This window comes from Spea bombifrons, chromosome 10, assembly GCF_027358695.1.
Source record: "Spea bombifrons isolate aSpeBom1 chromosome 10, aSpeBom1.2.pri, whole genome shotgun sequence".
Classification (NCBI taxonomy): Eukaryota; Metazoa; Chordata; class Amphibia; order Anura; family Pelobatidae; genus Spea; species Spea bombifrons.
This window is the reverse complement of record NC_071096.1, coordinates 17,937,167-18,009,255: the sequence shown is the minus strand read 5'-3', so window position 1 is coordinate 18,009,255 and position 72,089 is coordinate 17,937,167. Positions and strand designations below refer to the sequence as shown.

General features: G+C 43.8%; 3 protein-coding genes and 1 long non-coding RNA gene across 5 annotated transcripts in view; 3 read left to right on the top strand and 1 right to left on the bottom strand.

Annotated features, from left to right (window-relative positions):
- Positions 1-204, top strand: part of GNG3 (G protein subunit gamma 3) — a 19,162-nt gene extending 18,958 nt beyond the window's left edge. The window contains exon 3 of the mRNA XM_053449053.1: positions 1-204. This exon is cut by the window's left edge and continues 168 nt beyond it. The gene's annotated coding sequence lies outside the window, so the exon portion shown is untranslated.
- A 5,997-nt stretch (positions 205-6,201) lies between these two features.
- Positions 6,202-7,830, top strand: TMEM223 (transmembrane protein 223). 2 transcript variants are annotated; one of them, XM_053449043.1, is made up of 2 exons: positions 6,202-6,686; positions 7,234-7,830. In XM_053449043.1, the coding sequence occupies exons 1-2, from the start codon at positions 6,362-6,364 to the stop codon at positions 7,524-7,526; spliced, it is 618 nt and encodes a 205-aa protein (XP_053305018.1). In that variant the 5' UTR covers positions 6,202-6,361; the 3' UTR covers positions 7,527-7,830. The 2 variants fall into 2 exon arrangements, with proteins under 2 accessions (XP_053305018.1, XP_053305019.1); XM_053449044.1 differs by having other exon boundaries at positions 6,203-6,448.
- Positions 7,831-13,176: 5,346 nt separating this feature from the next.
- Positions 13,177-34,697, bottom strand: TAF6L (TATA-box binding protein associated factor 6 like). Its single transcript, XM_053449030.1, has 11 exons — positions 34,516-34,697; positions 33,566-33,719; positions 32,998-33,084; positions 31,307-31,457; positions 30,881-30,931; positions 29,906-30,000; positions 29,700-29,774; positions 29,237-29,454; positions 16,381-16,513; positions 15,381-15,509; positions 13,177-14,147 (listed from the first exon to the last, which is right to left on the bottom strand). Exons 1-11 carry the CDS (start codon positions 34,551-34,553, stop codon positions 13,509-13,511), a joined length of 1,770 nt encoding a protein of 589 aa, XP_053305005.1. The 5' UTR covers positions 34,554-34,697; the 3' UTR covers positions 13,177-13,508.
- On the top strand, positions 34,606-40,318 carry LOC128467416 (uncharacterized). Its single transcript, XR_008345721.1, has 3 exons — positions 34,606-34,701; positions 39,730-39,833; positions 40,205-40,318. It is a non-coding gene; the product is annotated as an uncharacterized LOC128467416 (long non-coding RNA).
- Positions 40,319-72,089: the final 31,771 nt, after the last annotated feature.

Here is a 72,089-nt window from a genome sequence, read left to right as displayed (position 1 = left end):
TCACAGTAGCACCTACCCTGCACATTTTCCAATTCTACCATAAGGATGGCTAGAATTGTTGATGTTTCCCGGGGGGGGGGGGCTATAACAAATAAATAAATAAAAACCCAGAAAGTTGTTGTTAATCACCTCTTGCTCTGTGGCAGGTGTTAGTCATGTCAGTATTTATTTGTAAAATAAATAAAGTGAAAAGTTAACTCTTAATTGTGTCGTGCATAATAAAGAAATGTACTGGTTTCTGTCTATGAAGTAGGTTAACTCCAACCACCTGAACTCACTGATTGTAATTGATTTTTCAGTGCTCAAGACCCAATGTTTTTTTTTATTTTTAGTATTATTGCTCGGTTTATCTAAACTGGATAAATTCACCCAGACACAACTTATTCAGTGAGGTCAGGGCACCAACAACACATAAAAAGATTGAGCATTAAGGATTAATATCTTCATTGTCACCAACAGCTTTTCAAGTTCTGTAATTTCTCTGCGAACAGCCTACAGAATATACTGCCAGGTTGCATCTCTCCCTGTTTAGATGCAGTGTTTTATGCTTTCTCCACCTGGAAGGTATGCTAGAAGAGAAGAAAAATAAACATTACTATTTATCGGTAATGTTTTTTTACTCACCATTCTAAAGTCTAAGTCTTAAGGAATAATGGTAAGATTGCTTTAAACAGGGCGACTCATTTACAGTCCCGTGCACCTATTGTACCAGCTTGGCAGTGCTAACCATTTTAGCTCATTTGACAGAAGCAGGTAGGTTTTGAACTAATTTGTAAAACGGTTACATATTCGGTGGTGCTGTGTAACCAACCACAAGAATTAAAGACCCCACCCCCAATACATACAGTGGATATAAAAAGTCTACACACCCCTGTTAAAATGCCAGGTTTTTTTGATGTTAAAGAATGAGAAAATCATGTGAGAACTTTTTCCACCTTTAATGTGACCTATAATGTGAACAATTCAATTGCAAAACAATTGTTGACAAAACAACAACTGCTGACACCCACCGTAAGTTCACTTGAGGGCAGGAGAGCTCCTGCCCTCAAGTGAACTTACGCTGGGTGTCAGCGGTGACCCCTACCGGAAGGGAATGTCTAATTGTATGATCAGCCACTTGCAAGAGGCACCGTTAAAACACGATCAATCAGCAGGAAGCCCACGATGCTGGCATCTCCCGATGTGGGAAGGTCAAGGGTCCTTGTTGCTGCAAGAGTCAGGACTTACCTGTACCTCCTAATGGGCTTCTTGCCATAGGTTATAAAGGGGGTAAAAGCAAAGGTAAGGGGACTGAAGGGGTTAAAAATAAATCAAGGGTTTTTGTTTTGTTTGTAATTTTGTAAAATTGCAAAAACTTGGATTTTCTTTTACAAAAAAAAATTCTCAAAACTTTATTGATTCCAATAGATTCAAGTGTCAATGATTAGCACCATAGCCAGAAACCCAGAAGAGGGACAAAATGTATATCTTTACCAGCATCCTCTCTAGTTCTTCAATATCTTCTTTATCCATCAAAATCCTGATACAAAAGAAAGATTTGTTATATATATGCAACAGCAAAGTATAGAAATATACAAACAGTATGACTGATTGATATATTAAGTAGACGGGTTTGTCAATAGAAACCCAGTGCCCTCATAATTCATTTAGATAATGCCCCTTACAACCTCACCACAAACGACCAAATATTAAAAAGCACTTAACCTACTTGTGATTTTTTTTTTTGCATTTACAAGGGGCATGATAGTTGAGAAGTCCATTTAAATTATTTTAAACGATCTATGGAACTTTTAACATCAGATCATTGTAGAGGTGTTCCACTGCAGTTTCTATTAAAATGGTGGATTTAAACGTAAGTAAATGCCTATTAAAGCACTTAAAAATATTCAGCAATGTAAAAGCCACACGAGTAAGAGCGAGGTGGAGGTGCAAAACCCCGCTGTAAGTAGCAAGACGATCCTGGCAATAAAGCCCAGCAAATATTGAGGGTTCACAACTAATGATCCTGGCGGTGGGAGATAGAATCCAACAGACGCTTAATGCCGACAGCAGTAAAGTTGCTCTAATCATATACTCGCAGCCAGCTACCCACTAACTCTCAATATCTAATTACCCGCATAAAAACAAAACCCACTCAAGAAAGCGATCCGCTAATTAATGCAGTCTCACCTCGCCAAGTTGGAGTTGATTTGGCGCAGATTATTGGAAACCGCTCGGGTCACCGCGCGAAGCCTAGATATTGCCTCACACAACGCCCGAGACTCCCCTCCCGACTGGGTGCTTACAAGAAGCCCCGAGCTCCTGCGAGCTAAATTATGCTTCTGTGCGTCCTCCATTTCCGGTACAAAACTGCACGCTTCGGTTTACTAGAGGCACACCATGGAAATGATGTAATGGAAGTATACATTCACGTGATTTACATGGGACGTACTAAACTGCATATTGGGATGATGGGATGATTGGCTGCGATGCTCATCACTATCACTAGGTGTCAGTACACTTTTTACACTCATGGTAAATCAAAGTATGTTCTTTTCTGTAGTTCTTGATACTAAATTGTCACGACTAAATTGCAAAAAGTTGCATAATCCCTATGTAAAAAAATATTATACCCATATTCTTATCAGAACAAAAGGTCAAATGTGTTACTTAGCATGTGTAACTATAATATTCCATGCATAATCCCCATGTAAAAATGATTATACTCGTATTCTTATCAGAAACAGGTCAAATATGTTCCTTGGCATGTGTAACCATAATATTCCATGCATAATCCCCATGTAAAAATGATTATACTCGTATTCTTATCAGAAACAGGTCAAATATGTTCCTTGGCATGTGTAACCATAATATTCCACCCATAATCCCCATGTAAACAATTATACCCATATTCTTATCATCAATAGATCAAATGGGTTAGTTAGCATGTGTAACTATAATATTCCACCCATAATCCCCATGTAAAAAATATTTATAACTATATTCTTATCAGAAACAGGTCAAATATGGTATTTAGCATGTGTAACCATAATATTTCACCCATAATCCCCATATAAAAAATATGGATCCTCCTGTCCCCCCCCCCAATTTACCGGTGCTTCTGAGTCTCCGGTGCTTAGTCCGGGTAGCGCGTAGAGCTCTACGAGATTCGCGTAGACAACTTCCGCTGCAGCCGGGAGGAGGTGCGGTTAGCAGCAGGGGCGGGCTGGGCAGGGGGGCAATTGCCCCCCAGGCCGCCCTGAATCTACATTAAACGGCCGCGCGGCCACCCATTTAAGCGGCCGATTCGGCCACACCAGGGCCGTCTTTAACGCCCGCAGCATCCGCGGTAGGCCGGCCGAACTGGCCGGCACACCGAAAAGCAGCCGATGTGGCTGTGACTCTTAAAGCGGCCAGCGTGTCTTACAGCCGCTTTAAGAGTCACAGCCACATCGGCTGCACTGGTTAATCATTAAGCGGCCATAAGACACGCTGGCCGCTTTAAAATCATTAAGCAGCCAGCGTGCCTGCACAGTGCCGCCCAGTGTCCTGTGTGACTCCGCCCCCTTGAGCGGCACGTCACATCGTCAATGTGATGGGCCGCTCAAGGGGGCGGAGTCACACGGAACAGCTCCTCGTGACAGCTAGAAGAGCACGTTGGAGCACAGCAGCAGTGAAGGATGCGGCAAAAATGTAAGTATTAAAAAAATTTAAAAAAATAGTTGGAGTAATAGGCGGAAGGGGAGCCATATTCAAGGGGGGGGGCTGCATTGGGACAACAATTAAATGCAAAATGGGGGTGGTTATACACAAAGGTGGTGGGTGGGGGGCTGGGTTTAAATTACATGGATCAGTCATTAACAATTCAAAGACACAATACACAAGGGAGGGGGCTGGCTGGGGACATCACATAAATAAATACACAAGGGTGTTGGGCATAATGTACAAAGGGGGCTGGCTGTGGGCACAAAGCCACATGGGGCAATACAGAAGGGGCATAATGTACAAAGGGGTCTGGCTGGGGGCACAAATCCACAAGGGTGTGGGGGGAAATACATTAAAACCAAAGGGGGGGGGCTGGCTGGGCATCAATACACAAGGGGGAAAAACAAACAAACAACAAACCATTGTGGAAAGCATTTTGGATGTGGGTGTCAGTGTCGCAGAGCCTGTCCTGGTGTGTGTGTGTTTGGATATCGGTGTGGCAGAGCCTGTCCTGGTGTCTGTGTGTTTGGCTGTCTGTGTGGCAGAGCCTGTCCTTGTGTGTGTGTGTGTGTGTTTGGGTGTCGGTGTGGCAGAGCCTGTCCTGGTGTCTGTGTGTTTGGCTGTCTGTGTGGCAGGGCCTGTCATGGTGTGTGTGTGTTTGGGTGTCAGTGTGGCAGAGCCTGTCCTGGTGTGTGTGTGTCTGGGTGTCGATGTGGCAGAGCCTGTCCTGGTGTGTTTGGATGTTGATGTGGCAGAGCCTGTCCTGGTGTCTGTGTGTTTGGCTGTCTGTGTGGCAGGGCCTGTCATGGTGTGTGTGTGTTTGGGTGTCAGTGTGGCAGAGCCTGTTCTGGTGTGTGTGTCTGGGTGTCGGTGTGGCAGAGCCTGTCCTGGTGTGTGTGTTTGGGTGTCGCTGTTGCAGAGCTTGTAGTGGTGTGTGTGTTTGGGTGTCGGTGTTGCAGAGCTTGTACTGGTGTCAGGGCAGGCTGTTTGGGGACAGAATTGGCTCACCCTGGGCTGTTTGGGGACAAAGTTGGCTCACTCTGGACTGTAATTTGTTAATGTTATCTTGGTGCTGGTCGGGTTCTATGTGGGCAGTGTGGACACCGGGGCTGGCTTTGGGGGTGTGCATCCTGTGATCTATGCCTGTAATTTAGGGGGTTTTATCTATACCTTTAATGCTTAGTTGTTATGTGATTTCCAGTTGATCTGTATCTGCAAAGCTGGGTTTGTGTGTTATTCTGCTATGCTATGTTTGCATACATTATTTATGTATACCTGCAAATACAGAGTTTGCATTTCTTATTCAGTTGATCTATACATGCACGTGCTGTTTACATGTGTTGTTTATTTGATCTATACCTGAACTACCGGGAGTAAGTAAAACAGAGGTGTGGCTTAGTGAATGAGGGACAAAGGGACTCTGGGGATAATTACAGGCAGGGGCCCAAGGAAATGCCTAGGGTCCAATTTTTCCATATTTACATTTTATTTTGTTACAAAGATTAGCTGTTTTTTAATGTATTAAACATCATTTTTTTTACTCCCAGTCCCATCACATTACATCAATATGCGTTAGAAAATCAGGAAAAGATGGGCATGTATAGTGGGCTGATTCGTTGGCGCAACGGGCCACTTGACTAGACTTGCCCCCCAGGCCTTAGGCTGCCAGCCCTCCCCTGGTTAGCAGCGGGGGTTGTCTGCGTCCATCGCGCAGACCTTCCCCGGCTGTCAGAGATCAGAGTTCCCCGCACCGGGGTGGGGACTAAGAAACACCGGTAAGTTTGGAGGAGGGAGTGTTAAATGGGGGCATAAGGCATTTCTGTAGGCAGAGTGCTCTATGAAATGCCTTTTAACCCCCTTAATCCCACTCTGCCTCCAGAAATGCCTTATACCTCCCTATATGCCACTCTGCCCCATAATATGCCTTTTAACCCCCTAAATGCCTTATATCTCCCTATATGCCACTCAGCCCCATAATACGCCTTTTAACCCCCTAAATGCCAGAGTGGCATATAGGGTATAAGGCAATTCTGGAGGCAGAGTGGCACATAGGGGGTCAAAAGGCATATCATGGGGCACAGTGGCATATAGAGGGTTAAAAGGCATATCATGGGGCACAGTGGCATATAGAGGATTAAAAGGCATATCATGGGGCACAGTGGCATTTAGAGGGTTAAAAGGCATATCAGTGTAAAAAGTGCACTGACATCTAGTGATAGTGATGAGCATTGCAGCCAATCATACGATCATCTCAATATGCTGTTTAGTACGTTCCCAGGAAAATTTGATTTCAGCTTTCATATACATTTAAATTAGTTTCATGTCCTCTTAAGAACCCAGAGAAAAATTAGACTAAAGAAAAAACAGCGTATACAAAATGTTTTTTGGCATGCATGCATACTGCAAACAAACCCAACAATCATTTAGAAGAAAAATGCATCGGAGAGCGTGATCAGCGTTTGCAAGGTGTATGGCAGTCAGGTGACTCTGCGCCTAACAATTCGATGAAACCAGACCCTGGGACTACTGCTACACCAAAATGTATCTGGTATATAGAACAACGAGACTTAGGTCGACTCTACTGACGTCAGCCGATCATTTGGCTGTTTTCCTCCAATCAATTACGACCTATTGAGTTGACGTCATGCGCTGCGCCTCCTGATGACCGTACAGTACAATGAACCTTGTCTTTTTTCTATGCGGTGGTCGGTTTGGGGCCCGGTTACGGCCGAAAACGTCCCTTACCCGTGTGTTATCGCGCTCTGTACGTGCTGATTCGGTCTCTCATGATGTAGTTTTGTTTGAACACCAGCGACCGCGCTTCTTTCGCTTGCTTGGTCTGTTTTGCGGCGCACAGGCCGGTTTCTGGGCCTACCTGGCGCATTTCGGTTTCACCTCTTTGAGAGACACCCGAGAGAGGATCCAAGGGCAAGAGAGGGATGGGCGAAACTTAGGCTCTCCACTATGGAGGGTAGGATTCACCATAAGCTGCCTGACAATGGGTGCGTGTGCGAGAATACGGGTCGGGGAACGAAGAGGGACGCGGAAATATAGAATACATAGAGCAGAGGGGCGTCACGTACAAAATGGAGCGAATAAATTAAAATGTGTATAATATATTTATATAATGTGTATGTATGTATGTATGTGTGTGTGTATTTTAATAAGCATAAATAGTGAGCATAACCTTCACCCACCCCATTAGTCTTTGGTTAAAATAACCCCTTCATGATAAAAAGGCTTTTGATATCATGAGACATATAACGAGAAGGTATTTATATCATGAGACATAACGAGAAGGTATTTCCATGTATTTAAGATGTTTTATATATATATATATATATATATATATATATATATATATATATATATATATGTAAGTAAAAAATACATTCTTGCATTAGATTGACTGTTACGGGAAGTGTAATTACACTTCCCATAACAGTCAATAGATCGCAGGAATGCATTTTTTTAACGTGTCATTTATTCATTAGCCATGCCTTAGAGGCTTGTATATGATTCTTAAATTCTGCTTTTCCCCCTCACCAGGTGGGCTGATACTGGCGGCTGGCTTGTTGTTTTCCCGGCGTTCCGTTAGTGCTGTCACTCTGCACAGAGGAGGGGACAGAGTAACCATTGTCACTGCAGGTCTGTTTGGATTTGGCTCGTCCTTCACTGTCCCTTTGCGGCATATTTCTTCAATGGCTCACCGTTCAGAAGTCCCTGCCATGATACCGCTTAAGATCAAAGGGAAGCCACTGTATTTCCTACTAGATAAGCAAGGACAGGTATCCAACGCCAAGCTCTTTGACATAACTGTGGGAGCATATAGAAAACTCTGACACTTTTTGTGCTAATATAATATAGCATGTAGGGTTGTCAATACACAAATCATGTGAAAGATGGCTATAGCTATACATGACATACAATATTGTACTAAAATATGTATAATAAAAAAATAGTTCATGGAAATACAAAGTAAATATAATTATATTAAATATCTTCTTAAAAAATCCTGCTTACACTATTAGTTGATTGGTGCAACCTGGATGCATCTTGGAGTTAGGAACACCAAACTATCGTAATTGTGTGGATGTCGCAAATGGAGTCCATTTTCATTAAAATAATTGGACAGGGAAAAAAAAACAGGAACAGATATTTGCTCGATAAGATGGTTTTTTTTTCCAGAGCTCTGAAAAATATCCCTCGTTTCTTTAATCAGACTGCAAGACTAATATCCAGATCCCCCGCAGCGCTGCAGGGGACCTGGATCCTCCTATCTGGTAATCTCCACTGCTGGCAACACCTTCGCCGGGGCTTCTATCACCGAGTGCCGGTGAAACTTGTCTGCATCCATCGGGCAGACAGTCCCCGGCGAACGTCTGCGCAATAGATGCAGACAACCCCCAACCCCCGCCGCTGTTACTTCCGCCGGGGCTTCTATGACTGAGCACCGGAATAACATGACCTTTCTGGAGGCAGAGTGGCATATGGGGGGGGGTTAAAAGGCATATCATGGGGCACAGTGATGCATATAGGAGGGTATAAGGCATTTCTGGAGGCAGAGTGGCATATAGGGGGTTAAAAGGCATATCATGGGGCACAGTGGCATACAGGAGGGTATAAGGCATATCAGGGAGGCAGAGTGGCATATAGGAGGGTATAAGGCATTTCTGGGGGCAAACATGTATATGGGGGGGCAGGTTGGTAAATAGGAAATAAAAACATAACATTTTCTTAATCATAGCTTTTATTAAATATGAACATTTTATTAGTAATTTTTTTTCCTATAGGGTAGTTTTACATTCAGGCTTTTTTCCTAAATTAATCAGATTTTGGGAGGTCATCTTATAATCGAGTAAATACGGTAATATGTCCTACACATTGTTGGGTACCCTACTTAAAAAAATAAATGTGTCCCACTCATGGTGTTTTACACTTTAACCCCTTAAGCACGAGGCTGTATTTTTCTTTTTGTATCCTTTGTTTTAACCCCTTAATGACCTTTGACGGTCCAGGGCCGTCACACAAAAACTGTCCTGAACAGTCATTAAATTAAAATAGCTTAGAAAGTGATTAACAATCACTTTCCTCGCTTAAAACGGCGTTGTTGTAATGCCTCAATATCGAGGCATTCACTAACGCCGAGATCGGCATCAGGCCCCATGTCTGGCCCCTTCCCTGGGTGTCAACATCTGCTATACACTGTACGATGGCGGACGCCCGTTTTAACCCCTTCGGTCCCCCATGGACATACCGGTACATCCAAAAAACGCATCCCAAGAATCCCCTATGGACATACCGATACGTCCAGCCCTTATTGCAACAGCAGCAGCAGGGACACATCGTTTTACAGCCTGGACTCCCCCCTGAGAGCAGAAGCCGGCATCGCCGTTACATTTTTAAATGCCAATCACGCATTCCCTTCAAGGTTGCGTCACTGCTGACGTAACCCGGAAGTTCATCGGAGGATATGCAGGGGATATCCTGTCCTCTGATGAGGCACAGACGCTGCAATCTCTATGCATGTCCGTGAGGACATAGAGACCACATTAAAATAGTAAAAAAAAGTAAGCTTGTGACATTGCTGGCATTAACATGTTCAAGAGGTCCCTAAGAGGACCTCTAACCGTTAACATTTTGTTTTATAAAAAAAAAAATATAAAAAATACAAAAAAACAAACTAAAAAAGAAAATATTCGGTTTAGTTTGGTGGGTGGCTAGAGGGAATTAGGGATAGTGTAGGGTTTTAGAAATTGGGTAGGTAGGCTAGTGTAATAATGGAGCACCGTGTCTTCAGCGCTGAGGCTTACGTCTTCCTTACTCAGTCTGATGACAAAGTCACTCTGACTGCATCAGAAATTGACCCAATATCTGATGCGCCTAGCTCTGTGTCAGATCAATATCTGATGTCAGAGGAAGATGATGATGATGGCCAAAATGTGAAAATTTCACGTTTGGAATCTATAACGTGCATGGTCCCGTTTGTGCCCTGTAGTGTCCAGAAAACCACAAAAAAAAAACTAGGCATGTGGGGTATTTCGTAATCAGGAGAGGCGGATAAACAATTTAGGATAGATTTCTCCGCCGTAACACATACCCTGTACAAAATACTAAGAAGTGTTGGTAGAAAAAGCGCAGGTACTAATTTCTGCGGCCACAGCAATTGGTGGCCAAATAACCGCATGTAGGATGCCCAAATACCCCTGATAGGATAGCCTGGATTGTCTGCTTTACAGAGATATATACCTTTTGTTGCAGTCCTATCATTTAAAAATTTAACGGCTTTGTATAAAGTAATGTACACCTTATAGTATGTTGCCTATATGTGCTGGGAAAGTATGGAATTTCTATATAAATTACGTATTTCTGAAATCAGGACACCTGAATTGATAAATTTGGATGGAATTTTCTGTCACTTTACCTAAATTTGTGAGGATTCAGAAGGAAAATTAAAAAAAAATTAGGTTTTTTTTTTTTTTCAAATTTTCATTAATTTTTTACTAAATCTCTCATTCAAAATTTTCAGCTAATCATCCAACTATGGTATCAAAAGAAAGCTCTATCTCTCCTTGAAAAAGCAATATATACCGTATTGGCTCGAATATAGGCCGCACTTCCCCCCCCACTTTAAGTCTTTTTTTAAAAAAAAAACAACAACAAATACAAAATAGTTTATTATTAAGAGTAAGCGCTTTATCTTCTCAAAAATATCTACATGGAAAGAGTTAAAATAAAAGCATTTCAAATACCCAAGGGGTGTCTAATTTAATAAAAAAAATTAAATGGTTTGATGGGGTAAATTGGAGTGGCTGGACTCAACGATAGGGCATAGGCACAGACTGAGTAAAATGGAGAAAAAAAGCACACTTCCCAAATGTGTCATTTTAAATCCCAAACAACCTGACAAACCCATGCATGTGGCGTATCACTGCACTTGGGAGCTATGAATTCCTTTCTGAAGTACAATTTGTGTGAAAAAACATCTCAGAAGATGTTGCTAAACACATATTGGGGTGTTTGACAGTGACGTATACCAGGACCTGTATATTTATAACTAAGTTACAATTTGTGAGAAAAACACAAAATTACTATAACAAAGTTTAATAAAGTGTGGTTATATATAGGGCTGAAACAACTAATCGATAAAATTGATAATCGATAATGAAAATCGTTGACAACGATTTTCATTATTGATTATTCGAATCAATTTTTATTGATTTTATCCTTATATAATCCGACCTCAAACAGAGATCGGATTATAACACTAGAATCCAGATCCCCCGCAACGCTGCAGGGGACCTGGATTCCCCTCACTGGCGGCCGGTCTCTCACTTCAGTCTCTCTCCCCCCTCCCATACACCCCTCTGACTCCTCCCCCCTCCCATACACTGCTCTGCCTCTCTCCCGACTCCCTGGTGGTTTGTGAACCTCCGTTGCTGACAGGCACTTTCACTGCAGCTTCATAGAAGCCTCAGCGTAAGTGAAGGTGAGTAACGGAGGCTCTGTGCGATGCAGACCCCCACCGGCTGACAGAGAATCGAGGTGTCCTGCAGAGGATCATCCTCTCTGTCAGCTGGTGGGGGTCTGCAAAATAACCAGATTTGGGGGAAAAAAGGATTGGAAAAGGATTGGAAATCGTAAAATCCTACTTGTACTTATTGCCCATAACTTACAAAAAAACATAAACATTGGCTATTTCTAAACTCAGGACAAATAGTAGGATCTATTTAGCTAATTTTTTTACTTGCGTTTATAGGTGAGTAAAAGATTTCTCAAATAAGTCATAAAAGGAGTTTTCAAATTTTTCTGCAGATTTTTGTGATCATATCTAATGTACTATTAAATACCGTATTTGCTCGATTATAAGACGACCCTGATTATAAGACGATCCCCCAAAATCTGAATATTAACTTAGGAAAAAAAGAAAAAGCCTGAATATAAGACGACCCCAAAGGAAAAAAGTTTTACCAGTAAATGTTAATTCATGTAAACTATTTTTTTTAATAAAAGCTATGATTGAGAAAAATATTTTTTTTTGTTTTTATTTCTTGTATTTTCCAACCTGTCCCCCAGTTACGCACATCTGCCCCCAGGCTTGCCACTCCAATATGGCACTGTGGCCCATGATATGCCTTTTAACCCTCTATATGCCACTGTGCCCCATGGTATGCCTTTTGACCCCCTATGTGCCACTCTGCCTCCAGAAATGCCTTATACCCCTATATCCCATTCTGGCATTTAGGAGGTTAAAATGCATATTATGGGGCAGAGTGGCATATAGGGAGGTATAAGGCATTTCAGGAGGCAGAGTGCTCTATTAAATGCCCCCTTAACGCCACTCCAGAAATGCCCTATGCCCCCATTTAACACACACACACACCCTATACCCCCATTTAACTCACACACACACACTCTCTCTCCCCCCCTCCCCCCTCTCTTACCGGTGCTTCCAGCCGGGGCAGCGGGTTGACGTCGCCTTCCGCTGCAGCCGCAAGGAGGTGGAGTTGGCAGCGGGGGTTTGTATGCGTCCGTCGCGTATACTTTCCCCGGCTGTCAGAGATCAGAGTTCCCCGCACCGGTGCGGGGAACTCTGATCTCTGACAGTCGGGGAAGGTCTACGCGACGGACGCATACAAACCCCCGCTGCTAGCCACACCTCCTTCCGGCTGCAGCGGACGTTGTCTACGCGGATCGCGTAGACGTCAACCCGCTGCCCCGGCAATACAGCAGGAAGCACCGGTAAGTGTGTGTATGATGGGGGGGGAGACAGGAGGATCCAGGTCCCCTGCAGCGGTGCGGGGGATCTGGATCTTAGTCTCCTAATCAGACCTCTATTTGAGGTCTGATTAGAAGACGACCCCGATTAGAAGACGAGGGGTATTTTTCAGAGCATTTGCTCTGAAAAAAACCTCGTCTTATAATCGAGCAAATACGGTAATATGGTGAAAGTCAAAAACTATTTTACCAATCACATTGTGATTAGAAAGCTGGGCTCTACGCAGTACCTGGAGAGACCCTCCTGCAAGAGGCAAAATCTCTCACAGTGGTGCTTGGGACCGCACCCAGGTAGCTTTCACAGTGGCGCTGAATACCTCGCTATTGTTGCATTTCAGCGACACCATTGAAACTTTGGATGTGATGGTTGATCGCTCTTTCAAATCAGGCTCGCTCTGTCATGCAGTATATGGTGGATGTTGATGCTCCCGGGAGAGGCGTCGAGGCATTACAGCAATGCCGTTTAAGCAAAGAAACTGTTCTTAGATCAATTTGTAAGCTTGATTAATGCTATGACGCGTCATCGGTCGTTAACTGACCCTTTTTCTGTGACATGTATGCACATCATTGGTCAGTAAGGGGGTAAAACACAAGCAGTTTGAGGATTTTCAGACTTTGTTCAACCATAAAGTTCACTTATTTTGCTACCACACTAACTTATATATTTGGTTAATCAGATTATCTTTGAAAAGCCCAAGAAAAACCTCAAATGCCTTGTTTACTTGCCTTGTGTTTAGAAACACTTTATATGCCAAATATTTTATTCAATTATTTTGTCCCTGCTCCTCGTTCCATTTTTTCACTTCGATCGTAAAGCAGTGCTCTGCAGCTCTTGGTTCCCGACTGCAGTTTTTCAATCATCTGCATGGGACACCATCAGTGTTACCCTTACAAAGTACAATGATTCCTATAAAATTAGAATTGCCACTACATGAGGAAATACGAAAATATGATTATGCTTTACTATTTATTGCTGGGGAAGTTCCTTACATATGTCCAGTATCATTCCTAGCTTCTGAGTGACAGCAAAATGTCAAACAATTGTATCATAGTGGCAAATACAGTGACAACTCTCCCTGTGTCCCCTTGTACCCTTGTCTCGCCACTCTGCCTATCATAGGCAATTTTTGGGCATAACGTGATGCTGTTACTCCAGGCCCTGTGTGTAGCTGAAAGACACTTTGAAACCTGCGCCCTCCACATCCTTTTCCAGCTTGCCGTCCACCAATCAAGAATGTAAAATGCGGGGTACCACAGGGAGTGAGCCTGCTCCTTTGGAATGCCTCCCTCACTCCTTGTGATCTCTGTCGCTGGCAGGAAGACTCTCGAGGGCGGGTAGAGGTAAGAGAAATTTGAGAAAGTCGCTGAGATGGTCTTCCTGCACTTCCCACATCATCTTCTCCATGGGCTATTAACTGGGGCATCTTTCGTGTGCTCTCAACAGGCCCATCCTTTTTTGGCTCCTGTGGTCCCTTTAAAGCCTTCCTTTGGTGAGATGGTGTTCCTCCAGTTCCAAAACGTACAGCCAGACTGTCTCCAAAGAAACAGTACAACTCACTGTACATCTCAAGTAAAGGGACAGAAAGAGAAGAGCCAAGTGATTGGTGTGGTGGAGGTAGGGATGTATTGTGCAGGTCTGGGTCACTAGAACATGCCTTCATCTTGATGAGTCGTTCCACAGCAACCTGAGTGTTATAACGTAGAATCAAATTTATAATTTTATGTGTATCTCACACACACACACACACTTTACTCTGGACCCTGTCCTTTTCAGTGCTTCGGTTCCCATAAGGACACATGTTCTCCGTTCCTTCAATGTCCCTCTGCTCCTCACTGCTCTACTCTACCTCTCCCCACCTTCACGCTCAAAGCGCCTTATCACCCCTATCCTGCACACCTCTGACCTGCCCCCCTTTTCTGCCTCTTCCAATGCGCCACTGCTCTGGCCTACATCTTCCCTCCTCCGGCCTGCCTTCTCTACTCTGACTTGCCCCCTCTCAGCTCCTTTCTGTTCTCGTTATGGTGGAAGGGCTAAGGAAATACTACACCCACGTGCCACTAACCCTAAGCTCACCCTTGGTGTGGTTATGTGAGGCAACACTAGGTGAAGTCAGGAAAAGAGACACAATGAGATGGTAGGAGAGGTTAAGTTGAGAGTAGGTCAGATTATATATCCCTCCCCACCAGGGGCGGGCTGGGCCGGGGGGGCAATTGCCCCCCAGGCCGTCCGAAATCTAATCTAAACGGCCGCTGGGTGCTGATGCCGCTGGCCGGCGCTACTTTAATACTTTTTTTTTAAATTTAATATGGCAAGCCGGATCGGCTATTAAATGAAAAAAAAAATAGTAGTAAAGCAGCGCCGGCCGGCGGCATCAGCACCCAGCGGCCGTATGCGATGGCCGCCAAGTGATGGGAGCAGCGTGAGGGGTGAAAGCTCCGCCCCCTCGCACTCACCTTTCACCCCTCACGCTGCTCCCATCACTATGCGGCCATCAGATTGTTGGACGTCGAATCTAAACGGCCGCTGGGTGCTGATGCTGTTGGCCGGCGCTAATTTAATACTTTATTTATTTATTTTTAATATGGCAAGCCGATCCGGCATATTAAATAAGTAAAAAAAAAGGATTAAAGTAGCTCCGGCCAGTGGCATCAGCACCCAGCGGCCGTTTAGATAAGTTTTCCAGCAGTCTGATGGCCGCATAGTGATGGGAGCAGCGTGAGGGGCGAAAGGTGAGTGCGAGGGGGCGGAGCCACTTCACTTGACTTGCCCCCCAGGCCTTAGGCTGCCAGCCCTCCCCTGCTCCCCACCTTGACCAGTCTACTCACACACATCTCTAATAACATTATTACATTTCTGCTTTATTACCCCATTTGTTTATTTCCTAATATTTATAAGTATTTAAATTTTCACTACTCACCAAAATGGCTCCATATACTTTGTGCCCATCTGCTTTGACCTGTGCATTAGACATGGAGTGGTCATCCAGCACTGTCTGCAACCCAGACCAGTATGTTGGAAGTAGAGGATACAATACTTGCTCCACTGCCTGATGTGGGGTGAGAAAGGTATGATATATAAAAATATGCATGGTGCCTGTAGTTTTTGTAATCTGCAGCATTAATCAAATAAATGTCTCCATATCCAGGTAAACAAGTCATTCTTCTGTTTGGACCACAGTGTCATGTTTAATAAAGGGTAAAACTGAGAAATTATTGAAGTGCATTTACCACCAGATATGCCCTAATTATGGTGAAATGTATATTTGAGAACATTTTAATATGATAGTTGTAATAATCAAATTACAGCTTCCAGAAGCTTGCTATAGATTTTTTTGACCATTATGGTTAAAATATTAGCTTCCCTTGTCTTAGATGGAGATGGATTTGCATTGTAAAGCAGAATATAGAGCTTCAATAAGTACTTAAATGTTAGATATTATAAAAACCTTATGCTTGCTTAAAACACATTCTTGATTAGGGCCTTCTACCCACTGCTTAAGTTCCCTACATCTAGAGGCCTGCAAAGCATTACAGTATTTACCCAGGTATAAAACACACCTTTTTTCGAAAAATTTGTGGTCTAAAAACTGTGTGCGTCTTATACAGTGGTTGTAGATTGCAGTTACTACGGTACTTCCCAGTACATCCCTGCAGTCACACTGCTGATTGGCCCCACCCCTTTCCTCATAGCATCCACACTCCTCAGACAGCAACTCACCTAACAGTAAGTATAAAATTAATATTTGGGCTGCTGAGAGTTAGGGGAGGTGGGGGTTAATTTAGGAGCAGTTATGGTTGATAGGGTCTTTAGGGGCAGTTAATGGATGGGAGTGATGCATTTTATGATAACTTTTTTTTTCAAAGTTTGGGACCCAAAATTAAGCGTCTTATACATGGGGGAAATACGTTACATCTTACCTGCCATCCTAAAGCATTCAGTCCAACCACAGCGCCATAATGAGAGCACAAAGGCCTGACAGGGTCTCCAAGAACTTTCTGCAGTGATTGCAAAATTTGCGGGTAAAGGGCTCCTGCCAAGTCCTTGTGGGTCCTGTACAGTAACAGTGGAAAAAGAGGATTCAATTAAAATACGAATGTTCATTTTTCCTTAATTTTGGACTGGTTTTAGTGGCCACCTATGAGTCATCTCACTAACAGTGCAGACAAAATGAATCCTTTCAGTGCCAAACATAGAAAGTGATGGCCGATAATAAACATTCAGCCCACCTAGCCTGCCCAACCAGTGAATACTTTCCTTAGTCCTTAGCCTTGTCTTATATCTAACTTAGGCTTATGCCTATGCCAAGTTTGCTTAAAATCCTTCACTGTATTATCATCTACCACTTTTGCTGGAAGGCTGTTTCATACATGCTGATATTTCCTGATATTACTTTTAAACCTTTGTGCCTGTAGTTTAACCCCTTAACAACCAATGGCATTAAACAAGCTTAGAAAGCGATTAAGTTGCTGTATGCCTCAATTACAACTAAATGAGAGCGCCGCAAAATTGTTTACCTATCAAGAAACATTAACCCTGTTGCAAATGTTTGTGTCATCAGCAAAAAGACATTCCGTACCATTAAGACCCTCTGCAATAGCACTAATGAAAATATTAAATAAAATGGGTCGACGTACAGATTCATGAGGTACTCCACTGGTAACATGACCTTGCTTCTAATATACTCTATTGACAACCTTCTGTTGACTCAGCCACTGTCTAATCATTCCAACAATATTAACATATATATGCAATGTCAATTATTTTAGTCACCCAATAAAAAAAAAAAATCAGTAAGGCTAGTAGTATACCCATGTTGCTTTGGATCTTGAAATCCATGTGACTTTAGATGCTCAACAATCCAATCCTTTAACATAGTTTACATTCATTTATCAACTTCTAATGCAAGACTCACAAGCCTGGAGTTGCCAGACTCTTCCCTACTGCCCTCTGTGGACAAAAATATTGGGAAACACCTCTTAATTATTGAATTCAGATGTTTCAAACCCGTTGCCACAGGTGAATAAAATCAAGCACCTAGCCATGCAGCCTGTATCCACAAACATTTATGAAAAAGTGGATCATTTTGAAGAGCTCAGTGAGTTCAGATGTGGTACTGGGATAGGATGCCACATCTGCAATAAGCTTGTTCCAAAAATGTCATCCCTTTTAGACATTCCACAGTCATCTGTGATATTATTGAAAAGTTGAAGTATTTAGGAACAGCAGCAACTCAGCCATGAAGCAGAAGACCACATGAAGTCACAGAGCGGGGTCACCGAGTGCTGAGCCGCATGGTCCATGAAAGTCCCCAAACGCTCTATAGCCAAAGTATTTCAAATATTAATATCAGCACAAAAAACGTGTGGCAGGAGCTTCATGGAATGGGTTTCTATGGCCAAGCAGCTGCAGGCAAGCCTCACATCACCAAGTACAATGCAAGGCGTCTGATCGAGTGATGTAAAGCACACCTTCACTGGATTCTAGAGCAGTGGAAACGTGTTCTGTGCTATAGTGTGATTCGTCACTACAGCCTTCTCATCCAATATCAGTGCCTGACCTCACAAATGCTCTACTGGATGAATGGACACAAATTCCCATAGAAACACTCCAAAATGTTATGGACAGGACAGGAGGGCTTCATATTATGTATTTAGAATGTAATGTCATTACAGTCGGGTGTCCCTATACTTTTGTGCATATAGTGCATACGCAATATGCACTCACTGGCCGCTTTATTAGGTACACCTTGCTAGAACCGGGTTGGACCCCCTTTTGCCTTCATTCTTCGTGGCATACTTTCTACAAGGTGCTGGAAGCATTCCTCAGAGATTTTGGGTCCATATGGACATGATGGCATCACGCAGTTGCTGCAGATTTGTCGGCTGCACATTGATGATGCAAATCTCCCGTTCCACCACATCCCAAAGGTGCTCTATCGGATTGAGATCTGGTGACTGCGCAGGCCATTGGAGTACAGCGAACTCATTGTCATGTTCAAGAAACCAGTTTGAAATTAGTTGAGCTTTGTGACATGGCCTTATCCTGCAGAAAGTAGCCATCAGAAGATGGGTACACTGTGGTCATAAAGGAATGGACATGGTCAGCAACAATACTCAGGCAGACTGTTGCATTTAAATGATGCTCAATTGGTACTAAGGGGCCTAATATGTGCCAGGAAAATGTCCCCCACGCCCTTACACTACCATCACCACCACCCTGACCGTTGATACAAGGCAGGATGGATCCATGCTTTCATGTTGTTTATACCAAACTCTGACCATGCCATCTGAATGTTGCAGCTGGAATAGAGACTCATCAGACCAGGCAACGTTCTTCCAGGCTGTGGTTGGACTGAATGCTTTAGGATGGCAGGTAATCTTACCGGCCATCCTAAAGCATTCAGTCCAACCACAGCAGTAATGCCTTGCAGGCCCCTAGATGTAGGGAACTCATCAGACCAGGCAACGTTATTCCAGTCTTCCATTGTCCAATTTTGGTGAACCTGTGCGATTTTGGTAAACAGTTTACTTCTCTTAGCGGACAGTGCCACCCAGTGTGGTCTTCTGCTGCTGTAGCCCATCTACTTCAAGGTTCGACGTGTTGTGCGTTCAGAGATGGTATTCTGCATACCTTGGTTGTAACAAGTGGTTATTTGTGTTACTGTTGCCTGTCATCTCAAACAAGTCTGCTCATTCGCCTCACATCAACAAGGCATTTTCATCCACACAACTGCCGCTCACTGGATATTTTCTCTTTTTCAGACCATTCTCTGTAAACCCTAAAGATGATTGTGCATGAAAATCCCAGTAGATCAGCAGTTTCTGAAATACTCAGACCAGCCCTTCAGGCACCAACAACCACGGTCTTGTTCAAAGTCACTTAAATCCCTTTTCTGCCCCATTCTGATGCTTGCTTTGAACTTCAACAAGTTATCTTGACCATGTTTACATGCCTAAATGCATTGAGTTGCTGCCGTGTGATTGGCCATTTGCGTTAACAAGCAGTTGAACAGGCGTACCTAATAAAGTGGCCAGTGAATGTATATAGTTGCCAAAGTGGACCCATGATGTCATCCACACATCTCATTCCCTGGAGGAATGGAGTGTGATATAATGGGGCTCCAGGATAATTATCCTGAGATTATTGATCCTACAGTTAAATGTAAAGGGCTTTCTCAGAAAACGCTACCAATCAGTTAGTCTGCTTCTCTAAGAGGAAAAGCTACTGTAAAAGTAAAACCCATCAACTAGTTCTACCATGGTAAGGTATGAAGTAGCGTGTAAAAAAATAAAAATGACCACACAAATTCTAAAAAACAAAAAATGAAAGTTTAGGTTCACTAAAAACATAGATGGGAGTGTTGGTTAAAGAGGACCTGGATAAAGCAGAAACTTTATGTGACGAGAACAACCCATCCGCCGACTGGGTACACCCGCCAGGCGTTGCTTCCTTCTGCCCATAGTCATCGGACATACAAGACTTGGATCATCAGGTTGAAATATTGCCAACGACAGCAGGAAATACAGCCTCTCAGGAACCTCTGCGGCACTGTAGTATACAGAAGTATAGCAATACAGCGCTCTACCCCCCTGATAAGGGCAGCAGCGAGGCTTAACTCAATAACAAGGCAGGACTCATAGTGAGGTAAAACAGGAACTAATTTATTTGAACCAAAACACAAGAAATATATATATATATATATATATATATATATATATATACATACACACACACACACACACACACACACGTAAGAAAGGGGCAAGACAAATGTCACAGGATCTAATTACCAATGTCAGGAAGGAAGTAATTAGATGACATTCTGCAACACAATATCGGGGGGGGGTGTCAGAATTACATGAGACATAAATAATTACATTAATTGGGGAGGTAGACATAGAATGATGATGAAAGACATATAACTGAATTGAAATAAACAATGGCTAGGACATAGAGCTAACAGGATTGACAGCTATCGGCTGTGTATTTAGTTATTATATACACAGCATTGGGGGTACACAAAAGACAGTGAATGGCAGTACTAACACCTAGCACATTAATACATTTATTCACAACCCAGATAATCAGCCTTCTTCTTACACCAGGATGTGTGGGAAACGTGGTTAAACAGAATAGGGAAAATCATTAAAAAGTGGGTCCCTGTACCCACTTCCCCAAGAAGAGGGCCCATTGTCAGCAGGCTAGCCATCAGTCCCCTCCAAAAGCCCCAGTGACAGAAGGTTCCGTCACATTTCTCCCCCTTCCGAGTGGGACTGACCCAGGAGAAGACCCCAAACAGGTTGACTCCGTAATCAGCCAGTTCACTTGGCCCATCATCAATGCCCTCCCAAAACTGATGCCCCAAACTATCTGCCCTTCCAAGAGCAGTACTCACCCGCCTGACCTCTGCCTCTCCAGAAAAATACAACTGCCGCTGGAGAGAAGTGCCAAATGCACCTTCGCTATGCAATCTTCTCAGCCGCTGGGGAGAAGACAGGGTGGCAGGGGTCCCTTCGATCCAGGGTTGAGGATCTGAGCCAGCTGCCCAGCAATTCTGGGGACTACAGGTGGCGACCACATTCTCACCCACCAGTATGGGATACATGTCTCACAGTGCAGGTAGAGAGTCCTGCCTTTCTCCAGTTACCAATACTCCCCACAGGACAGAAGCCGCCTGCACCCCTTCCCTGGTGCTCTGGCTGCCGCTGGGGAGACGGACCAGCTTCAGCATCTCCCTGGTACACACTCAGCCGCTGGGGGGGTAATGCCACTTCCATCCTCACCCTGGTGCTGCTACTGGGGAGTTAGGCCAGCAGCACCATCTCCCAGGACCTCACTCATCCGCTGGGGAATGATGCCGCCTGCATCACCTCCTTGGTGCTGCTGCCAGCAGTTGGGCCGGCTGCGCCATCTCCCAGGACCTCACTCAGCCGCTGGGTAGTGATGCCGCCTGCTTCCCCTCCCTGGTGCTGCCGCTGGGGTGATGGGCCGGCTGCTGCATAACCCTGGATCTCTGCAGCCTTAACAGGTTCTGGGCAGAGGCCTGCAGTGCCCTGCCTTGTTGCCACGCTTCAGCTGGAGCTAAGGGATCTTCTGGCTCTGCCTGCTGCTGGGAAGGGAGAACTGCTTCCCCCGCTCCCATTTGCCGCTGGGGAGGGAGGACAAGTTCCTCTGCTCCCAGAATAGTAAGCTGCCGCTGGGAAGATGGGCCAACTGCTGCATCTCCCTGGATCCCTGTAGCCATTGCAGGTGCAAGGCAGAGGCCAGCTGCACTCTGTCCTGTTGCCAGCACTTCAGCTGGGACTATGGGATCCGCCGACTCCAGTGTCATGGAGAGGCCGCCTTCCAGCAGACACAAGTAGTCCATCTCCAGGTACCATTCCCTGTAGACTAGCCCTTCTAAGTCAGCTATCAGGGTCAGATCCTGGGAAAGCGGCAGCATTTCCTTGCGGTATCCGTACAGGTCCCAGAATCGATAGCTCTCTGAGCTACCAAAGTCTTCTTTTTCTTCAAAAGCCTCCCAATGTAAGCCAGGGACGCCGAAGTCCCCACCTTTCGGAGAATAGTGACTTTCTAACCTAGACTCCTACCGGCATGCAGCCCAATACAATGCTCGGTATAGGTCCCCAAGCTAGAGTTCCTTCGCCACCAACTGCTTTATTTCGGCTACCTCCTCCTCAGTGGGCTGCCATCTCATTAAGCGAAGCCACAGCTTAACCAGCTCCCCGAAGGACTGTTCTGGGGTGGGCAGGTTGTTGCCTCGGCAGCTGTACCAGTTTTCCATGGCATCTTCCCACAGCTCTAGCCGAATCAGGGTTCTCCATTCCAGCCGTACGTCTTCTGGAATTATCCCTCCTCGTATCGCCAGGGCGACCTCAACTCGCCTCTCAGTGTCCTATAACGGAGCTTCCCACTTACAGTCATCAGCTCCCCGCATCGCATTCCTCAGTAGATCCGGGTCCCAGGTGAGTTGCCTGTCAATCTCTCTCACCGTCCACCAGACTGCTTCTTCAGATCAGATGGCTCCGTAGATTCACAACACACTGCAGAGAAGGTTGGCAAATTTCTTCTCTATCCGTTCCTGACACTGGCTCATTTCCTCTGCCACAGCAGTCGCTGATGTTGCATCTCCGCAGTCAGCAGGCCTGTTAGTCCCGGTGGTGTTTTGGACATTCCGTTTTGAAGGAAGCATCCCGCCGCTGCCACCAGTGTGACGGGAATGACCTGTACCTCGACTGGTAGGCAGACATAGAATGATGATGACAGACATATAATTGAATTGAAAAAACAACAGCTAAGACATAGAGCTAACAGGATTAACAGCTACTGGCTGTGTATTTAGTTATTATATACACAGCAGTAGGGGGGTACACAAAAGACAGTGAATGGCAGTAGCAACACCTAGCACATTTATACATTTCTTTACAACCCAGATAATCAGCCTTCTTCTTACGCCAGGATGTCCAGCTGGCATTTACAGTTCTGAGTCTCTGTGTGGGAAATGTGGTAAAACATATAACAGGGAAAATCAGTAAAAAGTGGGTCCCTGTACCCACTTCCCCAAGAACAGAACCCCTTCTAATGTCAGGGCCCATTGTCAGCAGACAGGAGGCTATCCATCAGTCCCCTCCAAAAGCCCCAGTGACGGAGGGCTCGTCACACTTTAAATAACTATTTTTCCTCAGTATATATTAAGGAGGAACCTATGGTGATGGATATACATATGACTACTGAAAAAAAATTGTAGTCAAACTAATTGGATGGCTCTGTACAAGGTGCTGCAGCAACTAACGAACATTAATGTCAACAAAGCTCCAGGGCCTGAAGGTATTCACCCACGTGTACTTAAGGAGCTTAGTCTGGAAATAAGCGAACCTCTGTTTCTAATCTTCCGGTATTCTTTTCTTTCAGGAATTGTACCAGAGGATTGGGAGGGAGGCAAATGTGGTTCCTATATTCAAAAAGGGTTCAAACTCTGTGCCCAGAAGCATTATATAAATATATTCGGGGCCAATACAAACCCTTGTGTGGAGATCTGTTCAACAAAGGACACATGGTCATGCGTTTAGACTGGAAGAAAGGAGATTTAGTCTAGAGCTGAAACAACGAATCGATAAAATCGATAATAATCGATAACGGAAATCATCGATAACGATTTCCGTTATCGATTAATCGAGTGATCAATTCGTTGTTGGAGCACTCGGCTCCTTTTACTTACCTCCGCGAGCGTTCCCCGCTTCTGCTACACGCTCTGCAGTCTCCGCCTTCTAGCTACGTGACGGATGTGACGCGTTCCGGAGGTAAGTATTCTTCATGTCTATGTGCACGGATCGCACAGAGCCACTCGCACAGAGCGAATCGCTCTGTGCGAATGGAGCCACTCGCACAGAGCGGTTCGCTCTGTGCGAGTGGCTCCACTCGCACAGAGCGGTTCGCTCTGTGCGAGTGGCTCCATTCGCACAGAGCGGTTCGCTCTGTGCGAGTGGCTCCATTCGCACAGAGCGGTTCGCTCTGTGCGAGTGGCTCCATTCGCACAGAGCGGTTCGCTCTGTGCGAGTGGCTCCATTCGCACAGAGCGGTTCGCTCTGTGCGAGTGGCTCCATTCGCACAGAGCGGTTCGCTCTGTGCGAGTGGCTCCATTCGCACAGAGCGGTTCGCTCTGTGCGAGTGGCTCCATTCGCACAGAGCGGTTCGCTCTGTGCGAGTGGCTCCATTCGCACAGAGCGGTTCGCTCTGTGCGAGTGGCTCCATTCGCACAGAGCGGTTCGCTCTGTGCGAGTGGCTCCATTCGCACAGAGCGGTTCGTGAGTGTGGGTGCAGGGCAGAGTGGGGGTGGGGGTGCAGGGCAGAGTGGGGGTGGGGGTGCAGGGCAGAGTGGGGGTGGGGGGTGCAGGGCAGGAGACTGGGTGCAGGGCAGAGTGGGGGTGGGGATGCAGGGTGTGAGTGTGGGTGCAGAGCAGAGTGGGAGACTGGGTGCAGGGCAGAGTGGGGGTGGGGATGCAGGGCAGGGTGTGAGTGTGGGTGCAGGGCAGAGTGGGTGCAGGGCAGAGTGTGAGTGTGGGGGCAGGGCAGAATGTGGGGGCAGGGCTGGGTGCAGGGCAGAGTTAGAGACTGGGTGCAGGGGCACAGTGCAAAGTGCTGGGTGCAAAGTGCCAGTGCTGGGTGCAAAGTGCCAGGGCTGGGTGCAAAGTGCTGGGTGCAAAGTGCCAGGGCTGGGTGCAAAGTGCAAAGTGCTGGTGCAAAGTGCTGAATGCTGGGTGCAAAGTGCTGGATGCAAAGTGCCAGGGCTGGGGCAAAGTGCTGGGTGCAAAGTGCTGGGTGCAAAGTGCCAGGGCTGGGTGCAAAGTGCTGGGTGCAAAGTGCAAAGTGCTGGGGCAAAGTTTCTTGAACAGTAATAGTCCACCTCTTTTCAGAATGTTTGGGGTTATTTTGTTTCATAAATATTGTGTTTGGGTTCTTGTACTTTGAAAATATTGTTTTTTATTACATCATAACAAAATAAGAATGTTAATGTAAATTTTAAGTTGTTTTTTAACATCCAGTTCATTAAATTCTTTTAAATAAACGAAAAATTTGCATATTGTTTTTTTTTATCCGATTAATCGATTAATCGAAAAAATAATCGGCCGATTAATCGATTATTAAAATAATCGTTAGTTGCAGCCCTAATTTAGTCTAAGGCAGAGGAAAGGGTTTTGTACAGTAAGGACAATAAGGATGGAGAATTATCTGCCTGTAGTGGTAGTTTTATCGGAGTCTGTACAGATATTTAATCCCTTGATGACAATTGCCGGTCCAGGCACGTCACGGAAAATCAAGTCGTTAACGACAATTGACGTGCCAGGACCGGCACGTCTTTAAATGGGTGCAGAAAGCGATCTACTTTTGCTTTCTGCACCCAAACGGTGTTGCTGTAATGCCTCGACCTCGAGGCATGCAGCAACGCCATGATCGGCACTAGGGGCCATCTCTGGCCCCTCCCTGGGGCGTCAACATCCGCCATACATTGTATGGCGATGGACACCCGTTTTAAAAGTGTTTAGGAGGCGATCAACGATCACCTCCTAAACTTAAATGGTGACGCTGGAATGCCTCGATCAGGAGGCATCCAGCGACACCAAACACTTACCTCTGGATGGACTGTGACCGCTCCGGGCAAAAAAACAATAAAGACGAAAAAGTTCGCTAGATGGTCTCCAGACCCTCTAGAGAACTCTGGCTCCACTTGCAGGTTGAATACAGGTACTGCATTCAACCATGCAAGTCAATGGAGCCCAGCTTTCTAATCACAGTGTGATTAGTAAAAATAAATTAAAAAATAAAATAAAATTAATAATTAGAAAAAAAATAGTAAAAAAAAAAAACCAGTAAAATGTAAAAATTATTTCCCACTGATGTCACTATCAGGGGAACCTTCAAGTTAAAAAAAAATGTTACATTTTTTTTAAGAAAAGGCAAAAAAATAAAATATATATGTAACGGGTTCACCAAGAGAGCTGTAGTAACTCCCAGAGATCACCCACATGTATCCTCCTGTTGTCCCCGGAATCACTTCCAGCACCAGCCAGCATGCGCACCTTGGAACCCTGCTATGTGTACCCAATAAGTAGACACAACTACCTTGAACTGAGTACAGCAGGAATGAACAGTTTATTGTTGTAAAACATAGACTGATATAGCCACAGAACTTCATTAACATAAATTAACATTGATAAACAGGTAGGCAACCCAAACTTCAATCCCCTTTAGCTACTGAATATTCCCCTGGTAGCCATCCTGTTAATGGGATTAGTTTAACAATGGAGTTCCTGCCTGTTTGGCAGCCAGGCTGGAGCCATCTCTGAGTACCTTGGGCCCCTGTATGACAGGTCATTCTGTCACAATATATATATATAAAAATGTATTTTTGTGAGCAAGTCCTAAAATTAGCATATTAGCTTAAAACAATTCTCGCATGGAAAGAGTTAAAATACTGGCATATTAAATGCCCATGGGGTGTCTACTTTAAAAAAATGTATGATTTGATGGGGTAAAACGAATTGGCTGGGTTCAACAATGTCCCAAATAACACGGGGGGGGGGGAAGGATGGCCACACATTTCCAATTAGAAAAATGCACACGTACCAAATGTGGCCTTTTAGTTCCCCCAAAAAATGACAAACCCATGCATGTGGGATATCACTGTACTCAGGAGATGTCGCTGAACACATATTGGGGTGTAGTGTGACAGCGGCATAAACCAGGATCTGTAAATTCATACATAAAGTAGGTGTGTGGGGGGAAAAAAAAACACACAAAAAATACTACTGCAAACTTTGAAAAAATTCTGGTGGTAAAATGTGTGCATGCAAAGAGTTAAAATACCAGCATTTAAAATACCCTGGGGTGCCTAGTTTTCAAAAATATCTGGTTTTGTTGGGCACACTGAAATGGCCCGGCTCAAAGATGTACCAAATAGGACATGGGCAGTTGATCGCCAAACGCCAAAGTTCAACATTGAAAAATGCGCATGCCCCAAATGTGGCCCTTTTGCCCTCAAACAGCCAGGCAAAATCATTCATGCGAGGTATCGCTGTACTCAGAAGATGTTGCTGAACACATATTGGGGTGTTTTGTGATAGTGACATATACGAGAACCTTTTAATTCATACCTGAAGTAAAATGTGTGTGACAAAACAAATGCAAAAAAATCACTACCACAAAGTTTGACAAAGACTGGTGGTAGATATGGTGCATGGAAAGAGTTAAAATACTAGCATTTGAAATACCCTGGGGTGTCTAGTTTTCAAAAATATATGGCTTTATTGGGCATACTGAAATAGCCTGGCTCAAAGATGTACCAAAAAGGACATGGGCAGTTGATCGCCAAACGTCAAAGTTCAACATTGAAAATGCGCATGCCCCAAATGTGGCCCTTTTGCCCCCACAACGCCAGGCAAAATCATTCATGTGAGGTATCGCTGTTCTCAGGAGATGTTGCTAAACATATATTGAGGTGTTTTATGATTGTGACATATACCAGAACCTGTTTATTCATACCTGAAGTAAAATGTGTGTGAAACAACAAATGCAAAAAAAATTACTACCATAAAGTTTGACAAAGGCTGATGGTAGAATTAGTGCTTGGAAAGGGTTAAAATACTAGCATTTGGAATACCCTGGGCTGTCTAGTTAAATAAATATATTATATATATATATATATATATGATTTGATGGGGTAGATTGCGTGGGCCGGCTTCAAATATACCCGAAATGGCACATGGGGGGAAGAATTACCAGATTTGGAAAAAATGGCTTTGAAATAGCAAAACGCTACCTATACTTATTGCCCCATAATGTGTAGAAAAAAGCAAAAAAACATTAAAACATTGGGTATTTCTAAACTCAGGACAAATAGTAGAATCTATTTAGCAGGTTTTTTCATTACCTTTTATAGATGAGTAAAAGATTTTTCAACTAAAAGTTAGAAACAGTCATTTTTTTCAAAATGTTTCACCATATTTTATACTTTTTTTAATAGTAAATAATATGATACAATCAAAACAATGTCATCTAAAGAAAGCCCTTCGTGTCCTGAAAAAAAACAATATCTAATGTGTGTGGGTTCAGTAAACGGGAAAGAAGAAAATTACAGCTAAACACGAGCAGCGCAGAAATGTTAAAACGCCCATTGTCACGAAGGGTACAAAAAGTAAAATCAGCCTTTGTCACGAAGGGTACAAAAAGTAAAATCAGCCTTTGTCACGAAGGGGTTAAACAGCAACTGGATGAATACTTGGAAAAATATAATATTCAGAGATATAATCTTTAATTATGGGGAAACAGCTTTTTGATCCAAGAAGAAATCTGGCTGCCAATTTGGGGTCAAGAAAGAATTTTTTCCCTGGTTAGTGCAGAATTGCCTTCTTTTGGATCAACAGCAACAAATTAAGAGATATAGGAAAAGCTGAACTTGATGGATGCATGTCTTTTTTCAGCCTATATAACTATGTAACTAATTTTGCATGGTAGGCATGAGGGTAGAAGCTACCAGGAAGCCAAGCTGCTTCACAAGTAGCTAGGGTCTGTCATATACCTCAAAATGTGCATAATTCTATTCACTTTCACGATTTTAGATTTTTAATGGAAGTCTGTCATGTACAGTTATAACATCAGATGCAGATAGAAGATTCATCCATTAAAATGTCCAGATAATGAATGGGTGCAAATGAGGGTTTCTAACTGTTATCGTAAGAGCCTTTTACTATTTATCTGTATATGATGGAAATTACCCTTAAACTAGGCAAACTGTGAAATGAGGAGGAATCATAGAAACCATTGGAACTCACATATACTATATCAACTATGTTGATAGTTTACCATTATTCCCTCTTCATAACAGCATGCATTACATTCACGAATGTGTTACATTCTGTAACACATTCGTCCATTTGCAAACACCCTTATTTGACTTTTTTACCAGCTAGACTAGCCCTTAATATTACACTCTACACCTTTTTAAGTATTCTGTTCTGCCTATGAGAAGGCTGGCCCAGATAAATCACTGCTGGTTATTGTGAAATAAACAGAACTTAAAATGAATCACAAAGCAGGGAGTTTCTACTTTGAAATATATGGATTTGGGCAGAAAAAGGATGTTGGCCTAGCCATAGTTAGGATTGCGTGCAAAGGACATCCCAGGTCAAAACGATTACTTTATGTAGCCAACAGATGCATTAAATAAATTAACGTATATCACATTTGCAGATATAAATGACTGATCTTTGCACTCACCGCACAACGCTTAGCAGACCAGCTCCGTAGTCTCGTAGAGTCCAGTGATCATTCAGCGGGTTTATAGATGCAGCAAGAGGTTCTGTTACGCAGTATAGGACGCTCTGCATGAGACTGTAGCCATAATAACCCAGAGAAAGATATGGATTCCACAGCAGAGAACGTACTAACTGTAAAAGACGACTTAACTGTCCAAGATCATGACTAACTGATTTTACCTGCAGAACAGGGTAATTCAGGAAAAAATATAAGTAAGCAACCGGAAGATAGTTGGGAAAAAACAGCACTGTGAGCTAAACTTCAGTAAAACATGTGTTACACTTAACAGTGAAGATAATTTGCATGACAAACATAAAATAACTTATTAGTCCATTGTGAGGCAAGCTCAATTTTCCCATATCCAGGACAATTATTTACTTTTTAAATGCTAAAAAGTGTCTTAATAAAAATGTGTGGCACTTACCCCGCTCACAACATACACAAAGTAAGGTAAAAGGGCAGCAATTTTTGCATTTGTCTGTAAGTCTTGTAGGGCAACCTGTGAGAGACCAGAGAGAAGATGCAAGTGTGAGTGTTTGGCGAAATGATCAGGTTTGAGAGGCCAGGAGCATAATTTTATGTAGAATAAGGCACAATTAAGAAAGAAAATGCAGGAACCTCCGTTCTCACCTTCATAAGCTGCAGATCGTCTCCTAAGACAGCTCGCGTGACACGCTGGTAATATTTCAAAAGGTCATCTGTCAGGACAGAGACGGCAGCAGGAACTGGAGACAGAGGAAGAATTACCGCATTGGCCCGGTTATAGGCCGCACTTTACCCCCCCCCCCCACTTTAGGTCTTTAAAGTGTGGGGGTGGCCTATAATCAGGGTTCAGCGCAGGGATTTTTTTTCCCATTTAACTTGGCAGCAGCAGGGTTAGGATCCAGAGTACCCACATTGTTGCAGTGGACCCTGCATCCTCCTCTGACAGCCAGTGGGCGTCTGCGCAACGCAGACAACCCCCGTTGCTGCCGGCACTTCCTCCAGTGCTTTTATGAAGGAGTGCCGGCGTTACATGACCTTCCCGTGCTCCACCGCAGAAGCACCGCAGAACTACCGGCCAGCAGCGGAGGCTGTCTGACAACAACGTGTATTCACCGGCTGCCTGCAGCTGGTAAACGTCTGCACTGCCGGCACTTCTGCTCGGGCTTCTATGGCAGAGCACCGGCATAGAAGCCCCAGAAGTGGCTAACAGCAGCAAAGGTTAGCTACGCGCATCGTGCAGACGTTCACCGGCTGCACCAGCTAGACACCAGGGAGTCTGGGGATGCATTGGTAAGTCGGGGGAGGGGGGGTGGCATATCTATAAGTAAGGTGCATTACAAATTAAGGAGGGACCTTAAAATGGCTGTTTGTTTTCTATTTGTATATAACCTATGCTGACTAACTGAATAATAGATACCAAAAATGTTAAAATACATGTATTCCTGTTCATTAGATAAAATACTGTTTTACCATTCCACTGATGTGTATTTTCGCAAAAACATTTTTTTCTTTTAAAATCGCACCAAACTTTAAGGGTGCGGCCTATAATCAAGCCAATATGGTACTTCATAAGTTTAGCAGAACCTTGTTGAGATGCAGAAGATAGGTATGATAACGTACCTGTTCCCTGAGGCTCCAAGTTCCCTTTCCCATCCAAATATGAAACATGAACTGATAACAAAAAAGCAGTTTAGTTTGTTCTCTTTAACAAATGCACACCCACAAAAGCAGTTTACAGTGACTTTTAATCTGTGGTGTATCCTTATCGTGTTAGGGAAGCAGATACTGAGGGAAACAGACCTACAGGGCCATCAGTCTTCCTAACACACTGCAACTCAATGGGCTGGTAGGTAGAACAGAGATTTCCCTTGAAACTTGTAAATTAATGCCACCAACAGACCTCTATATTATCTTTTCAGAAAGGTGGGGGCATCATATCCGGCACAAGGAATCTGAGAATGGTAGGACCGGAGGCACTGCCTTGAGTTACACAACAATCCCCTTCAAACACATGACTGTTTTTAATTTCTTAAATGGGTCACTTACCTCTCACAGAAGTCTCAGCTGTCCCTTTTGGGATGTTAGTCGCTAGGGCTAATTCAACTAGGTTGATGTCTCTGTCCTCGGCACAGTGACATTCACCATCTCTAATACTACGGAAAGAGACTGCATCAGGTGATCCATGACCACAGATAGCCTGAATATAGAGAGCCGGGTAAAAAGAAGAGAAGGAAAAATACATTACATATTGCCTGTTGATTCCTTCCCTATGGCATCACACATTAGAGAAAATATGTGACCAGAGTGCTGGAGGTGTAATGAATGATACTGTATTGGTTATTATAGTTATCGTCATTACGCTCCCAAGGAGCCCAAGGGGTGTCAGTGATGATGTTGCCGAAAGGAAATACCAAAACTTCTGGTTGCTCATTTAAGACTCTATTGAATGTAACGCCTCTCTAATACCGTATTTGCTCGATTATAAGACGAGGTTTTTTTCAGAGCAAATGCTCTGAAAAATACCCCTCGTCTTATAATCGAGGTCGTCTTCCAATGAGACCTCAAAAAAATGTCTGCTGGGGCCAGGCTGCTTACCGGTGCTTTGGTCCCAAGCAGCGTCTCTTCTATTAGCAGCAGGAAGCTAGCAGAGTGTCACATAATTCTGCCTCCCCCTCCTTCCTCTGGGGGCGGGGCCAGAGAAGTTGCTCGCACAGCCGGGCCCCTGCAGAAGTCTGCGAGTGGGAGATCTGCAGTTCAGGTAAGGGGGTGGGGGGTTTGAGCATGTGTGTGTATGTGTGATTAATGGAATGAATGAGTATTTAAATGTTTGTGAATGAGTGTGTGTGTGTGATAGCATGGATGTGTAAGGGGGGTGGTAGCATGGCATAGGGAGGCTGTACTCAAACTCCTATCATCCCCAGGTTCCTGCATGTACTGGCTGCCTTGGCTTGATAGGAGTTTGATTGCTGTTAGCAGTTATATATACCTCCAGAAATGCCTTTTAACCCCCTATATGCCACTCTGGCATATAGGGGGTTAAAAGGCATATCATGGGGCAGAGTGGCATATAGGAGGGCATAAGACATTTCTGGAGGCAGAGTGGCATATAGAGGGTTAAACGGCACATCATGGGGCAGAGTGGCAAATAAAGGGGGATTAAGGCATTTCTGGGGGCAGAGTGGCAACCTTGGGGGCAGATGTGAAAAACTGGGGGGGGGGCAGGTTAGCAAATAAAAGGAAATAAAAAAATATATATTTTTCTCAATCATAGCTTTTATTAAATATGAAAAAATTGTTTAAATTAATTAATATTTACTGGTAAAACTTTTTTCCTATAGGGTAGTCTTATATTCAGGCTTTTTGTTTTTTTCCTAAATTAATATTTAGATTTTGGGGGGTCGTCTTATAATCAGGGTCGTCTTATAATCGAGCAAATACAGTAGTTACATTTGATCTGGCAGCTCGGGGCCTGAAATTTTGGCCACAGCTGTCAGATTTAATCCTGCAGGTGTCAAAACCCCATGATTTGGGGATACTTTCTTTAAGGAGTTAGACACTAAAACATGCTATCTGACTGAAGGTACGAACGAATCTAGTATGGCTGGACCATAACCAATGCATGAATGCTGCAAGGCAGCGGTTTATAAATGTCCTAGTACCAGCATTTTTTTCTGGCATTTGTTACATAACCCTAATCTAATAATATAGAGCAGCATATGTTGCATGATCACACCTACATCAACATTACTCCAGTTAAGAGCACGGTTCAAATCTTCCACTGTCAGTCTTCTCCGGCGAGAGTGTCTCAGAGCCTGCGCACTGAACTGAGAAAACATGTAAGTGGTAAGAATTAACAAAAAAAATGTCTCAAATACTAAAAACAAAAAAAACTCAAAGGCTGTGTAAAGCTTGTAAGATAGGAGTGAAAATATGTCCTGAAGGTGACAAAGTAAAAGATATAATGTAAAAAAAAAAGCATGTGGCTCTTTGCCCTTTAATATATAAACCACATAATACCGAACCATAAGGTATAAAGTGACATCTGTCACATAAAACACTGAATAGAAAGCTGCATAGCAATTTACACGATTGTATGTTGAACAGAGTATTTTTTTTATAACTTCTATTGTGGTGACCTCAAGCCAACTGAATTGCATATGAATTGGTCCTGTACTAGGCAAGACTGATAATGTTCCATGTTTACATGGAGTTAAGCTTGTAGGAAATCTTAGAAATGCTGAGTAGAGTGTGAAATCCCGCCAGTCATCTTATTTCTCAAAAACAAAAAAATCCCTTTGCATCAACCTGAGTGAGCTCTCGAAGGCGGTAGCATACATCCTCAGCTATCAGTGCTGCAACCTCATCAGTGATTTCCATTCCAACACTTTCCGCTGTCAGACGTACTGAATCCTGACAAAGCTCCACATAGCGCTTATCCTCAGCATGAGCCATCCCCAGACTGCAGAGAGAGATATAGGGAATCAGCTTTCCATCTATGTAGATAATGCTATTAGTTGTTTGCTTGAAAAGTTATTTTGTACCCCTAACTTTTGCTAATTTAACATGCCCATCAAGTGTTTGCTGTCATTTTTACCATGGAGTCAAATCTGATACCTTTTATTGGGTCAACATAGAAAAATATGTAAAAGTTATAAAAGTTTTAAGAATTTCATGGGTCTCGTACAGATTTGTTCAATCTGACCCATGACGTTCTCAACGCTTATGCAGGCTCAGTAAAATGGGATCTGACAAAATGAATATTTTCCCTGTAACGCTAGAGTAATTTATTCTTCCAGAATAAGAGATTACTTAGTATATTATACATTATACATATTATACACACCACTTAAAACACAGACATGATGTTAATATACCTGAGGGAGTATGATAGCCAGAAGTGGAGATTAATTTGGGGTTTAGATACATCTAGAATAGACCAAAAGACATTTTCAAGATGGACAAATACACGTTTTAAAAATATATCTATATGCAGCTACCATCGCCCGGAGGAGCGCTGGATGAGGCCCAGCTTCTGTAAGGCCCGACGATTCGTAAGTAGAACCAATGTATAACCTTAATTAACTAAAATTGAAGTTACTGGCATGTTTTAAATGGCCATGGAGACAATCATAAAACATACTTATTAATCTATGGCACTTCGGAGAGGGGGGATACGAACACACAATTGCAGCCTCAAAATGCGATTAGCGGTCATAAAATAAAAAGACTTCGATGACATATTTTGTATTTCTTGCCTCTCGCTGACGTCACGGCGTACTTTTTCTCCCGGCATACTCTCCGCTCACCAAGGTTTACAGGCGAGATATTTCATACCAATACTGTGGCCGCAAGTGCGAAGACCCTTAAAGGATGGAGAAAAATACTAATTGAAGATGTTGACCCCCTCTTAACAAATCCCGCGAAAGGTCGCTTTACCGGAGGTGGTAAAATGCCGACAAAAGCTCGATTTTTTTTTTTTTTTTTTTTTTTTTTTACAGTTGCGTTCCGCCTCTCAGATTCAGACAAAACGCCACTTACAGGGCGGAGAAATGTTTCATTGGGCGGAATTGGAATCTGTCAAATGCGTAATGGGTGAATTTTGGATCACGTGACAGGGGTAACAAGGCCTTATGCTTTGGAGCTAAATGGTTGTACGTTGTAGTATCCCTGCTGCTAATGTTTATTAGCGTAATCATTTCTATCGGGCCTCGCCGCAGCTATCCGCAGTATATTTTACGTTGTCCAATCATTTTCTGGTGATATTTCCCGCAGGAATCGCTATTAACCCCTTCAGGATCAGAGGGTTTTTTTGGTTGTTTTTTTTACCATGGTTGTGCTCGTTGACCAGAGCAGTTTTTGCTATGTCTTTATTCAACTGTCATTACCCACTACCTCATTTAGTGCACCCCTACAAAATGTATTTAGGTATTTGTCCTGATATTTTCATTTATTTTGCCACTTACAGGGTTAAATATCAATGATGCATTGCTGTTTCTAAGCAATAGTTTTTAACCCCTTCACGTCCGGTGACGTACCAGGTACCTCATGCCCAAGTGGGCTCATTGGTTCTGTGACGAACCTGGTACATCATGCAAACAAAATGCCTCCATATCGCCATGACATGGACGCTGCTGCTGTCTGTCTTTGACCGCGTAACCCGACGATTGTGTTCCAAGATGCCACAGGCAGCTTCAGAGAAGGGGGCTAATGTTGCTTGGGTACCCAAGCAAGTGTTAACCCCTTCAATGCTGTGATTGTGTATGACACGATGGTGGAATTGCAGGGTTTAAAATTTGTCCCCACAATACATAATTATTACCAGATCAATGTCAGTGTCCTAAACTGTATTTTAGTACATTTCTTACCCTGGGTACATGAAATTACTGAAGCAATCAATGTTCCATCTAATTTTTCTTAGCGTGCGCAGAAAATTTCTCTTGTGCAAAAATTTTCACAGAGCAGAAATTTTGTGCGCATGATATCTGCGCCGCATAAAGTTTCAAAAAAAGCTATGTGCGCGCACACAAGCGCACAGCTTAGAGGGAACACTGGAAGCAATACTCTGAATACAGGAGTACTCAATGCGTGGATAGGGCATGTCTTTTAGGCTCTGCGGGTTCAAAATTGGAACATGCGCATTACAGTTTTCAAACATGGAATTTTGACAGATCAGTTTGCTAGGACCAAGTCTCATTTAAGACACAGTAGAGGTCCCAGCTTTCAATTTAGCGGGCGGTCCTGCGGATATCAGGGGGAGATCCAACTGACAGGAGTGTGTCTGCTGACGTCAGGGGCGTTCCCACTGATGTCAGCGGGAAACATCCCCATTTAAAGGGAAAATGGGCGATATGCTGGTGATACAAAGGGGAACCACATTACAATAATTAAAAACAAACAGATCTTTGCAACCCAGGGCTGTGACAAATCCCCACCTTGACTCATAGTCCGGAAGACCCGACTAGATCCTCAGCGGGTCGGCCTGGGGCTGTCCGGGAAAGTTAAGTATCCATTAAATCCATTTGTCGAGAAAGCCCAAATGCGTTCCCGTTCTGTTTTCCCGGTCGATACTGAACCGCAAAATTGTAGGATTACAGGGCTAGACTCCACTGTAATAGGCGTTCATTGTCCCCAGAGACTCTGTTAAGCCATATTAGTGGGTTGTGGTCCGTGAGCAGTGTTCCCTCTAAGCTGTGCGCTTGTGCGCGCGCACATAACTTTTTTAGAGAGCGCACACGTCCAAAAATTGTGCGCACAATAGTTTTTCCCCAAAAAAGAAAAAAATAATAATTTTTTGGAAACTTTATGCGGCGCGGATATTGTGCGCACAAAATTTTTGCTCTGAAAATTTTTGCACAAGAGAAATTTTCTGTGCACGCCAACTAAGAAAAATTAGATGGAACATTGTCCGTGAGTACTGTGAATGATCGTATAGGTATGGTTGGAGTTTCTTTAGAGCCCACACCAGCGCTAGACATTCTTTTTTGACTGCTGCATTCCTTACTTCCCTGGGTAGCAGCTTTCGGCTCATGTAGGCTACAGGGTACTCACTGCCGTCGGTTCCCACTTGGCTTAAAACCCCTCCCAGCCCGAATGTGGAGGCATCGGTGTGAAAAGAAAAACGTTTGGATGGGTCAGGAGTAGCTAGTACCTGTGCGGAGACCACGGGACCTGTCGGGGTAATTTCTTTTTGGTCAGGTCAGTCGGGTTTGGTGATGGAGCTGTAGTTGGGGACGAACCATCGGTAGTAACCGGCTGTACCCAGAAAGGCTAAGACCTGTGTCTTGGTTTTGGGGGTGGGCCAGTTGGCGACTGCCTCTACCTTCGCAGGTTCGGGTCGCTGTCGCCCGCTGCTCACCCGGTGGCCTAGGTAAGACACTTCAGGAACCCCTATTGTGCACTTTTCGGTCTTCAGGGTTATACCCACAGCCCTAATGTGGTCTAACACAACCCCAAAGTGAGTGAGGTGTTCGTCCCAGGTGTTGCTATAGATCGTGATGTCATCCAGGTATGCCATCAAGGAGCCAATCTATCATCCGCTGAAGTCGCCGGTGCATTCTTCATCCCGAACGGCATAACTTTAAACTGGTACAAGCCGAAGGGGGTGATGAATGACAACTTCGGAATTGCTTCCATGGCCAGCGGGATCTGCCAATAGCCCTTGCACAGATCGAGAGAAAGTTTCCCTGAACAATGCTGTTTTATAGGTCATCCACTCAGGGCATGGGGTAGGCGTCAGTCGTGGTCTTGTCGTTTAACCTACGGTAGTCTATGCACAAGCAGGTCGTACCGCCCCGCTTCGTCACCAACACTACCGGGGAAGCCCATAGGCTGTTAGCCGGCTCGATAACTCCCAGATCGAGCATCTCCCGTGTCTCAGACAGCATACCTTCCCTTACTGCCTCAGGTAAGCAGCTTGTCGCTTGGGAGGCTACCTCGGGGTCTCCACCTGGTGCACTGCAACAGTAGTGTACCCAGGGGTGGTGGAGAACATTTGTTAGCGATGTGAAAGCACCTGTCGGACGTGTTCCTTCTGTGTCACCCCTCACTGGTCAGCGAGGCGAATAGCTTCTATGCCCATTTGCCCCTCACCCTGCCAGGGTAGTTCCAGTAGATTCTCTGAATCGTCTGCTGCAGGGGCACAGATAGCGACTACCTCCAAAGCTTGTTGGATTTTCCTATTGGAGCATTTAGCTACCAGGTAGGTAGTGTCACAAAGTTGTTTCACTACCTGATAGGGACCCTGCCAGGCGGCTTGCGGCTTATCGGCCTTAGTGGGCTTGAGGGCAAGAAACTTCTGTTCGACTTGTGGAGTGCGGTCTCGGGCGGTGCGATCGTACCACCATTTTTTGCCGCCCCTGCGTGGCTTGGCGGTTCTCCCGAACCATTTCGGAGAGGTCCTTCAGCTGATCCCTAAGGGCTAGCACGGAGCTGACTTGTGCTCCCTTAGCCTGGGACACCACACTTTCCCCGGTTCCCCAGTCACTAGCCGAGACTCAGTGTAGAACCAAAACGAAGACTGATTTATTTTTGACACACAGGGCTGGAGATATCCAGCAAAACGCACATTAACATAAAACAAGATATTGGGATACAAACCGCCCCCTTAATCTGCCTGATCCTGGCTGTCTGCTGGAGATAATTCCCTCAGCAAGTGATGGGATGATATACTGCTGGGGTAGCCACAGAAGTCTTTACAAACCCACGGCCCATAGTCAATAGGGAGGAGGCTGGCAGTCAGGCCTCTCCAGTGGTCCCAGTGATGGAGGGTTTCATCACAGTACCGTACTATTGGGGTCCCCTCTGTCTCTACGTTCCATTGAACCTCTCACATAACCCGTTCGTCTGGGGGTGGTAAGGGGTGCTGTACAAGGGCTTTATCCCGCACAACGTCCACAACTTCTGGGTAATCTCAGCCGTGAACTGGGTCCCCTGGTCAGAAATTACAGTATTTGCTCGTTTACAAGACAAGTTTTTTTCAGAGCAAATACTCTGAAAAATAACAATCGTCTTATATTCAAGGTTGTCTTCTAATCAGACCTCAGGTCAAAGATCCAGATCCTCTGCAGCGCTGCAGGGTACCTGGATACTCCTCTCCAGCAGCTGGTGAGCGTCTGCAACCTCCACTTCTGACGGGGCTTTTATGACGAAGCACCGGCATCACATCACCGCCCGGTGCTCATTCATAGCAGCCCGGTGGAAGTGCCGGCAGTAGCAGCTCAGGTTGCCTGAGCACAGGGAAAAGTCTAAAGAAGCACTGGGAAGTCAGGGGAGGGTAAGAGTGGCATATGGGGAGGGGCTTTAAAGGACTTTCTGGAGGCAGAGTAGCATATAGGGGTTAAAAAGAATATCAGGGAGGCAGAGTGTCATATAGGGGTAAAATGAATGTCAGGGAGGCAGAGTGTCATATAGGGGGTTAAAAGGAATGTCGGGGAGGCAGAGTGTCATATAGGGGGTTAAAAGGAATGTCGGGGAGGCAGTGTCGTATAGGGGGTTTAAAGGAATATCAGGGAGGCAGAGTGTCGTATAGGGGGTTAAAACTAATATCAGGGAGGCAGAGTGTCATATAGGGGGTTAAAGGAATATCAGGGAGGCAGAGTGGCAAATAGAGGGTTAAAATAAATATCAGGGAGGCAGAGTAGCATATCGGGGGTTAAAAGGAATATCAGGGAAGCAGAGTGGCATATAGGGGGTTAAAAGGAATATCAGGGAAGCAGAGTGGTATTTAGGGGTATAAGGCATTTCTGGGGGGCAGAGTGGCATATAAGGGGGTATAAGGCATATCTGGGGGAAGATATGCATAAATGGGGGCAGGTTGGCAAGTAAAATGAGATAAAACCAAAAAAAATTCTCAATCAGAGTTTTTATTAAATATGAAAAAATAGTTTACATGGGAATTAATATTTTCTAGTAAATATGTTTTCTTATAGGGTAGTCTTATAGTCAGACTTTTTCTTTTTTCTTATAATCAGGGTCGTCTTATAATCAATCAAATACGGTATCTCCTGGGTGAAACCCACCCTGGAGAAGACCTGGAGCAGGGCATCGGCTACAGAGGACGGCCTCCGGGTATCGGGTACCATAATCTACGACTGTCAATGTGACGGAACCTTACGTCGCTGGGGCTTTTGGAGGGGACCATCTGATGGCTAGCCTCCTCCCTATTGACTATGGGCCCTGACTTTGCAAAGACTTCTGTGGCTACCCCCAGCAGTATATAATCCCATCACGTGCTGTGGGGATTATCTCTGGCAAACAGCCAGGATCTGCAACCAGGGAGTGACCACCATTGTTTTAGTTTAACCCCTTAAGGACTGGGTTTATTTTTTATTTTTGTACACTGTGGGACCGAAGCTGTTTTAACACTTTTGCGGTGCTTGTGTTCATCTGTAATTTTCTCCTCACCCATTTAGTGTACCCACACATGTTATATATTGTTTTTTTCAGGACAAGATGGGCTTTCTTCAGATACCATATGTTTTGATCATATCATCTTATTTACTATAAAAATGATAATAAAACATGGTGAAAATTTGAAAAAAAAACACCTTTTATGACTTTTCTTTGGAAAATCTTTTACTCACCTACAAAAGGAAGTAAAAAAAAAACTAGCTAAATAGATTCTACTATATGTCCTGAGTTTAGAAATACCCAATTTATGTTTTTATGTTTTTTTGCTGCTTTTTGTAAGTTATTGGGCAATAAGTATATTTATGATTTCCAAACCTTTTTTTCCAAATCTGGTCATTCTGCCTCCATCTCCTCTTTGGAACCGTTAACTCAATTAATCCTCATCAAACCATATATTTTTGAAAAATAGACACCCCAGGGTATTTCAAATGCTGGTATTTTAACCCTTTCCATGCACTAATTATACAACCACACTTTGTCAAACTTTGTAATAGTAATTTTTTTTTTCACACGAATTGTAATTTAGTTATAAATATAAAGGTCCTGGTATATGTCACTGTCAAACAACACCCCAATATGTGTTCAGCAACATCTCCTGAGTATGGTGATACCCAACATGTATAGGTTTGTCACATTGTTTGGCTGGTAAAAGGCTACTTTTGGGACATGCGTAATTCAGGTGGTCATTTGGTCATTCTGCCTCTATCTCCTCTTTGGAACATCTTGGAAGCTGGCTACTTCAATTTACCCCATCAAACCACATATTTTTTTAAAAATAGACACCCCAGGGTATTTCAAATGCTGGTATTTTTTTTTTTTTTCAAAAAAAAAATAGACACCCCAGAGTATTTCAAATGCTGGTATTTTTTTTTTTTTTCAAAAAGCGGTCCACGGCAACCATTTAAGGTCGTTTTTATACTCCCTTCCCCTAGAGGAAGCGACCAAATCTTACGCATGGGCAATAAAATTAACTTTAGCAATCCACTCACCGACTAAAGGCGGGTCCTGCGACCTCCAATACCTGGGGATGATCACCTTAGCTGCCTGGATTAGGTGGAGGGTCAGGGACTTCTTGAAGGCAGCAACAGAGAAGGGGGGATGTAACAACAATAATGTCTCCGGGGAGGCGCAGAAATCGGGATCTCCAACCTCACGTATGACCGCCACAACCACCCTCCAAAAGGGCTGCATCCGGACACATTCCCACCATAGGTGAACATATGTACCATCCCGCAGGCCACAGCGCCAACACAGCGACGAGACCTGAGGAAGGTGATGATGTATGTCAAAAGGCACCCTGTACCATCTGGAGAGGAGCTTGTATGCGTTCTCCTGGATTTTGCTCGATAAAGCCCCTTTGTGTGTGAGTTGCAGTACATGAGACCATTCCACAGTCTCAAAATTCCTGCGCAAATCCCTTTCCCATAAACACATAAAGAAAGTCGTAGAGGAGCTATGCGCATCAACTATAAGAGAGTATATAGCAGAGAGAAGGTGGGGAGGCTCTCTATCCGCCACACACAAACGTTCAAAATTCAGGAGCTCCCTGGACAACACGGGATTAGATAACAGAGGTGTGAGGAAGTGCCTAAATTGGTGATACACAAAAACCGCAGGGAACGGGGAGGGATCCCGACCCGAAAGTTCCGCAAGTGAACGGACAGCAGCCCCTCGTAGCACATGACACACCCGGAGAAATCTAACATGTCTAGGGGTAAGATAATGGGAGAGGCCAGATGTGACATTACAATCCAGGTCTGGATTGTGGGTAAGGGGCATAAGCAGACCAGGTTCGGTAGCGAGCAATCGCTGCGGTAGAACTTTTCGCCAAACCCGCAGAGTCGCCGAAATCGTGGGGTGAGATCTAGGCACAAGGGAACGATGGCAGACAGGCAACCAGGGAATCGCTGAAATGTGTGAAGTAAAAAAGGAGCCTTCAAGAGAAAGCCATAACTTTGGGACAGCCAGAGACAACTCGACCACCCTACGCAGGTGGGCAGCCATCCAGTACCATTCCAAATTGGGGAGGCCCAGGCCACCGGTAGACTTGGAACGAACCAGATGAGAGAAAGCCACTCGTGGGGCCCTATCGCCCCACACATACCTCCGGAAAACCCTGTGACATGCCCGGGGAAGAAAAATAGGTAAACTTTGAAAAAGATACAAAAACCTCGGTAAAATATTCATCTTTAACACCCCAATACGGCCAAACCATGAGATATGCGGCACTGCCCACCTACGTAAATCAGAAGTGACCGAAGACAACAAGGCGTCATAATTCAAACGCGTGGTTAAGGATATATCAGCCGCAATGTTTATACCTAAGTAGCGGATCGAGCGATCTTGCCATTTCATGGGGAATACCTTTAGCAACGCTGATTTAAGGTCATCAGGGATGTTGATCCCCAGAATCTCTGATTTCTGAATGTTGATTAAATAGTTTGAGAAGCCCCGAAAAATCTCGAGTTCGCGGACCACATGTGTGAGGGAGGGTACTGGCTCCGTAAGCATACACATCATATCATCCGCATAAATCGCGATCTTATGAGTGACGCCCTGCACCTGAATACCCGAAATGTTGACATTCGCCCTAATAGCGCAAGCTAAAGGCTCCATGGCAAGAATAAACAAGAGGGGAGACAGGGGACAGTCCTGCCGCGTGCCGTTCCTCAACTGCAAAGCCCCGGATAGAATACCATTCACCCGAATCTGCGCCGAAGGATTAGAATATAGCGCCTGTAAGAGACGGCGAAAACTACCCTGTATGCCCATCCGGTCCAGCACCCAGAATAGAAAAGGCCACGCGATCCTATCGAACGCCTTCTCGGCGTCCATAGAGACCAAGGCGAAAGGAGAGCTGCGGCTTTGAGCCAGCGTTAGGAGATTGAGCACCCGAATGGTGTTGTCACGAGCCTCTCGGCCCGGGACAAAACCCACCTGGTCGCCATGTATCAAAGAGGGAACGTAAGACTGCAATCGCATCGCCATGACCTTAGCTAACAATTTCATATCAGAGTTTATAAGAGATATAGGGCGATAATTAGAGCAGTGCTCCGCATCCCTTCCCGGCTTATGTATCAACGCAATGTATGCCAGGTTCGTCTGAGGGTGGGGGGACTGACCCTCCGCCAACGAGTTAAAGAAACGGGCCAAGTGAGGTCCCAAGGCATCAAAGAGGCGTTTATAATACGTGCTCGTGAGGCCATCCGAGCCCGGGCACTTACCCTGAGGGGTGGCTTTAAGCGCTGCCTTGATTTCGTCACAAGACACAGGGGCATTTAAAACAACTCTGGCCGCGCGTATAGTAGTATATCTGGCCAAATAAGAATTCACCTGTTCTAAAAAGGAGGGATCCTCATAAGGTAATGTAGGCAAATTATACAGGGATTCATAATAGGAGAGGAAACATTTAGCAATGCCATGGGATTCATAACACAAAGAGCCCGAGGGCTCCCTAATTTTAGCAATATAAGAGGACGCTTTCCGCACTTTAAGCGCTCGCGCCAAAATCTTACCCGGCTTGTCGCCGAATTCATAGAAAAGTTTTCTAGTAAAGGAAAACGTGCGCTTAATGTCCGCATCCATCAGGGAGGCCAACTGGTCTCGAAGAGCCTGCAGCTGAGGGATGAGATCAGGGGTTAAAGTGGCCTTATGAGCTTGTTCCAACTGAAAAATTTTGTGTATGAGCAGTTTAATGTCCGTGAGTTTTTGTTTCTTAAGCGTCGACCCTAACTTAATAAAGTGGCCCCTAAGGACCGCCTTATGGGCTTCCCAAACAGTTGGAAAAGGTAAGTCGTCCGTGATGTGCTCCTGAAAGTGGTTGTGTATATGTTGTGACATGTCCGATATGTGTGAAGGGTCACTCAACAGATTGTCATTAAATTTCCAACACCAAGGCTGGGACCGCGGGGGTGACAACTGAAGGGTGAGATGCACCGGAGCATGGTCGCTAATAGTTTGCACCCCTATGCTAGTAGAATGCAGATGGAGAAGGTGGTGGTGGGAGAGAAACAGGGCGTCAATCCTAGTATACCTGTCATGGACAGACGAATAATAGGTAAAGTCATTAACAGTGGGATGCTGCGCACGCCACACGTCAACTAATTGGGTAAAGTGGAGAGATTTTTTAACTCTATTAATATTGGAGAAAGGTAGGTGGGAGGACCGGGACGAGGTATCTCGAAGATGGTCTAAAACCATGTTCATATCCCCACCAAAGATCGTGAGCCCTTCCTGAAAGTCACCCAAGCGCGACAACGTACGACACAGAAAGCTATGCTGTCCCCGATTTGGCGCGTACACAGTACCGAGCGTCACTTTAGTATTGCCCAGCACGCATTTAACAAACAACGCCCTGCCATCCGCATCCCTCCAAACGTCCAATAAGCGAAAGGGTAACGATTTATGTAGGAGGATGGCGACTCCTTTAGTCTTGGAGTCAGGGGAGCTAGAGAAAAAGCAGTGGTCAAACTGCCTATTAGTGAGTCAGAACTCCTGCGACTGTCGAAAATGTGTCTCTTGTATAAACGCAATGTAGGTTTTACTAGAACGTAAGACATGCAACAATTTAGAACGCTGTTGTGGTTTATTCTTCCCCCTAACATTCAAGGAGGTAATTTTAATATTATCACGGTCCATCATCAGACCAATGAAGATGGAGCTTGGTGACAGAGTATAGCATTAGGGCAAATCCAGGTAACAAATAAAAGAAAACAGGAACAGAAACAAAACTAAAGACAAAAACCGGAACTAAGAGTCCCAGATGTCCCAACAGGGCATAACTGAGGACCCGAGATGCCTAGGCATCGAGTAGTGAGCCCATTGACCCAGGGAGGGTCAGGAAACCATACGTCCACTCCCGTAGAAGCGGAGTAAGTCGACTCTAGGGGGTATTGCAGGTAGCCAGGATAGACTAATTGCAGAACAACACGGACAAAACAAGTATCCGATAACGAGCCGGCCTAATAAGAGAACATCCACTAACAAAACAGTGAGATATACATCAGCATATAAATGTGAAAACAGGATCACAAACACATGCATGTGCATAAGACCGAGACTCCCCACACCTGATTAGTTGCGAGAACAGGAAAAAAAAACAAAAACATAAGGCGCCGATAAGGTAAAACGTAAAACAGAAAAAAGTAAAAAGATAGCAGCCCGGCGGGCCCATACGAGTAAGCATAATGGAACAGGCAAGTCCAGGACAGTCTTACCGCCGAAACAACATAACAGCACTGGAAGGTGCGAGTCTGTGGTGGCAATGAACTGACCAGTTGCAAAAACAGGATACAGCACCGGCTAGGACCCGTTTGTAGCCCAAAAGAACAAACAATTCAAGAAGAGGCAGACCTCAAGCTGTGGCCTCTTCATGTCTCCTTTGACGCTTCTGTCGCTGCGGACGAGGTGACCATTCCCTGGAAGGATCCGCCAGGCTCTGAGGAGGATGAAAGGTGGGTTCCCATTCAGGCACATGAAAGCGAGGTAGGCCCAAAGCTTCCATAAAGCTGTTCACGTCCTCTGCTTGCCTAATAACATAAGAGTCGGTCCCACGGCGTACTATTAGGGCAAAGGGAAATCCCCATTGATAGGGAATATTAGCCTCCCTTAGAGCCCGAGTGACAGGTTGAAGCATACGGCGAGATTGTAGAGTGACAGGCGACAAGTCCTGATAGATCTCAATGGGATGAGAGTCCCAAGTAATGGAAGATTGCCTCCTACAGGCCCGCAATATTTCCTCCTTAAGGGGGTAGTTTTGCAGGCAGCAAACAACGTCGCGGGGAGGAAGAGAATCAGGTGGCTTCTGACGGATCGCCCTATGGGCCCTATCGAGATGGATAACAGCATCCGGAGATCTATTAAGAAGCTTATTGAAAATCACCTGCAGTGTCGACGGCAGCTCAGAGGCAGCAGAGAAATAGGAACAAACAGAGGTAAGTGGCGCCTTGTCTGATGTTCCTGACGCTTTAGGTGTAGCTTGGGCTCTATTTTGCTTGCCCATGGTGGATGAAAAACGCAAAACCGAAGCTTAATATCGGCCAGGTGCCCCAGAGCTCCGGACTTAAGCGTCCATCTTGGTCTCGAGCAAACCATGCCCCCCAAATGCTGGTATTTTAACCCTTTCCATGCTCTAATTATACAACCACACTTTGTCAAACTTTGTAATAGTAATTTTTTTTTTCACACGAATTGTAATTTAGTTATAAATATAAAGGTCCTGGTATATGTCACTGTCAAACAACACCCCAATATGTGTTCAGCAACATCTCCTGAGTATGGTGATACCCAACATGTATAGGTTTGTCGGATTGTTTGGCTGGTAAAAGGCTACTTTTGAGACATGCGTAATTCAGGTGGTCATTTGGTCATTCTGCCTCTATCTCCTCTTTGGAACATCTTTGAAACCGGCTACTTCAATTTACCTCATCAAACCATATATTTTTGAAAACTAGACACCACAAAGTATTTCAAATGCTGGTATTTTAACCCTTTTATGCATGAGATTCTACCACCTGCCTTTGCCAAAATTTTATTTTGTATTTTTTTCCACACAAATTGTACTTCAGAAATTAATTTATAGCTCCTGGTATGCGTCACTATCAAACAACACCCCAATTTGTGTTCAGCAACATCTCCCGAGTGCAGTGATGTTTTTTCGTGTTGTTTGAGATTTAAAATGCCACATTTGTGAAGTGCGCTTTTTTCCTCCATTTTGGTCAGTCTGTACCAATGCCCAATCTTTGAGCCCAGCCACTCCCCATCAAGCCATTTTTTATTAACTTAGACACCCCTTGTGTATTTGAAGTGCTTTTATTTTAACTCTTTCTATGAGATTTTAGCACTTGCTTCAAATAATAAACTTTATTTTATTTTTATTTATTTATTTATTAATTTTTACACATTTTGCTGTTAGTGGATGGTTCCTCTGGTGACATCACTGCATAATTATATGTAAATGTTAGCACATTTTTTTTAGCATTTTTTTTCCATATTTTTTTTTTTTTTTTAGCATTTTTTGAATATTTTACAAATCACATTGTGATTAGAAAGCTGGGCTCCATTGACTTGGATGGTTGAATGCAGTACCTGTATTCAACCTGCAAGTGGAGCCAGAGTTCTCTAGAGGGTCTGGAGACCTTCTAGCGAACTTTTTCAACTTCATTGTTTTTTTTTACAGGGCGGCCGGCATCTTGCGGATGGCGAAAATCACTCGCAGTGGCGGCTGTGACCGATCTCCGGAGCGGTCACAGCCCGTCCTGGGGTAAGTGTTTGGTGTCGCTGAATGCCTCCTGATCGAGGCATTCCACCGACACCATTGAAGTGTGATTGTTGATCACTTTCTAAGCTTATTTAATTTAATTCAGGACCGGCAAAGGTTGTTAAGGGGTTAATGTTGTATAAATCAGTCTCCCCCACCCTCTCCCAGTTCCACCACTACAGACATTTACCCCAACCATCCCTGGAACTGATTTGGGCCAGTAATAGGCAGTGGAGGTTGGGACCCTATTGTATTGTTAATCCCTTTACTGCCCCTGTTGTCTCTGGGAGGCACATTAAGGGGGCGGTTTGTATCCCAATATCTTGTTTTATGTTAATGTGTGTTTTGCTGGATATATCCAGCCCTGTGTGCCTAAAATAAATCGGTTTTCCTCTTGTTGTACCTAAAGACTAGTCTTGCCTGGTTATTTTGGCAAGGAGGGACAACCTGAGATCCCTGGTCGGTCCGTCACAACTGGTGGCAGCGGTGGAATGCTTCTTTCAAAACGGAATGTCCAAACCACCACCGGGACTAACATGCCTGCTGATTGTGAAGATGCGACATCAGCGACAGCTGTGGCAGAGGAAATGCGATGCGAGGAGGTGATGACTATAAGTGGGAAGCTCTGTTATGGGACATTGAGAGGCGAGTTGAGGTCGCCCTGTCAATACGAGGAGGGACAATTCCAGAAGAAGTACAGCTGGAATGGAGAGCCCTGATTCGGCAAGAGCTGTGGGAAGATGCCATGGAAAACTGGTGCAGCTGCCAAGGCAAGAACCAGCCCACCCCAGAACAGCACTTCGCGGAGCTGGTTAAGCTGCGGCTTCGCTTAATGAGATGGCAGCCCACCGAGGAGGAAGTAGCCGAACTGAAGCGGTTGGTGGCGAAGGAACTGGAGGACCTATACCGAGCATTGTATTGGGCTGCAGGCCAGCAGGAGTCGAGGTCAGAAAGTCACTATTCTCCAGCAGGTGGGGACTTCGGCGTCCCTGGCTTACATTGGGAGGCTTTTGAAGAAAAAGAAGACTTTGGTAGCTCAGAGAGCTATCGATTCTGGGACCTGTACAGAGACCGCAAGGAAATGCTGCCGCTTTCCCAGGATCGGATCCTGACAGCTGACTTAGAAGGGCTAGTCTACAGGTAATGGTACCTGGAGATGGACTACTTGTGTCTGCTGGAAGGCAGCCTCTCCATGACACTGGAGTCGGCAGATCCCATAGTCCCAGCTGAAGTGCTGGCAACAGGACAGAGTGACGCTGGCCTCTGCCCCGCACCTGAAATGGCTACAGGGATCCAGGGAGATGTGGCAGCCATCCCATCTCCCCAGCGGCAGCTTACTATTCCGGAAGGAGAGGAACTTGTCCTCCCTCACCAGGGAGGGCATGCAGGTGGCATCACTCCCCATTGGCTGAGTGAGGTCCTGGGAGATGGTGCTGCTGGCCCGACTCCCCAGTGGCAGCACCAGGGCGGGGATGGAGGTGGCATCACTCCCCAGCGGCTGTCAGGAACTGGGTCCATACAGACGACTGTAAAGACCCAGAGCGCCCAAAGATGGAGTTCAGGAGGTATTGAGCAGTAGTGGAGTTGGACAGGGCCTGATGCAGGGTAACTGCACTCTCCCAGGTGGGCATCTAGGGTTGAGCAGCCACATACCAGCACCCTGGCATAGCAGCGGATGATGTCCAGAACAAAGCAGAAGTAAACTTGGCTGGATGCGGTAATCCGAACAAAACTTGGATCTGACAAAACGAACAAAACTTGGAGATATCCTGCAGGCACCCTGGAGTAGGCATGAGGCATAGCACTGGAATCATGTGCAGGGTGCTGTAGGCTGGGAGTATGGAAGCTAAGCAGAGTATATAATGGAAACATAGCAAGCAAGGAGTACAGAGCAAGGAAGGGACAGGGAGACCGAGCAAGGAACATAACCAGACAAGGCATACATGATACAGGGCACAACAAAGGACAGGGGACAAGGCAAGGAACACTGGGGAATGAGTGAAGAGCCAGAATCCTCGGACGCTTCTCCTTTAAGCAAGGATAGGACATCTTAACTGTGACACGGGGAGAGGAGAGAGGAACCGAAATCCTCAGATGATTCAGGGAAGGAGGGCAAATGTATATAAGAGACAGATGCACATGGATACAGGAACTAGCCTAGGACTAAAAGATAACAATTGGATATTCCGTCACATCTTATGGCCATAGTATGATTAGCCCACCACTACGCCAAAGTACTCCAATGACGGTGGGTCCTAACGCTAAAGCCTGCTTACTGAATTACAAATAAACTAAACATTGAATCCAAACACAGAACCTAGAAGGACATACCTTTAGACTGCAGACCTTATAAAGGAAACAGGAGCTGGAGCAAAAAGCAGAACTAGAATCCAGGAATCAGAGGTACAGAACAGAGCATATGGAAATCCAGAAATGGATCATAGCAAACCATGGGAACTGAGGCAAGGCAGGGAAAAACAGAGATATGCAGCTCCGCAGCCTGGATGGACATTAACAGCGGCTGAGTGTGCACCAGGGAGATGGTGAAGCTGGTCCAACTCCCCAGCGGCAGCACCAGGGCGGGGATGGAGGTGGCATCACTCCCCAGCGGCTGAGTGTGCATCAGGGAGATGGTGAAGCTGGTCCATATCCCCAGCGGCAGCCAGAGCAGCAGGGAGGGGGGTGCAGGCGGCATCACTCCTCAGCGGCTGAGTGGAATCAGGGAGAAGGGGCAGTCGGCACTTCTGTCCTGTGGGGAATATTGGCAACTGGAGAGAGGCAGGACAGCCCCTCTCTACCTGCACTGCGGGACATTTTTACCATACTGGTGGATGAGACTGTGGTTGCCACCTGTAGTCCCCAGAAATGCTGGGCAGCTGGCTCAGATCCTTAACCCCTGCACAGTTTTGGGGGACTGATGGCTAGCCTCCTCCCTATTGACTATGGGCCCTGACTTTGCAAAGACTTCTGTGGCTACCCCCCAGCAGTATATCATCCCATCAGTTGCTGAGGGGATTATCTCTGGCAGACAGCCAGGATCTGCAACCAGGGAGCAGTGTTCCCTCTAAGCTGTGCGCTTGTGCGCACGCACACATAGCGTTTAGAGAGAGCGCACACATCAAAAAATTGTGCACACAACGAGTAGCATACCTAGTAGGCATTGGCGGAACTACCGGGGTCGCGACTCCGACCGGCGGCCATCGGAGCGGGATTGGAAGCCACCTCCGGCACCAGGGGCGGGCTGGGCAGGGGGACAATTGCGCTACTTTAATTCTTTTTTTTATTATTTAATATGGCAAGCCGGTCCGTATTAAAGTAGCGCCAGCCGCATCAGCACCCAGCGGCCGTGTGCGATGGCCGTCTAGTGATGGGAGCAGCGTGAGGGGTGATAGCTCCGCCCCCTCGCACAGACCTTTCACCCCTCACGCTGCTCCCATCACAATGCGGTCATCAGATTGTTGGAAATCTAATCTAAACGGCCGCTGCGTGCTGATGCCGCCGGCCGGAGCTACTTTTTTTTTTTGTAAATAACATTTTTATTCGGATTCTTAGACAAAAGAATGAAAATACATACATCTAGTATCCGCAGTCGAAAAAGGAAAATGATCCCATGAAATGCTGCGGAATATGTACAGAGGAATCCATAATAAGATACAATGATATAGAAAGAAACAAGCAAAGATACAATGGATCCATATCGACAAATAAAAGTGAGTGAGCCTGCAGGCTGGTGCGGTATGTTGTCATGAAATCAGTACAGAGTGAAAAATGATGAATCCGAATTAAATCTTTTTTTAGTTTTTCTAAACAGAAAAAAAAAAAACGCAAACTAGATGCCCAAGGGGCTAACAAAATAAAAAAACCTAAAATAACTTTGGAAATACAAAATGACTCATGTGAAGGCAACACATGTGTTAAAACTCATGGCAAAATAAAGAAACCAAGTGAGGTGTAGAATCGTCATATTACCATGCAGTGCGAGGAATCACTCAAATAACCCGGCGTGATTTGGTCAAGATACAATGCATGGCATAGTGGGAGATGGCGTGGGAGGAAAGTATGTCAAATACGAGAGCGCGGTCAACCCCTACAGTAAGACCACTCACGATGAGTGTAGGAGCCATTGAACATGCTGATGTAAGTAAAAAGAGTAAATACAAAGGTATTACAAAATATAAAAAGGTATTACAAAACATAAAAAAAGTCGGGCGGGACTGTAAGCAATAAACACAGTAATGGACATAATTTAAATAAATGCATGAATCAGTCATCAAGGGAAATGGTATCACGATTATTGAGCCAGGGAGACCAATTTTTTTCACAGGAAAGAGAGGATTGATGTGACATCTTTTCTAAGGAGCAGTGCCTATCCAAGACAGTCAAAACCTCAGATAGAAGTGGAGGGGTGGCAGATTTCCACGAGCGTGCAATACATAACTTTACAGCTATAAAAAAATGGACGACCAATTTACGGACAGGACTAGGGGGGTCTCAGGGAACATATGTAGTAGTGCAGTTTCCGGGAGAGGGTCTAATCTAATATGAAGTAGGGAACTGATAATGGAAAATATCTTCCTCCACAATGGAATTAATACAGGACAAGACCACCACATGTGTAACATTGTGCCATCTTGGCCACAACCTCTCCAACAAGATCTGGAGTAACCAGTGACCATAAAGGAAAGGCGGACCGGCGTCAGGTACCAACGACAGCTAAGTTTTTTGTGGAGTTCCAGATGGTTCAAACAATGGGAAACACCCTGCATCATTGATTCAGCTTCTAACCAGGATTCTAGAGGAAACGTGGTCTGCAACTCCCTCTCCCATGCCTGCATATGAGATAATTTAGTGCTAGTAAACCTGGAAAGCAAAAGGGAGTACCAACATGAAATTGCTCCCTTAATACTCGGAGCCGACTTAAATAGTTTTAAGATCGGGTGTAGAATAAGGGGAGATGGAGTCACTGGGGTGATCGTGGTGTGAAGGGCATGACGGATTTGTAAGTACTTGAAAAAATCATGATGTGAAATGTTGTGTGTGCAAGTAAGATGGCTGAAAGGAGCTAAAGTACTACCTTGATATAGGTCACCCAAGGTCTTTAGTGTTGGGCGAAGTTTATGCCGGATCGGATCATATTTATTTTTAATATGACAAGCCGATCCGGCATATTAAATAAAAAAAAAAGGATTAAAGTAGCTCTGGTCGGCGGGATCAGAACGCATCGGCCGTTTAGATTAAATTTCCAGCAATCTGATGGCCGCCTGTTACCTTTCGCCGGCGGGTTTGTCCAGGGAGCTCAGCTGCTGCCTCCCGGCCATCTCACGTCCCGCTCCCTTGGGTGGGGGCATCCTCGAGGGTGCCCGCCGTCGGGTCCTCCAGCCATGCTCGCCGCCGGGGATCGCCTTCTTCGCCGTCCTGGCGTCTGTCTCTCCTGCTGGGGGGTGCTGGAAGGGTTCTGCTGTCGTCCTTGGTGCACTGGAGGTGCGCACATGTGCACACTGTCATGGCGGCCAGGAATCCCATACCCAGCAACTGCGTACGTCACGTTAGGGGGCGGGTCCTCCCGCTTTTTATCTGATTGGCTGATTATTGCCTGCAGCTGTTTGGCACCAAATTTAAAACCCCTGCTCACTCTAATCTGAGCCCTTGTGTGGTACAAACATTATCACTGTCTCAGTGTGTTATATTCTGATTTACTGGTTTCCTGACTCCTGCTTTGTTCCTGACTACGCTTTGATCGCCGCCTGGATTGACTTTGGATTGCTTTTTGGACTTTGCCTGTTTGCTGCCTGCCTTGACCTTGGACTGTGACCTGTTTATGCTATTGGAACTTTCCTGCTGTTGTCCCACTATTCCTACTTGCTACTACCCGTCCTGATATCCTACCATTCTACACACGTGACCTGTCTCTCGTCGAATTGTTACACCGCCTAGTGATGATGAGACTGAGAGCAGCGTGAGGGGTGAAAGCTCCGCCCCCTCGCACTCAAACTGCTGGAGCACCGGATGTCGGGTCACTGACATCCTGTTACCATAGAAAACGGCAGTCTGCAGCTACCAGAGGACGGCGGACAAGATGGAAAAGCCCCAAGAAGTGGAAGAAGTAGAAGGTCAGTAAACTGATTTATTTTTTGTACAAACTGTATAATCTTTTTTTGTATTTTTTAAAAACAAAAGCAATCGGTATGTGTGTGTATGTAAGTGTGCTTTTTTAAATTATTATGTCATTGCTGTCCCAATTCAGCCCCACATGTAATCTCTGTCCCCAATGAGCCCCTCCCACTGTCACCCCTGTCCCCATTCAGCTCCCCAGTGTCACCTCTGTCCCCATTCATGATATGCCTTTTAACCCCCTATATGCCACTCTGCCTCCAGAAATGCCTTATACCCCCTATTATGCCACTCTGTCCCATGAAATGCCTTTTAACCCTCTATATGCCAGAGTGGCGTATAGGGGTATAAGGCATTTCTGGAGGCAGAGGGGCATATAGGGGTTAAAAGGCATATCAGGGGGCAGAGTGGCAAGCCTGGGGCAGATGTGCATAACTAGGGGGGGGCAGGTTGGCAAATAAAAGGGAGCGATCAGGCTGCTGGGGGTGTTGGGTCAGGTCCCCACACTTGTGTGGGGACCTAATCAACACACAACCCCCTTCCCTGAAGCTGCCTGTGGCAGCTGAAAACACGATTGCTGGTTTTCCTGCAACCACGTTTTCAGCCTACAGGATCACTCTGTGGGAGTGATCACAGGTTCGGGGGCGGGCTCGGAGTGGCTGTGCTGACGCGAGGGCAATTTTTTGTGGATGTAAGAGGCTGACAAACACCTAGGCGCCAGGACAAAATTCTCTGTCGCCATGGCGTCCTGGCGCCTGGGATTTGTCGAGCCCTGTATTAATATTGTTACTGATTTTTTGTGTCTAATTTTGGTGTGTTACTTTTTTTGGTTTTTAAAGGTGGGGGGGTCATTTTCGTTTTTTTGTCAAATTAATGCTGAATTTTCCATTTCGGTCCAGAATTTTCATTTCAGTGCATCCCTACTATATACTAGGCCAGACACTGAAGTGGTAGGCCTACACCACATCAGTGTTTGGCTTAGTATATAGTGATAGGGGTTATGCTGCATTGTTGTTAATGCCTGGCTCAATGTATAGTGATAGGTGTTATGCTGTACCACTGTCAATGTGTGCCTCAGTATATAGTGATAGGTGTTATGCTCTACCACTGTCAGTGTGTGTCTCAATATATAGTGATAGGTGTTATGCTGTACCACCGTCAATGTTTGCCTCAGTATTGATGGGTGTTATGCTGTACCACCGTCAATGTTTGCCTCAGTATATATTGATGGGTGTTATGCTGTACCCCAGTCAATGTGTGCCTCAGTATATAGTGATAGGCGTCATACACAATCACAGCATTGAAGGGGTCAATTGAGGAAGAGGGGGGTAGGGGTTAACTGAGGAAGGGTGGGGGTGGGGGGCTGGTCTCCACACTCATGTGGAGACCAAAGAACCCTGTCTCCCTGTCCCTGAAGCTGCCTCTGGCGGCTGGGACACAATCTCCCATAGACTGGAGATTGTAGGGGAGGAGTCTCTTTGATCAGTCCTACAGTGCCCATAGAGTGTCAAGTTGTATGAAATGTATGATTTGATGGGGTAAATTGAATTGAATTCAAAGATGTCCCAAATATAGGACATGGGGGCAGTAGGAACAGATGTCTAAATGGCAAAAAAATACACACCTCACAAAGGCGGCATTTTACCTCCCAAATAACCCATGCATGTGAGGTATCACTGCGCTCAGGAGATGTTACTGAACACATATTGGGGTGTTGTTTGACACGGACATATACCAGGAGCGATAAGTTTATACCTGAAGTACAATGTGTGTGAAAAAAATACAAAAAAAATTTACTACCATAAAGTTTCACAAAGGCTGGTGGTAAAATCAGTGCATGGAAAGGGTTAAAATACAAGCATTTTAAATACCTTGGGGTGTCTAGTTTTTAAAAATATATGATTCGATGGGGTAAATTGCATTGGCTGGCTTCAAAGATACCCGAAATGGCACATGGGGAAGAATTACCAGATTTGGAAAAAATGGGTTTGAAAACGCTACCTGTACTTATTGCCCCATAACATGCAGAAAAAAGCAAAAAAACATAAAAACATTGGGTATTTCTAAACTCAGGACAGATACTAGAATCTATTTAGCAGGTTTTTTTCATTAGTTTTTGCAGATGAGTAAAAGGTTTTTGTTTAAAAAGTGAGAAAAAGTAATTTTTTAACAAATTTTTTTTTAGAGTAAATTAGATTATATGATAAAATTAATGGTATCTAAAGAAAGCCCTATTTGTCCTGAAAAAAACAATATATAATATGTGTGGGAGCATGAAATGAGAAAGAAGAAAATCACAGCTAAACAGCAACACTGAAAAATTTTAAAAGAGCCATTGTCCCACAATATACTACAAGTAAGAACCCCTATTGTCCTTAAGGGTTTAAAATCCTGCAACACAATATCAGGGGGAAGGAGTCACGTGACTCCGCTCCGTTCCTGTTCCCCTGGGCAGGTCAAGAGAAGTTCAAACAGACTGCACGCAACGCAGATGAAGACAGCACCCCTGCGTAAGTCTGTGAGTGGCACCGGAACATCTGTAGTTCAGGTAAGGGTGGTGAAGGGTGTATGAATGAGTATACGTGAATGAATGTTTGTGATGAATGAATATGCATGTGATAACATGGATGTGTAAGTAAGGGGGCAGTGCACAGGTAGGCTGTAGGTTATGTGCATGTATTGGCTGCTTGTGCATGATAGGAGTGTCATTGCTATGTTAAATATATATGATTACTAACAGCAATCACACACCTATCATGCCCAGGCATACCCAGATTCCAGCATATACTGGCTGACTTGGCATGATAGGAGTGTGATTACTAACAGCAATCACACTTCTATGATGCCCAGGATCCAGCATGTACTGGCTGCCTGGGCATGATAGGAGTGTGATTGCTGTTAGTAATCATATATATTTAATATAGCAATGGCACTCCTATCATGCACAAGCAGCCACAGTAGCATCAGGGGTTAAGTTACTCCCTACCTCTAACATTAATTCCCTGGGACTAGGCCCCTGGTGGGCATGCAAAAAACTTTCTACATCCCCCACAACCTCAGGTGCTGGGACAGAGAGGCCTTCCTCTACCTTCTGTACCCCTCCCAAGCCACCCATTTCCCCCACACTGTCACATAGTACCTTAGGGTGTATATAACCATCTTTCAGCCCTTCAGGTTTTCCTTGGAGCATACTGGCAAATAAGTTGCCCCAAATCCTTGCCCAGCAAAACATTAACAGGAAGATCCTCAGACACCCCCACCTCCCGCAAACCTTTACCTGTACCCCAATCCAGGTACACATGTGCACTGCAGCACGCACCCCTCCTTGATGGCCATGTTTTTTCCAGGCATGAGATCTTTGATTTCACCACATCTGGGCTCACCAGACTGCATGTAGCCCTGGTATCATTTTGTCCCACAGTCACACAATCACCTACAGTCACCTTTTGTAGGTTGTCACCCCCATTCCCCCCTAGTTTAGACACAAGCAAAACAGCTTGATGTCCACCAGCCGTTGGTGGAGATTTCTTCTTCTTGGGACAGGTACTTTTTAGATGCCCAATTTGGTTGCGGGAGAAACGTTGACGGGTCTCTCGCTGTCCCGATGTGACGACTGCTGCCGTGGCTCCTGGTACTTTCTGCTGGCCTTGTAGTTGGTTGCTGAATAGCTGGTCTGTTCCAGATCGGGGCACCTTGAGATGTACTAAAAAGCTTTGTGGCTGGAGCTCTGTTGGCATAATCATCTGCTAGCTTTGCTGCCTCAGTTGCTGCTTTAGGATTGCGGTCACAGACCTACTCCTTGATCTCAGGTTTTCTCCTCTGTAGGAACTGTTCCATTACTATTAAATCCTCAAGGGCCTCAAGGGTAGAGATGCTCAGACCCCCAGTCCACTGCTTAAATGTGGTCTTCAACTGCCCCACATGCTCAGTGTAGCTTTTATTAGCACCCTTTTGCATGGTCCAAAACTTTTTCTTGAAGGCCTCTGGGATGTGTAACAAAGCAGATTTGATAATATCATAATCCTGATCATTCTCAACGGGAAGTGAAGCAAACACATCCAGGGCTCTTCCACACAAGCGTGGGGTTAGATATTTAGCCCACTCTTGCTTACCTAGATACTGCCGGCACACCTTTTCAAAGCTCATTCAGATACCCTTCTTTCTCCATCATAGGGAAATGTTCTGGACAGGGTTGCTGCTAACAGAGGTTACTGGTCTCATGCTGATGCTGTATAGCCATTGCTTTGTTCAGGCGTAGGACTTCCAGCTCATGTGCCCTCTGGGCTTCATCTATCTGTTGTGCTGCCACCCTTTGCTGAAACTGAAGAATTAGTTGCAGTCTGAATTCAGGATTGTCAAATCCCAAAAGATTTAGGGCAGCTTGCAAATTGGTATCTGCACCAGTTTGTGAATTAGAGTTGTTAGTTACCCCAGTATTTAACAGTACATGCCTTACAGGCTCCTCTACCATAGCTCCATCAGTAGGCACGGGTCGGTATGTATCATACTCCACAAGGGCAGTAATGAAGTCTTCCTTGCCTCTTCATTGGGGAATTAAATATGGGGAATTGCAAAGCTCCCTCAGATCCGCAATCTTCACCTGTTGATAATTCTCCGTTTTGCCACAGATAGATACAGAAAAACATATACAGTATTTTGATTATAAGACGACCCTGTAAACTATGTAAACTAATTTTATTTAAATAAAAGCTATGATTGAGAAATTTTTTTTGTTGTTTTTATGTCCTTTTATTTTCCATCCTGCCCCCCCAGTTATGCACATCTGCCCCAGGCTTGCCACTCTGCCCCAGAAATGCCTTATTCCCCCTATATGCCACTGTGTCCCATGATATGCATTTTAACCCTCTAAATGCCACTGTGCTCCATGATATGCCTTTTAACCCTCTATATGCCACTGTGCCCCATGATATGCCTTTTGACCCCCTATGTGCCACTCTGTCTCCAGAAATGCCTTATACCCCTATATGCCACTCTGGCATTTAGGGGGTTAAAAGGCATATTATGGGGCAGAGTGGCATATAGGGAGGTATAAGGCATTTCAGGAGCCAGGTCCCCTGCAGCGCCGCAGACAACCCCCGCTGCTAACCGGACCTCCTTCTGGCTGCAGCGGAAGTTACCTACGCGAATCGCGTAGACGTCTGTCCGCTGCCCGACTACACACCAGGAAATTAGACGCACTGGTAAGTTTTTCTTTTTGGAGGGGGGAGTGTTAAATGGGGGGCATAAGGCATTTCTAAAGGCAGAGTGGCATAAAGGGGGTTAAAACGCATATCTGCAGGCAGAGTGGCATCAAGAGGGTTAAAAGGCATATCATAGAGCACTCTGTCTACAGAAATGCCTTATGCCCCCCATTTAACACTACCCCCTCCAAAAAAAAAGTTACCAGTGCGTCTAATTTCCTGGTGTATAGTCGGGCAGCGGATAGACGTCTACGCGATTCGCGTAGACAACTTCCGCTGCAGCCGGAAGGAGGTCCGGTTAGCAGCAGGGGTTGTCTTACACTCTCCGGCTGTAAGAGAGAATTCCCCGCAGCGGGGAACTCTGATCTCTGACAGCCGGGGAAGGTGTTAGGGATATTAATGAGACAAAATCGGTAAAACCAATATTTTATCACACACGCAAAATAACGACGCTACCAAATATTGTAGTACCACATCCACAATATCAATTTAAGGAGATACCCTATATTTTATCTCCGATCCTAAATCCTTTCAGATCGCCGAAAATTATAATTCAAATTAGATATATATCACAACGATAATCAATCAAAAATATTATTTATTGTGAAGGCAATTTATAAAATGTATATATGAGTCAAACAGTGCAGAATATAAAACACAAAGTTCTTAAAAGATGTCAAATTGCAGCATAACCAAATACGGTATATTATCGAAAGTTATCAATATGAATTAATACTTTATGAGTCTAACACACACAATTAATTTCCATTCCACTCAGCAACCAAAAATGATAATCAGGGCAGTAATAAAAAGATCACTAACTCTATTATATTAGTTTAACTAATATGACAATTAAAAATAATTTAATAATGTCTAAGAGTGTTTAGTGAAATTCCTAATAGATGCAAATAATGTCAAACTTCATCTACAGGTAAAAATACCTTTTCATTATTGTCATTATCACGGGTTATAAGCTGCAGTCTCACAAGCCGTCATATACAATAATGAAATATAGTACTTCCCAGAAACAGGGAATTCTATATGAAGAAGACAAAATTCATCTCTATTCAGAATAATAAAACAATTATAATTACCACCACTTGTTGCTGTTGTCCAACTGGTCCTTGTAGAAGTTAATCCAGGTTCAGTGGCAAGAAATTAAGTGGAAAGAAATATAACTTACTAAAAGTTATATAAGTTGGGACTCAAAGTAATTCTAGGAGTAAGATTATGGTGCCAGGATCTTGAGATTCCAATTCTTTGGGGTAAATTAAATGAGTCAGTCAGGGTCTGTCTGTTTCAGGGTGCGTTTTCTCAGGTGAGCCTCTAAATTATTAAAGACATAAGCTTTTAAAGACATAGCTTATTATCATAGCCTCCACCTCTTGATTGGAATTATCCAATCATAACGGTGGGTTTTACCCATTATAATTAGGACTTCTACTCATATTTACACCGTTGTAATTTCTTAATTTACCTGCGAGAGACGCTCTGGTTTAAGAAATAATTTAAGACCATTACATATGTGTTAGGAATTCATTCATGGTCACCCTTATCTTTAGATGTTACCTCCTAGATAGTAAATCAGGTCTTTGTAGTCACCCATATCTCCAGACATTGCCTCCTAGGTAGTAAATTAGGTTTTGGTGGTCTTACGACGTATCCCCCATTCCAATTTACATTCCTAAGGATATGCAGTGTCTACTCCTTAACTTTCGCATGGAAGATAACATTAATTGGATCATATATACTGAATACTTCTTTGTTCTCAATTATAGAGGGAACAAAGACACACAGAAATAACCGTTATATGATTAAATAAAATAAAATGGCTCTGACTCCATGTTGTGCTCATGTAAATACAGAATATATAGAATACATGTTTTCTAGCATAAAATATCTGACAAAGGTCTGTGCGATGGACGCAGACAACCCCGCTGCTAACGGCACCTCCTTCCGGCTGCAGCGGAAGTTACCAACGCGAATCGCGTAGATGTCTACCCGCTGCCCCGACTACACACCAGGAAGTCAGACGCACCGGTAAGTTTTGGGGTGGGGGGTGTTAAATGGGGGGCATAAGACAGGAGGATCCAGGTCCCCTGCAGCTCTGTGCGACTGTGTTTATAAATGCCTGGTATTAGAAGGGTTAACATTCTATATATACTCATGTCTGCAATGAGTGTATGTATATTATTAAATCTGAAATCAACATGGTTTTCAAGACTTCCTAATAATTAATATATAATAGTATATGTGAATCAGTGTGTATGTGATATATATATATATATATATATATATAAAATGTATTTATGTATATGTGATGGTGTACATATGTGAATCAGCCACATCCTATCACAAATCCCATCCATCAGTATACAGGGGATGTATCAGGTGAGGGGATTAAGGGATACAATGGGTTTCCCCCACCTGTGTTATTCCCCCTTGTAGTGCGGGTGACGTCTGGGCAGACAGGGCTGTGCTGGCTGATTAAGAGCCCGAGCCAAATTACAGGAATGTCTCTTTGAAGGCTGGAGCTGCAGCCACATCAGTCTCTGGGCCGGTTACACAATAATACACAATACGGAACTGGACACAAAAGCGCTCCATGACCCAGGCTAAACATTACACCAACATATGAACCAGCTAGCCTGGCCCTGTCACACTATAAAGCCGGCATCAGGCACAGGTGCTGGACATTAAAAACCCCTGGAGCCTGATAATCAGGGAGACTGTTGGGGGAAGAAGTTCCCTGCTTTCCCAGGGCAAGGAGAGGCCCTGAACAAGAAGACCATCCCTGAGCCAAGTGAGGCAATACCTGCCTGGATATTTTGTGTGCTGTCTGGGGGGGGAGGTTTTCCAGAGCCTGGCGTAGCTGGGTCTGGCTGGGAGATTGAGTTAGTGGGTGATTAGGTTGGTCAGTCTGGACCAGCAAAGTTTAGTTATAGAGGGCTCCAATTGGGAGCTAGGTTTTCTTTTTATGATTAGTTTTATGGTGGTTTAAGTGGTTAAAATAAAGTGTTGTTTTGTTCAAAGCTAGTGTTCCCGACTCTGATTGCCCTAGAGGACTGTGCTTAGGACCCCTAAATGTGACATATATGGCCCTCATGCTACAGGGTTTGTCACCATATATATACCTGTGTGTGTAATCTCATCTGCTTCATAGTGTGTCCCTGAATGGCAGAAAACAAAAATGTGGTCACCCTAGCGTCCATCAAGTTCAGCCTTTCCCATATCTGTTAATTGCTGTTGATCCAAAAGAAGGCAAAAAAAAAACCAGTTTGTGGCTTTTTCCAATTTTGCAACAAACTAGGGGGACAAAAAAATCCTTCTTGACCCCAGAATGGCAGTCAGATCTCTCCTTGGATCAAGAAGCTGTTTCCCCATAATTTAAAAAAATATATCCCTGAATATTATGTTTTTGCAAGTATTCATCCAGTTGCTGTTTAAATGTCTGTACAGACTCTAATAAAACTACCTCTGCAGGCAGAGAATTCCACATCCTTATTGTAAAAAAAACCCTTTCCTTTGCCTTAGACTAAATCTCCTTTCTTCCAGTGTAAACCGGGAAACCGGGAAATTTCCAGTCGGTGGGCCGGCAGACCAACATCCAAAGCTACCGCCCGGCCATGGATTTCAAAGCTGCCGTCGTGCGGCTGTAAGAATGCCTCCGCTGGCCGCTTTAACTTCATTAGGCGACCGGCGGAGGCGACAGCTGCTTTGAACATCGTGGCCGGGCGGCAGCTTTGAAGATGTGACGTTCAAGGGGGCGGGCTCATAGAAGGTGTTCCTCGTGAAAAGGAGAGGATCTTCATTTCGGAGGACAGCAGGAAAAAAGAGAAACAAAAATGTAAGTATTTGCTTGATTATAAGACAAGGTTTTTGAAAAACACCCCTCGTCTTATAATCGGGGGTCGTCTTCTAATCAGACCTCAAATAGAGGTCTGACTATGAGACTAAGATCCAGATCCCCTGCAGCGCTGCAGGGGACCTGGATCTCCTGTCTGATAACCTCAGCTGCTGCCGGCACTTCCACCGGCTATTACCGAGCGCCGGCGAAAGTGCGGACAGCAGCGCAGGTTGCATATGTGCGTACCTTCTCACTGCCGGGATAGCCCGCCCACTGCCGGGGAAGCAGAGCCGGTCGGAGAGATCTGAAGAAACACCGGGACCCCGGCGGCACCGTGCCGTCTCAAAGTTATCGGCGGATCCGGTAATTTTCTGAAGGAGGCGGGGCCTAGCGGGGTCACACAGCGTCATTGTGTGTGATCCCCTGGGAGCTGCAGTAAGCGCCGGCTGAGGCATCACAGTGAGTGAAGTGCCTTAGTTGCTTGAGTGTATATTAGCGTCTGGGTATCTAAGTGTCAGAGTGGGTATGTAAGTGGGTATATTAGTGTCTGGGTGTGTAAGTGTCCCCCTATATGCCACTCTGCCCCATGTTATGCCTTTTAACCCCCTATATGCCAGAGTAGCATATAGGGGTATAAGGCATTTCTGGAGGCAGAGTGGCATATAGGGGGTTAAAAGGCATAACATGGGGCAGAGTGGCATATAGGAGGGTAAAAGGCATATCAGGGAGGCAAAGTGGCACATAGGGGGTATAAGGCATTTCGGGGGGCAGAGTGGCAAATAAAAGGAAATAAAAACAAAAAATAAAAAGTTTACATGAATTAAACTTTTTTCCTATAGGGTCGTTTTATAATCAGGCTTTTTCTTTTTTATAAAATTAATATTGAGATTTTGGGGGGTCGTCTTATAATCAGGGTCGTCTTATAATCGAGCAAATAAGGTATTACCAAAAAAATAGTAAGGGGACCCATATTCAAGGGAGGGGATGGCTGGGTTTTGGAATTACAAAATCTATATAAAAAGGGGAATATGTGGCTGGGGGTAATACACATGGCAGTGGGGGCATCACATTAACCAACACAAAAGGGGAGGAGGCTGACTGGGGCATCACATAAATCAATACACAAGAGTGTGGGGGCATAAATGGACAAAGGGGGGCAAAACACAATGTTGTGGGGGGCACATGAATCAATAGTCTGGGGCATCAATACACAAGGGGAATATACAAAAGGGGCAGTTAATGACAAAGCAGTGTAGAAAATATTGTTTTTTTATGTTTCAGTGTGGCAAAGCCTGTTTTGGTGTGTGTGTGTCTGGGTGTGGGTGTGGCAGAGCCTGTCCTGATGTGGGTGTGGTTGGGTGTCGTGTGGCAGTGCCTGTCCTGATGTGTGTGTGTTTGGGTGTCAGTGTGGCAGAGCCTGTCCTGATGTGTGTGTGTTTGGGTGTCAGTGTGGCAGAGCCTGTCTTGGTGTGTGTTTGGGTGTCGGTGTGGCAGAGCCTGTCTTGGTGTGAGTTTGGGTATCGGTGTGGCAGAGCCTGTCCTGGTGTGTGTGTGTGTGTGTGTGTTTGGGTGTCGGTGTGACAAAGCCTATCCTGGTGTGTGTGTTTGGGTGTTGGTGTGGCAGAGCCTGTCCTGGTGTGTATTTGGTCATGTTTCCTGGCACTTTACTTACTGTAGGAATAAATAGAACAATTTCATTTTTTTTATGCAGAGACAAAACTCCCTCCTGAATTTGTAGTCACTTCAGAGGACAAAACATTCTATGCCCAGAAATAAGTGAGAGGAAAACTAAAGGTTTTGTCTTATTTACTCAATCTGCATATTTTAATCAAAAAAGGATTAGTGGCACTAAATTGTGGCTTCAGGTGTACCATGACTTTTTTAATGTATGGATATACTCCAAATCCCATCACATAAAATTCTATCTCATACATCTGCGGAGCTCTCATGTCATCTTTATCTAGCACACATGGATGCCGAGGTGCTAAGATTCGGTCTATTCCCAGGTACTTATTTGGGCTTTTAACAGTTTTGGTTCCAGGGATTTTAATAACAATGCGGTATTCTGTTATCATAAAGGAACAATTTAATATAGTTTTAAAAAGAATGATTTATAGCTATTTGGATGGTAAATAGTGCGGCTCAGATAGGCGTGGGTAAGAGGTGTAGTGTGTGGGCACAATCGCTCTACCACGCGATACAATACATGGGGCTGGTGTCTAAATATTTCCATGGCTGCTTTTCATTCCCAGTCCCGCCTTGGAGGCAAAATTATATTGCTGCCTCTTTTTATCCATGACAATTACTGACCTTAGCAACTGCTGACTGACATTGCACATTGTTGCCTGGTTGTTGTCTATAACAATTCCCAAAATCCTTCTCATTATCACTACCATTCAGGGTGTAAATTGCTTGTGCATTCCTTACCCCAAAGTGCATAACCTTGCATTTATCTACATTAAATTTCATCTGCCATTTGTGTGCCCAGTCCCCCAGTCTATATAAATCCCTCTGCAGCACAGTAATATCCTGCTCGCACTGAATTACTTTACCTAGGTTAGTGTAATCTGCAAACACAGAAACATGACTTTCAATGCCTTTTTCAAGACTATTTATAAATATGTTGAATAAAAATGGACCCAGAACAGAACCACTTACTTTTGTCCAGCTTGAAAAATTACCGTTTATTCTCTGTACTCTATCACTAAGCCAATGTTCTACCAATGCTAATAACACTGTTCTTCCCAATGAATTCCTGAATATTATCCCTTATTATCCTTCAATCCCAGGGGTTTTTGGTACCACAAGTCCCAGAGCAATTTTGCCATTTTTGCGCTATGTCAGTTCAGCGAGTAATCTCTTTTCCTTGTGAATAGTGTACCCATGTAAACTCTCTCTCTTTTTTTTCAATGAGAGATAGAGCTTTCTTTTGATACCATAGTTGGATGATTAGCTGAAAATTTAGAATGAGAAATTCCCTCTGAATCCTCGTAAAATTAGGTAAAGTGATGAAAGATCCCCTCCAGGTTTATCGATTCAGGTGTCCCAATTTCAGAAATACCTAATTTATATAGATTTTCCTTACTTTCCCAGCACCAGGAAACATAATATAAGGTGTACATTTTTTGTAGAATTTTTATGCTTATGGCTTTAGGTTTAGGGGTTGTGAACGGGGGCAGGAGGGTTATACTGGGTAGATGTTATGCTAGGGCAATGGGATGTAAGGTAATTTTAATTTTATTTTTTTGTATTTTTTTATATATATATATTTTTTTTAAACAAATGGTTAGAGGTCCTCTTAGAGACCTCTTGAACATGTTATTAATGCCAGTGATGTCACAATGACATCACTTAGCTCACTTTATTGTTTTTATTATTTATTGTATTTTAATGATTTTTTTTTTTTAATGATTAACCGCTGTGATCACACTGTGATCTCTATTAGACGTGCACAGAGATCGCAGCGTCTGTGCCTCATCTGTCCTCCGATGAACTTCCAGGTGACATCAGCAGTGACGCAACCCGGAAGAGAATGCCCGATTGGGCAGTTTAAAACGTAACATCAGATCAGATCAGGGGGGGAGTCCAGGCTGTCAAACGATAATTTCCAGGCAAATAGTTTTTGAATATAGGAACATCTGCCTTCCTCCAATCCCCTGGTACAATTCCTGAAATAAAAGAATCCCAGAAGATTGGAATGTAAATGACACCAGCACTCTCCCTTTCCTTAAACCCTAGATCATGCTCCCACAACACCTGAAATTCCCCTAGTCTTGAGAGGAAGACCATTACAAATCTTCTGGGCTATGATAAGCTCAGCACCCACCGATCCCAGACAATATCTTGCCAGCTGATCTAACTCGCTGTCATCAGGCTGGACGGATGTGTGATGACGTAGCACGCAGCACGTAGTACGGCTGTGCGCCATGTCGGCGGTTGGTGCCGGACCTGAACCCGAAACCTAATGGCGGCGCCCGCTTTGTGATCTCGCGGCAGACTACGCCAGACTGCCGCCTAGCAGACGCTTTTGAAGCTCAGATACATACCGGCGGAAAACGCCGACTCTACAGTGGAGAAAGAAGGGGTCTGTCATGTGTACCGGCCCCTTATCCTGAAGCAAAGACGAGGTAATTCCCAAAACGCCACGGATTATACAATTTAAAAGGAAGACATTCCTCTCCTCTCCCCTCTTCCCCAAGAAAAAAGAAAATAAAGAATAAGGAAAAAAAGCAGCTTTAAGAACTCTGCATAAAAACTCAAGAAATCTTCTAGAGGAAGCAAAGAAGGAGGAAACCACTCAAAATTACCCACAGCATACAACATACAACCTATGGACATCGTGGACCTTCATCTATATTCACCTTTTCTTCTCAAGCTAAGTGTCTATTATATTTGAAAAGTAGATAAATGTCAATATGTTAAAATTCTACCTTAAATTTATCTGTCTAAGGGATATCTTCAATTTTGGAAAAAATGGCTAAATGGTTAAATGGCACTTGCTGACATATATTTATTAGATGATTGAGGCTATACTTGATTTCTGTTAATCCTCAGAAGAAGGTGATTTATAACTTTACCATATAACATTAAGGAGAAGCAGAGGCAGCTAATAAAAATATCAAGTATTGTCACAGACTCTTCAGACATTTTATGGACACCGTAAGAGAATTTATATAATATCAATTATATGCTGATACGCTGATATATAAGCTGGAAGGAAGATAACTCTAATCCATATATTGTTTATATAGTAAAGCTTATTCATACGTTATTGGGCCTATATACTTTGAGACTTTAGTTCTTGACAGAAAGAAGCTTGCTATATACATTAAAAGAAGTGAACAAGAAGGAATATATAAAGGGCCTATATTTTCTGAGACTTTAGTTCTTGGCAGAAAGAAGCTTGCTATATATATTAAAAGAAATGAACAAATGAACAAAAAGGAATATATAAAGGGGAAAAAGAAAAGGGAGAGGAGAGCTGAGGAGTACCTTCACAGACATTACCGGAATGGCGCCTAAGAAAGACAGAGAGAGGGACATATTGATTTCTGTTAAATCCTCAGAAGAAGGTGATTTATAATTTAACCATATAACATTAAGGAGAAGCAAAGACAGCTAATAAAAATATCAAGTACTGCCACAGACTCTTCAGACTCTTTATGAACCCTGTAAGAGAATTTATGAATTTCAACTATATGCTGATACGCTGATATAAAAGCTGGAAGGAAGATCATTCTAATCCATATATTGATTATATAATAAAGCTTATTCATACGTTTTTGGGCCTATACACTCTGAGACTTTAGTCCTTGGCAGAAAGAAGCTTGCTATATATATTAAAAGATGTGAACAAGAAGGAATATATAAAGGGGAAATAGAAAGGGGAGAGGCGAGGAGAGCTGAGGAGTACACTCACAGACGTTACCGGAATGGCGCCTAAGAAAGACAGAGAGAGGGATAAAGAGAGGGAAAAAGAGAAAAGGCTAATTGTGGATAAATCCAAAACGCTACCCACTTATTATTCTCCAAAACCAGCAATTAACACTTCTAAACTCCCTCAGGCGCCTTCTTCTGATTTATTAAATGATTCCTCCTCGGAGGTCCAAATGGAGACCACACAGTTGGAACTAATTCAATCATCAAGAATTACAAACATAAACGATCTATATATCAAATTAAACGCAGATATGAAAGCTAACACAGAAGCCTTGAAGCAAGAAATGACTCGTATTTCTAACAAACTTTCTTCTCAATCTAATACTCTGCAGAGTTTACAGCTTGAAATTGAAACTCTTAAAAAGGAAAATAAAGACTTAAGGACGAATATGCAAACTATTGAGCAGAAAGTAACACAACTGGAAGACAGATCGAGAAGTAAAAACATAAGAATAAGGGGCATCTCAGAAGAAATCTCCAATGCACAATTAGGAGCATACTTAAATGATTTCCTATTATCTTATATCAATGAAGATCGCTTAGGGATTTCGCCACTTGAAAGATCGCATAGGCTGTTTAAACCCAAGAACTTAACAAACTTAGATGTTCCAAGAGACGTAATCGTCCGGTTTCACAATTTTCATATAAAAAACCTATTTATATCTGAATTTTATAAAAAACACTCTAGAAAGGATAAGTATAAAGATATAAAACTCTTACCTGATCTTTCACTTGCATCAAGGATTTTTAGAAGACAACTTGGAGAGTGCACTAAAAAGCCTAGAGATGCAAGTATTAAATATAAATGGGGTTTCCCTAACAAGCTCTTCATTTTCCATCAATCTAAGACTTTAACACTGTGTGATCCCCCACAAGTGGAGGAATTCCTACTTTCATTAACTCCACCTGTAGCAGGTAAAGAACTATAAAAGAGCACTTTATTTTTTTTTAAAAAAAAAAGAAAAATGTCTTAACCATGTATCTGACTTACATTAACAAAAATTTATAATGTTCCATTTTTTTTTATTTTATTTTATATAATTTTTTTTATTATTTATTTATTTATTTATTTATTTATTTTTTTATATGTATTTAGACACACCTTTTACACATATTACATCTAATTAACACAGAGCTTTAGTTGATCTTTTACTTAAGGTCAAATGAGAACACTGGTAGTAGTATAACACCTTTTAATTTTTTACACTCAGATTAATATATGCACACAACTATATAGATACTTTTTTTTTTTTTTTTTTCTTCCTTCTTGCACTTAGTTATATCATAACTAGCTTATAACACAACACATATTAACACTGAGCTCTAGCTAATTTCTCACTCAAGGTTAAAAGAGGAGAACACTGACAACACAGGTAGTACAACACCCATCATACTTACACACGTGCACAATTATAATTTTTATAGCACATTAACACAGAGCTTTAGCTGACCTTTTACTTAAGGTCAAAAGATGAGAACACTGGCGGTTTAACACCCTTTAAACTCTTTATATTTGATCAATATATGCACACAACTGCATAAATAATATTATCTTTTTATTTTCTTTTTCCATGCACTTCGTTAGATTTTTTATAACACAACACACATTCACACTCAAGGTTAAAAGAGGAGAACACTGAGAACACAGGTAGTATAATACCTTATATACTCATGTAAGAACACAACGAATTTTTTTTTTTTATTATTATTTTTTTTTGTTTGGAATTTATTATTATGTTATTCGGGTTCCCATATCTGGCACCTACGCATGAATCAGCTTTATATACTGATAGAGCTAATGGTACTTGACTTAATCTCATGTACAAGTTGTATGAATGGAAGTTGTATGTATGTGAATGTATGCTCAGACGGCAATTCAGACTTCAGGGGTAAAAAAGAAAATCTCTACAACCATTTATAATGGCACTTAGACTAATGTCTATTAACTGCCAAGGCTTAAACTCTCCGCACAAAAGAGCTTTTTTATATGATACAATGATACGAGAACAAATTGATATATGTTTTGCTCAGGAAACACATTGGAGAAAGGAATCCCGGAACTGTTGGTTTTATAAAAGATACTCTGTTTTTGAATCTAGATTATCTCATAAAAGGAAAAGAGGAACAGCAATTTTTATTAGTGATAAAATCAAGTTTGAAAAAATACATTACGAAAGTGATGGGGAAGGCAGATACGGGATTCTTTTGTGCAAGGTGAATGATATTATTTATACTCTCGTTAATATATATGCTCCAAATATGTCCACAATTAAATATTTAGATAAAGTTTTTGATCAAATTCATGAAATAGCAAAAGGTTATTTGGTGATAGGAGGCGACATGAATTGTATTCAAGATGTTAATTTAGATAAGAGTCTGAAACATCGAAATCTTTAGCAAAATCCTTCTCATTATGTTTGGCCCGTAACAATTTATATGACATTTGGAGAACTAATAATCCCTCGGGGAAAGATTTTACTTTTTATTCCTCAGTACATCATTCTTACTCTAGAATCGATACGTTTTTCGCAGACAGTAAATCGATAGAAATCTGTAATGTTGCTTCTATTGGACACCGAACATGGTCGGATCACGCCCCAGTCTATATAGAAATTAAAAATAAAAGCGAATATAAAGTAAGAACAGACTGGAGACTTAATGAGTCGCTGTTATTATCTCCAATAATTAAAGAAAAATTTATCAATCTAGCTAAAGAATTTATAGAAATCAATGATACCGGAGATGTTTCTGACACAACTTTATGGTGTTTCTTTAAGTGTGCTATGCGAGGTTTCCTCATAAAACAAGGTGCAGAGGTTAAAAAAGCAAAAGGATTAACCCTCTCTGATTTATATATTAAACTGGCGCAATTAGAATCTAGAAATAAACTAAATCCATCATCTTGGATATCTAAAGAGATTAGTTTAATCCAACACAATATTAAAAAAAAACTTAATCGAGAGGACCAATAGAAGCTTATTGCGATTAAAGCAAGACTGGTACTACAGTAGTAATAGGGCCAGCAAAATCTTGACAAATAAAATAAAAAATCAAACTAACAAAAGTAGAATTGTCTTAAATGGTACACAATACTTAACCCCGAAACAAATCGGGGAAGCCTTTAGGTTGTATTATAAATCACTTTATAATCTACCAAACATAACTAAAAGCAAATCACAAATAAGCTCTTTTTTGGATACATTGAATCTACCCAAACTTTCCCAAATGAAGAGGGCCAAATTAAATGCTCCTATCCAACTGTCAGAAATAAGGAACACCATACATAAACTACCGAAATCTAAAGCTCCTGGCCCGGACGGGTTTTCCGCCCCTTTTTTTCAGCTTCTGGATCAGGTCATTTCTCCACTTATGCTAAGACTATTTAGAGAGATACCAACTAAGAAAGAATTTCCTATTGAATTGTTACAAGCTAAGATAACGCCTATTCCTAAACCTGGGAAGGACTTAAGCAAGGTAACAAATTATCGTCCCATCTCTCTAATAAACTTAGATATAAAAATTTTCTCCAAAAATTTGGCAGAAAGATTAAGAGAAGTAATGCAAGACCTAATACACCCAGATCAAACGGGTTTTTTTTATTAGGTAGGAACGGGGAGGATAATACACGTAGAATTTTAAATCTCATCTAAGAATTACAAGACTCGAAACAACCTGCAGCTTTAATAGCGTTAGACGCTGAAAAGGCGTTTGACCGAGTCAGTTGGTTATTTTTAGAGGAAACTCTAAAAGCTTTTGGCCTTAGCGGAGATTTCTTTTATAACACTATGGCTTTATATAAAAATCCACAGGCCAAAATTTCAGGACCTAATTTAAACTCTAACTTTTTCAATATTAACAATGGCACAAGGCAAGGATGTCCATTAGCCCCGCTCCTTTACACACTTTCGATCGAACCCTTAGCGGTTATAATTCGTCAATCGACTAAAATCGAAGGAGTAGTAACGGGCTTACTTGAACATAAAATCGCACTATATGCGGATGACATTCTGCTTATTATAACTTCGCTTGAAATCTCAATTCCTGAAGCTATAGACAATATTAAAG

Excerpts from the sequence above, each read along its gene's own strand:
- TMEM223 (XM_053449043.1), top strand. The coding sequence starts at position 6,362 with ATGAACCTTGTCTTTTTTCTATGCGGTGGTCGGTTTGGGGCCCGGTTA. Across the intron at positions 6,687-7,233 it reads CATAAGCTGCCTGACAATGG|GTGGGCTGATACTGGCGGCT; the intron begins GTGCGTGTGCGA and ends CCCCCTCACCAG.
- TAF6L (XM_053449030.1), bottom strand. The coding sequence starts at position 34,553 with ATGCCGGGAGAAAAAGTACGCCGTGACGTCAGCGAGAG. Across the intron at positions 30,932-31,306 it reads AGCTGAGACTTCTGTGAGAG|TTCATGTTTCATATTTGGAT; the intron begins GTAAGTGACCCA and ends TTTTGTTATCAG. Across the intron at positions 30,001-30,880 it reads CTTGGAGCCTCAGGGAACAG|TTCCTGCTGCCGTCTCTGTC; the intron begins GTACGTTATCAT and ends CTCTGTCTCCAG.